The sequence below is a fragment of the Pleurodeles waltl genome, chromosome 3_1 (genome assembly GCF_031143425.1).
Source record: "Pleurodeles waltl isolate 20211129_DDA chromosome 3_1, aPleWal1.hap1.20221129, whole genome shotgun sequence".
Taxonomy (NCBI): domain Eukaryota; kingdom Metazoa; phylum Chordata; class Amphibia; order Caudata; family Salamandridae; genus Pleurodeles; species Pleurodeles waltl.
Window position 1 is genome coordinate 1,837,810,761 of NC_090440.1, and position 72,089 is coordinate 1,837,882,849.

The window sequence follows — 72,089 nt, forward strand, 5'->3', positions numbered from 1 at the left end:
CAATCGATCACCAAAGAGCAGAGTAGTGAGTATATCAAAAAAGCCTGTTGGTTTAGAGTTGGGTGCATAAATCCCCACATCTGTCAGCTGTGCCCTGCCTAGGTGGCCTTCCAGTACCACATGTCTAATCCCTACATCTGCGCTATGATGTTCCACAAAGTCTGAGACCCCAGATGCCAACTATATTCCCCCTCGATTTAGTGTGTACCTTCTGGAGTTCCCCTTCAGTAAGGTGTATTTCCTGTAGCATAGCAGTGTGAGCACATTGGCATTTAAGGTATGTGTGGATTTTGAAGCGTTTAGCTGTGGTTGCCATTCTGCACATATTCCAGGGTCCACACTATACAGGGAGTGCAGAATTATTAGGCAAATGAGTATTTTGACCACATCATCCTCTTTATGCATGTTGTCTTACTCCAAGCTGTATAGGCTCGAAAGCCTACTACCAATTAAGCATATTAGGTGATGTGCATCTCTGTAATGAGAAGGGGTGTGGTCTAATGACATCAACACCCTATATCAGGTGTGCATAATTATTAGGCAACTTCCTTTCCTTTGGCAAAATGGGTCAAAAGAAGGACTTGACAGGCTCAGAAAAGTCAAAAATAGTGAGATATCTTGCAGAGGGATGCAGCACTCTTAAAATTGCAAAGCTTCTGAAGCGTGATCATCGAACAATCAAGCGTTTCATTCAAAATAGTCAACAGGGTCGCAAGAAGCGTGTGGAAAAACCAAGGCGCAAAATAACTGCCCATGAACTGAGAAAAGTCAAGCGTGCAGCTGCCACGATGCCACTTGCCACTAGTTTGGCCATATTTCAGAGCTGCAACATCACTGGAGTGCCCAAAAGCACAAGGTGTGCAATACTCAGAGACATGGCCAAGGTAAGAAAGGCTGAAAGACGACCACCACTGAACAAGACACACAAGCTGAAACGTCAAGACTGGGCCAAGAAATATCTCAAGACTGATTTTTCTAAGGTTTTATGGACTGATGAAATGAGAGTGAGTCTTGATGGGCCAGATGGATGGGCCCGTGGCTGGATTGGTAAAGGGCAGAGAGCTCCAGTCCGACTCAGACGCCAGCAAGGTGGAGGTGGAGTACTGGTTTGGGCTGGTATCATCAAAGATGAGCTTGTGGGGCCTTTTCGGGTTGAGGATGGAGTCAAGCTCAACTCCCAGTCCTACTGCCAGTTCCTGGAAGACACCTTCTTCAAGCAGTGGTACAGGAAGAAGTCTGCATCCTTCAAGAAAAACATGATTTACATGCAGGACAATGCTCCATCACACGCGTCCAAGTACTCCACAGCGTGGCTGGCAAGAAAGGGTATAAAAGAAGGAAATCTAATGACATGGCCTCCTTGTTGACCTGATCTGAACCCCATTGAGAACCTGTGGTCCATCATCAAATGTGAGATTTACAAGGAGGGAAAACAGTACACCTCTCTGAACAGTGTCTGGGAGGCTGTGGTTGCTGCTGCACGCAATGTTGATGGTGAACAGATCAAAACACTGACAGAATCCATGGATGGCAGGCTTTTGAGTGTCCTTGCAAAGAAAGGTGGCTATATTGGTCACTGATTTGTTTTTGTTTTGTTTTTGAATGTCAGAAATGTATATTTGTGAATGTTGAGATGTTATATTGGTTTCACTGGTAATAATAAATAATTGAAATGGGTATATATTTGTTTTTTGTTAAGTTGCCTAATAATTATGCACAGTAATAGTCACCTGCACACACAGATATCCCCCTAACATAGCTAAAACTAAAAACAAACTAAAAACTACTTCCAAAAATATTCAGCTTTGATATTAATGAGTTTTTTGGGTTCATTGAGAACATGGTTGTTGTTCAATAATAAAATTAATCCTCAAAAATACAACTTGCCTAATAATTCTGCACTCCCTGTACTGTGGGGTAATATTGTCAGTGCATGTCCCATAATGTGTTACTACAATGCGTGCACCTGGTGCCAGTTCATGTGTGCAAGATAATTTGCATTAACTGTTTGCAATAGCTCCCATATAGGCATTGCATTAGACCCTCCCTCTAGCATGCACACTATTGGAGACTGTATGTGGTCAGTGGTTTCACATGAAAAGACCAAAAACAACAAACATTATATAATAATAGCATACCCCCCAGGTCAGATGACTTTTGAGTCCCGAGCCAATCCCCCCTTAACAGAAACCATAATGCAAATAAGGTAGCTGCAAAACAGGCAAACTGTGTCCACTTTGGAGTCTCTTTGTGGAGCGTGGAAGTACTGATGTCTGCCTATCCCATGTACTAGGCACAAAATGGAGGAATCAGCATCCAGCCCTGCCAGGTTGTACATCTTACCTCTGGAAGGTTCAGGCACGTCAGCAGTCAGGGTGCACAACATCGCTCATGCCAGAGCCTACGATACCTGTGCTGTAAGTCATCTGCAGACTGTGGGATGACTTTCAGCCCAACTGTTGATGAGACATAGCCACCCAAGTCCTATCCAGACTCCGACAAGCGCTCAGAGCATAGGTCCGTGAAGGAGTATGTGCTGTCTTTCGAGGCCTTCAACACCATCTGTGCTATATCCGCCACTACCTGGTCCTGGGTTGGCTTCACCCTGAAGGGTCTCTGCTTGCGTTGCTGAGGTTTAGAGACCAACTGTTCCCCAGCACCAACTTCTTGGGTGGGCCCTGTCTGAGTCCTCTAGCATGCAGCCAGGTTCACACATCCTCTGGTGAGGGAAAGATGTGGGTTGTCTCTCCATCAACCACTCCGGGTTTTTGCTGGGAAAAGAAGCGCATACCTGATGCCCAAGTCATGGAGCATTGTTTGACTTTGGAGTAGGAGCTATGGAGTCTCTGCACTTCCATCATAATGTCGGGGTACGTGTGATCACTGCATTTTCATATTGCCAGGAGCCCCTCGCATGGAACTGCTATAGTAGCAAATCATGGACCTGGTAATTAAGGAGTCGAGCAATGACAGTACACAGTGGAGCACTCAGGGGTCTAGACTTCCTAGTTGCAGCTATGCCCTTCCTATGAAAACAAATGTTGGTACTTTATCTGCATGCACCATCAATATGAACCAGTTTTCCAGGAATAGTTCTACTATGTGACCCTTGGAGCTTTCTGGGACACCCAGTTGGTGGATGTTGTTGCGCCAAGAGTGCCCCTCAGTGTCCTTTGCTCTGTGGTGCAGGCTGGCCAGTTCATCCCCCATGGTCACAGTAGGTCTGGGTGGACTCCGTTTCATCCACCCGATCAGCCAGCTTGAGGTGGTTGGCCCACAGTAATCCACATTCAATGAGAGAGTATCAATCTGGGCCTCCAGAGAGGTTTTAGTGTCTGAAATGGCCTGTAACACCTTGTCGGATTGGGTGGAGTGTATCCAAAGAGTAGCTTCAAGGTGGTTCAAAGTCTCCAGAGTGCAGTCCGTGGAAGCGGAGGATACCATCGGCTTATCGTTACAGTGAGGCAGTGGTTTGATGGCCCCAGAGGTAACGCAGAGAATGTGGTGGTGACAGTTAGCCACCAGGTGTGGCTAAGACACATTATCACAGGACCGTGTGGTGAGAGTGGGTAGTGGTGTACCCAGTTTACTTGCCAGTGCATATGTTTCAAATATCTTCAGGTGTGATTAAGGTCAATAATGACCCCCTTCATGTCAGGATTTCTGAATCCCCGGGCATGGAGTGCAGTACGCAGAATTCAGTGAACGGTACCTGGCACCCAGAACCACAATCCAGGTGCCAGTGAGCAGGTCAAGGTATCAAGGGCAAATTAGGCTCTTGGTGTGTTCTAAGTGTTGGATCCGGAGCACTATAGTTCGACAGTCACACTGTACACTCCGCATCTCTACTGTTGGGAGCAAGGAGACTGAAGGTAATTACCCTGTTTCACGTCAACATTCTGGAATCCTCTGGCAAAGAATGTGGTGAGCCAGGTTCATTGGGCTCTACTTAGCACTCCAAGCCACAATCCAGGCGCCCGTATATAGGTCAAGGCAATGACGACTTTGTGAGGCCATGCATTGTGAGCTGGTTGTACAGTCCGGGGCGCTGTACAGTGACAGTCACCACTCGCTGTTTGTCCCCACCATCAGGAGCATATATTTCACAAGTGTTAATGGCTGGTGCTGCTGCTCAAGTACGCAAGGACCAAGATGTTCATTTTAATTAATGTTTGTGATTTGTGTCTACGGCAAGGGCTATGCCCAACGCATTGCCAATCTTTGAAGAGGATACAGCTAGTAACGGCTCCTGCACTGCCCATTCCTTCAGTGACCCCCAGTGAAGTCCCTTGTGGGCCCCCAAGCATGGGTAAGCAACACCTGCTATGCCCCCATCGGTGCCCAAGTATAGGAAGGTAACCTCTTTCTAGCCTTGTTACCACCACTTTTGGCCTGTTTGTGAGTATATGTCAGGGTGGTTTTACTGTCTCACTGGGATCCTGCTAGCCAGGACCCCAGTGCTCATAGTGGAAACCCTATTTGTCAGTGTGTTGTATATGTCTCACTGGGATCCTGCTAGCCAGGACCCCAGTGCTCATAGTTTGTGGCCTGAATGTGTTCCCTGTGTGGCGCCTAACTGTGTCACTGAGGCTCTGCTAACCAGAACCTCAGTGCTTATGCTCTCTCTGTCTTTAAAAATGCCACTGCAGGCTAGTGACCATTTTTACCAATTCTGATTGGCACATTGGAACACCCTTATAATTCCCTAGTATATGGTACCTAGGTACCCAGGGTATTGGGGTTCCAGGAGACCCCTATGGGCTGCAGCATTTCCCATAGGTAGCTCAGACCATTCTTACACAGGACTGCCACTGCAGCCTGAGTGAAATAACGTCCACGTTATTTCACAGCCATTTTACATTGCACTTAAGTAACTTATAAGTCACCTATATGTCTAACCCTCACTTAGTGAAGGTTAGGTGCAAAGTTGCTAAGTGTGAGGGTACCCTGGCACTAGCCAAGGTGCCCCCGAATTGTTCAGGGCAATTTCCCCAGACTTTGTGAGTGCGGGGACACCATTACACGTGTGCACTACATATAGGTCAATAACTATATGTAGCTCCACAATGGTAACTCCAAATATGGCCATGTAACATGTCTAAGATCATGGAATTGTCCCCCCCATGCCAAATCTGGTATTGGGGTGCCAATCCCATGGATCCCCGGGGCTCCAGCATGGACCCCGGGTACTGCCAAACTAGCTCTCTGGGGTTTTCAATGCAGCTACCGCTGCTGCCAACCCACTGACAAGCTTCTGCCCTCCTGGGGTCTGGGCAGCCCAGTCATAGGAAAGCAGAACAAAGGATTTCCTCTGAGAGAGGGTGTTACACCCTCTCCCTTTGGAAATAGGTGTTAAGGGCTGGGGAGGAGTAGCTTCCCCCAGCCTCTGGAAATGCTTTGAAGGGCACAGATGGTGCCCTCCTTGCATAAGCCAGTCTGCACCGGTTCAGGGATCCCCCAGCCCCTGCTCTGGCGCAAAACTGGACAAAGGAAAGGGGAGTGACCACTCCACTGTCCATCACCACCCCAGGGGTGGTGCCCAGAGCTCCTCCAGTGTGTCCCAGACCTCTGCCATCTTGAATACACTTTACTTCTACTTTTTAGGGTCTTGGGCTGGGGTATCTTGGACACCTTTAGTGTTTTCTTTAGTGTTTTCTTACACTCCCAGCGACCCTCTCCACACTACACTAGGCCTGGGGTCCCTAAGTGGTTCGCATTCCACTTTCTTAGTATATGGTTTGTGTTGCCCCTAGGCCTATTGCATCCTATTGTATTCTACAGTGTTTGCACTACTTTTCTAACTGTTTACTTACCTGATTTTGTTTTGTGTGTATATTTTGTGTATTTTACTTACCTCCTAAGGGAGTATATCCTCTGAGATACTTTTGGCACATTGTCACTAAAATAAAGTACCTTTATTTTTAGTAACTCTGAGTATTGTGATTCTTATGATATAGTGATATATGATATAAGTGGTATAGTAGGAGCTTTGCATGTCTCCTAGTTCAGCCTAAGCTGCTCTGCTAAAGCTTCCTCTATCAGCCTAAGCTGCTAGAACACTACTAATCTATTAAAAGGGATAACTAGACCTGGCACAAGGTGTAAGTACCATCAGGTACCCACTATAAGCCAGGCCAGCCTCCTACACCAAGTGAGAAAAGGGCACCTCGGCATTGGTGTGGGATCCCTGAAGGTTCAGGCATCAACAAGCCAGGGCAGGGGGGCTGGGGATGGCAGGCACAGGAAGCAGCAACTCACCCTCAAGCCTTTAGTAGTGCATATTAATGGTACGACCAGCTTCCCTATCTTCCCGCTGGCTTCCCTGTCATTGAGGCATCAGACTTGCAGGTGATTCAGGCGCTGCAGGGCCTCCCTAGTCAGGTGGTAGCGCTCTGCATGCCCGCTGCAGTAAATGTGGTACTCAGGGCTGGCGAGATGATGTGTCAGTACCCCTACAGCCTAGTGACAGGGCCAAAGCAGAATGCAATGCTTTGTGCAGGGGGCATCCAGTGGCTGGGGTGCCTCCTGGTGCTGACTCAGACACAGGAAGTTGTGGGCAGTAAAGGAGCTCATCAGGAGGGCAACATCTCTCCAATGAGCCCCCTCGGCAGAAGCCATCAGCGCTCCACTGAGCGTGCCCTGTTTCCTCCCTGCTGGGTGTCCACTATGAGTAATGCAACAGTGCAAGGCCCCTCCGGGCCTGGGCCACAGCGAACAGCCACTCATTTGCCCATGGGGTGCAGTAAGCAGTAAATCCGTGGGGGGAACTCAAGCATCAGCGACAGAAGGGGCCTCCCCCTTATCCCTGGTGGAGGTGGTTGCCTGTCGCAGTCCTTACGAGGCTCTGGGGCTGCGTCCAGAAAGGCCTCTTTCTGGGCATCGCCACTGACTTCCTCTGAAGGCTCCTTGGTCAATCACTCAGCAATGACGCTCGTACACCAGGAGCCAATTCTGTTAGTAGGGACAAGCTCATCAGTCACAAATTAGAGAAGGTGGCTGGATGGGAGGGTAATTGGAGGATTTTATTTAGGCTAGCCATGGATCTCTCTAGGGTGCGTCTGATGTGGCCGCCATCTTGCCACGCCCCATATTAAACCCAACTTGATGCCAAGTCAAAATAAAAATTTGTTGCAGTGTACAACTTTCACAAAGTTGCCACTTTGTTTCTCTAAATCCCCAGTGCCTGTCCACCATTGCACACGGGTCTGTCCCTAAGACAGCTTTCTGCCCTTCCAGGGAGATAATGCAACTTACTCCCAGGAAAGGAGAAAATAGAAGCCTGCGTGGGAGGTAGGTGTTATCTCTTCCTGGCAGGAGGTCATATGGGTGTTAGCCCAAGAGGTGAGCTTCAAAGGAGGCACGTACTTTGAAGATTAAATGATGGACACTTGGGAGAGAGGCTGCTCATTGTTTAGGTAGACAGGCTGGCACTCAGGAAGCAGTGGGGAAACAACCATTTTTTTCAGAGGTGTGTACCACCCATTTCCCACACTAGTAGCCACACCTTTGGGTTGGGCTAGGGAGCTCTACACACCAAGAGAGAGATTCTGCCATATTGAAGGTAGGCAGAATGTGGTCATCAGGAGAGAGGGAACTTAGTAGCCCATTTGCTACTGACTGCATCCTACACTGAGGGCATTTTCTTGGTATAAAAGTGCACCTGTGCCACCTAGAACTCAGATCTCAGAGGCCTGGAGAGAAGGAATACAGAATAACTGCCCTTCTGCACCAAGTACTCGGCAAAGGGAGGCTGCACCGGCGTGAACTGTACTTGCTGAACCTGTGGCTAGCAAAAGAGAAGTGACTGCTTAAGGCAATGTCTTTTTTGTATGGTCTCCCTCTAAGGTTTTGGACTGATACTGCTGGTTATTCTATTCTGAGAGTGCACTGGGGCCTGTTAACCGGACCTCAGTGCCAGAGCCAGTGCCCTGACCCCAAAATCTGTATGTTACCCAAAATGTGCATGTTACATTGGCTATAGCCAACAGGCAAAGGCTAACTTACATGTAAGTCCTGAGTAAATGGTTCTCAGAGTACCCAGGGCATAAGTTAGAAAGTCACCCTAGGGATTGCAGCTCTAGTTGTGCCACCCTTGGTGTGACACAGGTAAAAGGAGTCTCCCAGTCCACCACTGCAGATTGGAAGAGCAATTTTAAACTGCCCAGTTTTGCCATTTAAACCAATGACAAAACCAAACCTCCATTCACAATATGTGTCAGCCACACCTATGGCAGGACTAACAAGCCCTAAAGCAGGGTTAAGCATGGTTAATGGGTGGAACATTTAGGGCCTCATTTGCAAAGTTTTGGTGCAGGGCAGCATTGCAAGCCTTTTTCCTGTGCTGCCATGCGTCAAAACAAAAGGGGCAGAAATGGGCTGTATCTACAAGCTGCGGCGCATTTCTGCCCTTGTTCCCTGCTCTGGCGCACAAGTTGCTGCCATGCACCAACGCAGGCAAGCTTGCACCTTGTTGCAAAGATGTCTGCATTGTGAGGATTATTGTTCTTGTGCAGGAAGGCACTCCTTCCTGCACAAAAACAATCATCAGAGGTGTGTTCTTCTTTGTATGTGTGCTACAGAATGCAAGAAAGAGGAAAAACAGAGAGTAATAATGTTATTTCTCCCTGTTGCGCCACCCTTACGCCCCCCCTGGAGTGGTGTAGGAAACTGACACATTCTCATGTTTACGAAACCTTATAAATCTGTGAATGTGTCAGATTCCATGGGTGTTGCGTAGTAACAAGCACAGCAACACCCATGGATTGCGTCTTTCAAGCAGAGTGATGCATGAAAGGGAGTCATATCTACAAGACCATGTAAAGCCATGCAAGGTGGCTTTGCGTGGCCTTGTAGATATGGCCCTGCAGCCTGCGCCACCGATACGCCAAAAAAACTGACGCACCAGAGGTGCAGGCTGCTTGTAAATGAGGCCCTTACTTTACATGTTCTGGGATTAAAAATGTGAAACTGTTGTTTTTACTGTTGAAAGTCTTGAGCAACTACTGCCGAGTACTGGGTTACAGGCTGACCTCTCAGCTGTGCTAACTCCTGAATGGTGCAGCCAACGTTTATACTCCAAGGCATCAACAACTTGTTACATTAAGCCCGACCTGATTCTCAAGTCAAAATTAATGTAACAAGTAACAGTGTCCAACTTTTACAAAGTTGTTACTTTGTTGTCTTCAATCTCCTGTCCCCTTAATGGTTACACAAGGAGCTTGAGCCCGAGACAGCTTTCTGCCCTCGAAAGGACACATGCTAGCGACTCTCAGGAAAGGGGACAATAGAGGACTGCACTGGAGAGAGATGTTATCTTCATCCTGTAGGAAACCACACAAGTTTTGGCCTAAAACGCAAGCTTCAAAGCTGAAGCAATCTTTGAAGAGCAAATGGAGAATACGTGGGTTAAGGGCACCCTCATTGGTTAGGCACACTAGCTGGCACCTGGCAAGGAGTGGGGAAACCTGTTATCAAACCGTTTTTTCACAGATGTGTAGCACCCTTGGTAGCCAAACTTCTGGTTTGGGCTAAGGAACTCTGGACACCGAGAAAAGGGTTCTACCATGTTGGAAGTGGGCAGAGTGCTGCATCTTGAGATGGCCAGATGCCACACTTCCCAAGAAGTGGTCCTCAGGAGGGAGGCAACCTTGTAGCCCATGGGCTACCAACCACATAGTAACTTGAGGGCATTTTCTATGCATAAATAGGGAACCCCTGGCACCCAGAACTCAGATCTCAACTGGACTAGAGGAAGGACCAAAAGACTGCCATGCTGCACCATGGAACTGGCAAAAAGAGGCAGACAATGAAAAGGGACTGTGCCTGCTGTGTCCTGTTCATGGAGAGGTTGTCTCCAGAGCCCAGTCAAAGCAAAGAGACTCCAAGTGTTAGCTGGCTGACTTCATGTCCACAAGGGCAAGTTGGTAGCCAAGACCTTGAAATCACGGCTTTTTGCAGCCATGAGGTACCAGGGACCAGGACCTGATACTTAAAGTTGCCCCCATGTCTGCTGGGCCTGGAAGAATCGTGGGAATGCAGCTTGGTCACCCACAAGGTGAGCTACAGCCCAAAGATGGATTTGACTGTGACTGCGATACCAAATAACTGATAGCCCAGTGATGTCTGGACTTCTACCAGGCTCAAGAGGACTTCGAGGGATGTCCACCCTTGTAGCCAGGACCTGCCTCACCAAATGTGGACCAAGGAGTAGCGGCAGGAAGATATCCATTGACCCAATCTCATCCACAGCATCTTTGAGCATCTTCAGCATCCTATATCCTTTGCATCAGGCCCACTTCCATAGGACTTGATTGAAACGGGGATAAAGTGCCTAAAACTGACTGAGGACTGCCTCTTTTGGGATGGTAACTGTTTCTGAGAGCCTTGCTGGTCTCACTGACTGTCTTCCTGCCAAACTGGTCACCTGAATTAACGCAAAGTAACTAAAATGATACTTACCGAAGTTTTTCTTGAAAAAGTTTCTAAGTGTCAAATTGATTGAATTTGCCAATTCCTATTTACTATACCTTATAGTTCCTATATCTCCTGGACCCTCTGATTGATCTTTTTTCATTTTGGTGTCTAGAAATATATAAAACTACACTCCATTTTTAGGTCTGGCCTTAGCCAAGACCTTTTGATTTTACTAAACTATAATGTATAACATACTTTCTTAAAGGGGCTTTAAGCCATCTCTCTTAACTCACTGGTCCATTGTTGAGATATTTTCATTTTGCTTCCGCCCACTGCAGCATATAGCATGGGGCAAAGGGTCAGTCTACTCAAACATTTGGTTATTGTCACTTTGAGTGATTGCATTTTGCTCCTTCACAAGGTCTACACCTGCACACAAGGAAATTCACTTTAGTGCCAGTGTTGTGCTAATGTGATAGTAGAATGCATCTGAAGTGAGCACAGGGCACATACCAGCTTTTTCACTTCATGTTTCCTTCTAATGTGGTTGTAAATTCCTTTTGAAGCGGACTGCTGCCATTTCACAGCATACCACATTATGTTCCAGGTCTTGGTTTCACCAATGATTCTATAAAAAACTTTGAGCAGGAAGAAAACCAAACTTCATGGTATTTCATTTGCAGGACACTTTTAACCGTTTTATTTAACCATAAGGGGGGTTTAATTTGGGATTTAATATCCAATATTTTATACTGGGAATCATCTTTCCTTCATTTTTTCTTTCTTTTCTTTCTTTTTTCTTTCCTTCTTTCCATTTTTCTTTCCCGCTTTCTTTCCTTCTTCCCTTTCTATCTTACCTTCTTTTTTCCATTTTCTTTCTTTCTCTGTCAGATTATTTTTTCTTACATTTCTTCTTTCTTTTTTGCCTTTCCTTTTTCTTTCCTTCTTTATTTCTTTTTGCCTTCCCCTTTCTCTTTCCTTCTTTCCTTCCTTTCTTCCTTTCTTTCTTTCTTTTTGCCTTCTTTCCTTCTTTCATACTTTCAATCTTTCGTTTTTCTTTCTTTTTGATTTCTTTTCTTTTTTGTTCCTTTATTTACTTTTTCTTTCTTTCATTTATTTTGTCCTTCATTCCTACCTTTTCTTTCCTTTCTTTTCTGCTTCTTTCTTTCCCTTTTGCCTTCTTGCATTCTTTCTTTCCTTCTTCTTTGTCTGCGTTCCTTTTTTCTTTCCTTCTTTTCTTTCTTTCATTATTGATTTCTTTCCTTTTTCTCTCCTTTCATCTTTTCTTTTTTGCATCTTTATTTCTTGTCTTCCTTACTTTTTCCTTTTTTGCCTTCTTTCCACCTTCCTTTCATCTTGCTTTCTTTCTTACTCTGGTTCTTACCTTCCTCCCTTCTTTCTTTATTTTTCACCCTTTTCTTTCCTTCTTTGTTTCTTTTTTGCCTCAGCTCTTTTGTTCTTACTTTTTGCCTGTTTTCCTTGTTTCTATTTTTCTTTCTTTCTGTTTTGCCTTCTTTCTTTCATTTTGTTCTTCTTTATTTTTTCCTTTGTTCTTTCTTTTTGCCTTCTTCCCTTTTTTGCTCCATCTTTTTTTTTGCCTTCTTTTCTTTTTTCTTTCTTTCCCCTTTCTATCATTTATTAAACAGCAAATTGTGTAGTGTGTGTGTGAACTGTACAGATGATATACACGCAAGATCACAAATATGGTACCATGTTAAAAGCAGTCTAAAGGCAATGTAAAATTATATGGAACTATATCATCCCTCATTAAAGATATGAGCCTGATTCAGATATAAAAAAATAAAAGTTCAGATGGAGATCTGGGTCTACATCGGAATGTACGTTTACATTTTTTGGAATACACTACATTCCCACTAGTGAGCCTGGAAATCTGCTCTGGGTGCAAGTTTCCAAGCATACTTCTAGGAATGTTATGTGGTAATCACTGCGGGCTCCTTGTCCCACTATGGAGTATGCAGCCCCCGTGCAAATGCACATTTTTCCTCTTTTTTTTATCCATGGTGATAAACTGTGGAGAAAACTCTTCCCTTATACCGCTAGCAAATGTGAGAATGATAGATTGCACATGTTTTCTGTGTCAACGGGAAACGTTCTTGTACCAGTGTCCAGCCTGGCCACCTTGTTTAATGGCGATTTAAGAGGCGCTAAGTGTACTCTAGGGATGCCTACCAGCAGTGAGCTTTTCAGAGACCATCCTCAATAAGCTGAGCATGTTAATGACATTGTTCATGCTCACATGCAATTATCTTTATTATAAGTGTGGTGATATGGTTTAAGAATCTTGACAAAATCCCTCTGCATAAATTACATTTATGAACAAACATTGATATGACATCTCAACACATATCTATAACAGGTGCCCCAGTGACGAACATGAAGCACTGAGAAAAAACTAAGAATCAGAGGACAAAGCAGCTCTTAAGCATGTCACTTGTCAAAGCAGAAACGAGTTAGTACTTCAGCAATAGAAAATGTATTTGTAGATAGACCAGTTCTACCTGCACACTTAGAAACTTCATGGCACAACCCGTTAAGAATGAAAGAGAAAAATAAACTCCCTGCCAAAGCCAAGTGAAAGCCCGGTAGGGCGCGCAGTATCTCTTACCTGTCCCCCCCACTTGTTAAAGAATGCACCTCATCTCCCCTGCTACACTGGCTGCCGGGAAAGGTTTGAATTCAAGGCAATTGTTCCTGTCAATAAGACCTGGCCAAATCACTGCCACCATATCATTAGATTAGCCACCCAAGACTGGACTCCCAGAACCTTCTTCCACTGGTCCCATAGAGGTAGACATGACTTGCAAGGAGCTACTGACACTTTTGAGTGACATATTTTTTAACAAACTGGAGGGGGCCCCCTGCACAGAACATCGAACACCCCAACCTCCCCCCCACCCACATCCTCCCACCCCCGACTCACTCGGGACAGGTGCTGTGTTGAAGGGACCCCCTTGAGCTCGGGGCTCCCCGCGCCCCGAGGGGGTTGTGGGGGCCTTTGTTACGCCACTGCCCCTAAACACCCGCAAGACTCTCTCTTCCGTCAAATATGGGGTTTGATGCAGTACCAGTATTCTGGTTGGTGTTCCTCCATTCCTTACTCAGTCGCTGTCCACAAGAACTCTGAAGCATCAATACAATTGTGCTAGAGCGATTCAAAAGCAACAAAGCAGATAAAGAAATAAGGACTTCTAAGACAGCTGTACATAAAAGTACGTGCACAGGAATGCTAAGATAAAATCTGGACCGGCTTGGCTTGTTGCACGTTAATATGGGAATCTTGAGAGCTCTGAGATCCATGAAAGCATAACATAAAAGGAAAATATAAATACTTTTGGACCTTTTCATTGTAAATGCATTTTTTCACTCTAACATCATTTTTCTTTTATCTTTGAGTTATTTTCCAGATCATGAGAACCAGGAGACATATCACTACAAGACTATTTTCACTTTACAGTTAAGGATACATATGGAAATTCCCATTAGTAACCTCTGATAACTCAAGATGGCTGTGGGGGTTCCAGACTCTCCTCTGCCCTGCTCTCTTTTGATGGATGCTTCATGCTCTCCTAGTCCATAGAAATCTCCCCAGCCCCCACAAACCGTTTTAAACCTTTGGGGGCAACCCGTACTGTTTTAATTCACTCATGCGGCGCCCACGCACCAATCCATTCCACTATGCCTTTCTTGCTTCGTTGCCATGTGAAGAAATCCCTACTTCCTAGCAAAGACTCTTTCCGCTATTATTCATAGTTTACAAAATGTAAGCTTGTTTCTATTTTGCTGTCGTTGAGAATCCCCAGGATGATAAATTAGGGTAGAGGTGGGATATCACACTGTATGATCAATCAGGGTGTTGCACTCGTACTACTGTAGTTAATTACAGCCCATACTGTGTGTAAGAAAGGGCGTCCCTCCAGTTCACACTTGAGGCAAGTGGGTGTTTGGGCCGTCACAGTTTATAAAGTCTGCTTCTTTACAATACACCCTGTGCAGGATTCTTAATTAAATCAGGTGCAACTGCGTCCCAATAACAACCTATCTTGAGTGCATCAGTGTGGATTCCCAATCTTTTTACTCCACTGCATCCAAATCGTATCCCCATCTGCACCTCATGTTCCTTAGCCACTATGGCACGTTGTTTGTGAGGGTCTTAGGGGTAAACAAAGTTGTCCATTTCTATAATTCCCCGGACAGCATTCGTCACACTTGTAGGTCGTACTGAGGGACTTCAGACCAGTCTTGCGCCCTGGCCGGTAGGGCATGTCTAAGATCTGTGTATTTGACAGACTGGGTCAGGGTCAGATTCTAGACAACTTGTAGACGTGAGAAGGATTGTATACTTTCTTCTTTCAGTAGGCTTCCTAGCTTAGATATTTCTAGGAGATCCCATCCTGAGAACCCTTGTAATGTATGTTCTTCTTTCCGCATACCCTCAAACATCAGTTTAGCTAACTCCTGTATATCTCCACCTATCATGTTCGCCCTTATCTGTGTTCTCTTGCATAGCTTTTTTCACATAGGCCTGGCTTCATCATATTGGTATTGGTAAGAACATTAAGACGCGCCGTAAAACAAACATTTATTTTTCTTATGTACAGTCGTCAGTCTTATGAGTAAATACGTGCCATTTTTCGTTAACAAAATACAGACGACGTGAAAAACAAGCCCAGTCATTATTGACAGCTGTCTGACCAACACATTGTCACGTGCGCATGCACATTATTTGCAAATGTTTCCGGACAAGCCGTTTAGTAAACAGATTAAGGGCACAAGATGCTACCTGAGTTTTAGTCGGTTAGAGTCGGATTAGCCTGCTGTTTAGCGCTATGTTTGCAGATATTCAAGATTTGAACACCAGCGTTTGAGAAGGAAGACTGTGTTTTCTTCCCGTGGGAGGAGGGGCACTACAGGAAGGGAGCAGATGTAACATGAGAGTTTTTCAGTGCTGCTTCTGTGGCAGTGACCTCCACCGTGACCTGCAGCATTCTGCCTCCAGCGGGTGAAAGAATCTCAAATTAGTGCGAGTGAGGAAACTGAGGCGGCTGGAAAGTGAGGAAGCTTGGTGCTGCGGTTTTGAGGGAGGTGTAGGTGAAAAGGCAACAGACCTCCAACACCTTTTCAGGAGTACTTCATGCTTCCTGGAAAATAAGCCTTCTATTTTTTATCATTGGTCAACACATGATTTGTGCGATCGCTTAAAGTAGCAGATTTAAGGGAAAAGCCCTTTCTCTTAAGCAGCGAAAAATAAAAATATGATTCATGCAGCTGCCATGCAACCACTTTTCTGGCTAAAAATATTTCTTTTGTGTGCTCATGTCTGCAAACAAGGCCCCAAAGCTGTAAGCTTAATGACTGAAGCTCATCTCGGTAAACAAAATGAGTGTTAAGCTTTCCCTAGTCAGCCATACAGAAAACTAAACAATACGATCCAGACCCATGTTATTTATGGATTAATTGCATTATATTCATACTTTGCACTGAGAATTCAATGTTGTAAGCATCAGTTTTATCAAGCAACTTTATTGGCATAAGTTGTAAACGTTTAGCCAAGAATTGAGCAGAGTTGGTAATATTTGTGTAAAAGAAAACTGAAAATAGTCACACAATAGTAAGGGGTAACAAGTGTGACAAACTGGTAATTTCGACAATATAGTGGGTATTGTGAAACTTGAAATATATTGATGGATTATGTTTTTAAACTATGAATAAATGCAAAATTTTAAATAAATATGTCTACACAAATTAAATTATTTTAACAGAAGTAGAGAAATATTTTTCTTTTGCATCTCAGATTTTAACAATGACACGGTATATGGTTTACAAACAAAACTTGAAAGACATTCTCAGAAAATCCAGTGTTGTGTCTCCGAATGTAACATTTTTCATCATTTCTCAAGGTTCACCTAAACCTCAGGTTACTCGAGGGAAAATTATGATTGTCCTAGTTAACCTTGAATAGGACTGTCAACTGCCAGGATTCACGTGTGAAATGTTTGCAGGTGAAGAGCTATAGATTGGAACGTCCACCCGCTTCCCCACACCCCCACCATTTTTTAACAAATGTCTACATGTAATAATCGCCTGGATGTGTTGAGAGTGTGGTAAAAGCCAATGTTTGTGACTACCTACAAAGGAACGACTTGTAGGTGTTCACTGCAATAGAGGTGCCCCCTCAAGTAACATTCATAAAGACACCCCCATTCCACCTCATTTCCATCCCTACCCTCAAGGCCGGCTTTAGCCCTGGTGTTACCCTGTGCAACAGTCTTAGTTGGCGTCACACCCCATGACCACCTCCTCGGATTCCCTCACTTCCACCTGGCAAATGTGCACCTCATCTCTCCATAGCCCCCCTTTCACATGCATTCATTTGTTTTAAAGCACTTGTAAAGGCTGGCTTTACTAATACACTCAACTATCCACATAAAAGATAATTCTGTTCTTTGCAGCAGGCACTTTAACCCTCTGTGCTACTTTATAGAGAGTCAAAGCTGCCACTAGAGAAAACTCCATCTCTCTCTCTCTAGCAGGAACATTAATCACAAGAGGTATCTTGACATTGGAATTGCTTCCTGAAGGCCGAACGCACAAGGAACTTTTCAGCAGGTGCTTTTAAATCGCAGGTTTCGTAAGTCATTGCTAAACACAGGTCAGTGCCGCCCGAATCCAGGCCAGCACCGGGTGTGACCGTACAGCTTGCACCACCCTAAAGCCGGCCCTGCCTACCCTACACTTACAGCTAAGGAAAATCCATCAAGATGGAGGCTTTTTCACAGCAGTAAGTGCCATCAACGCCCTAACGAAACACTGTTTCTAATTCTGTGAATGAACAACTATGATTTGAAGGCCTGCTGCACCATTTACATAACCTACATTTCACTTAGTTTCACTAAAAATGTTAATAATTGACACCCTTTTCTTTCTAGAATACCTTTTAGTGTAATTAAAAAAAAAACATGAATTATTTCTATCCCTAGCCAATAACTTTGTAATATAGGGGAGGGAAGGAAGTGGTGGGATGGAAATGTACATTTTTTGATGATCTCTGCAGAGCTAGGCTGTTAGGGGAGGCTAGTGAACATTTTCGTTTCCTGTCGATCTATCGTTGCAATTGTTGTAACAGTGGAAAAACAATTAACAATTGCATTAACACAAGATTCATCATTTAAACCTGAAAATTTGCCAAGACTTGATTGCAACTCTACTGTCAATCTCAGACGTTCACCCCTCCTTTCTCGCCATGCCACTCTGCTAACAAGCACACGCGACCACTACATACAAAAAGCTTACAACTTCCCTGTTCAATGCCAATCCTGGCTTTCTATCCCTACTCCAGACTCCCCTTTCAAAACCCATTACTATCATTCTGCCACTACTCTGAACTCTACTAAACCAGCATGAAATCCAAAACCTAAACCAACTAATGCACAATTAAAAAATGAAAAATTGTACTAACCCACTAACGACTAATCTTGGGTTCTGGTGTAGCGTGCTACTCCACAAAAAACTCTCAGTGCCTCGCCAGAGGTCATAAACGTTATATAAATGCATTTGCAGTAACAATCAAGCAGAGTGTCTGGGCCGACAAAAGGGGACGACAAAAACACGTGCATTATGGAAAGCAGTCTTGAAAGCAGTCGTGGCAACCCTCACGTATTGTTTATGCCCGATTATAATTTAATGGGCCCTGGCTGTTATTTCTCCTAACGTTAGAGGCTCAACTCTTCAACTTTTTCTCCACTAAGGAAGAACACCTTTTCTTGTTTTGGCATGCTCGCGCCTTGTGGCATATTAGTAGCGGGAACACTTCAGCCCCCTTTAAATATCCTTTTATTTTCTATTTTATGAACTAGCACCTAATTATTTATAAGTTCGATAGCGTGAGTTTTATGAATGGAGGAATAAGTCTTACGAGGTCTTTAGATGTTAGGCAAGCCAATGTACACTGGTGTAGCCAAACACGCCAGCGAACTAAAAGCTGTGTGCGTGCTTATTGTGCTGTAATTCATGCACCGCGGAAACGGGGTCATGGTCAGTTTAGTGAAAGAGAACTTTGGTCCTTATTTTATCGGTGTGTGAACCGGTCATTTTATTTTCCATGTTTTACATGTGGGTCTTTTGGTGAGGTGTGTTTGGTTTTCAGCTTTGCTTTATTGTACCTGGGGTAACAATTCTCTCTGCCTGACAGGTTTCGTTGACCCCATAGAAAACAAAAGACTGACAGCATATGCCACTAAGCCCGACAGTTCCTAAAACCGCAGCCGCGCGCACATGCGCAGAACCCGTGTGCAGCTGCCAGTGCAAAACAAAGCAACGCGGAGAAAGGAAATAAGGCAGGCCTATGCAAATCCCTGCTTGATTATTGGACGGTCGTGGAATCCCGGCGTTGAGCCGTGCGCAGAGGCAGCTGAGCGAAGTACCAAGGAAGGAGATATAAATGGAGGGGATGTAAGGACTAGGAGAAGAGTGCCTGGGTGAGCAGCAGGACAGAGACACCGTCTCCCCTCATAAAGACTCCCTCCGAACCGGGGAATAAGCACAAAGCTTTCCGACTTCAGCTACAGTGTTAGCTAAGTTTGGAAGGGAGGGAAAGGGGACCCGCTTTGCCTCGTTGGGTTGTCACTGTCCGCTGCAGACGACAGTACACAACTGGGCTGTTTTGCTGCTGAAATACTGCAAAGGAGAACTGCTTCTGCCTACACTCCTAAAATACTGCGAAACAAGAGGTGTCTAGAGACGGGCGACAGCTGTCACCATGAGCAGGGACGAACAGAGCTGCTGCGGTGAGTACTTGCGTTAGCAATCACCAGGGTGCTTTAATGCGCAGAGAGGTCAATTTAATTAGCATGTCATACACGTCAACGTACATATACATTAACGCGTTGTTGGTGGATATTTCCACAAGTAAAATATTTCCATTACTATGCATAAGATTCACATTATTGATATGTCATTTGTAGCTCAGTAGGCCAAGTGCACACCTGTAGGTTCTAATTCACAAGACTGGTGGTTCCCTCAAGGGAAGTAAACTGCTTTTGCTTCATAGGCTATCCTTGTGAATTATATATCTACCGGGGTTCCCAGGGATACTTAAGTGCATCATTTTTGTTTACTACTACACCCATAGATTCTAGGTTGGAAGTTTAATGCAGGACTGGCTCAGCTTTTCCACCATCTAGGATGGATACTTTGAGTATCATTTAAATGTGTAATCATAACACAAGTTATTGAACTTCTTAGTAATACCAAAAAATGATTCACTCTGTAGTCAATATTATAATCACGTATACAATCATATACATTTTCCTTTGAGAGCCATACTATATGGATGTCCATATAACACTTATCATAATATCATCATTTTATTAGTGTGTATATGAGTTAGTCACTGCAAACAGGGATTATACTGGTATTACCAGCACTCACATTTCCCTCAAATATAAGTCCTGTTAGCGAATATCTATATATGTGTTTGTGTGTGTGTATGTGCATGTGTAAATATATATATGGTGCACTATATATAGGGAGTATCCATTAGCTCTTTCAGCGAGTGTAGAGCCTCATTGGTTTATTAAATAATTTGCTGGTATGGAGACTGTTATGCTTTGCCTCCATTTAGAAGCTGCAGAAGATACAAAACTAACCATTTTGTGTCTACTTACACAATTTAGAGTCTGTCCCTCACAGCATCCTTCAGATGTTTAGGATTCTTTACCTACATAAGCAATAAGGTTCTCCCATGAGAGCTGCAGTTTTTAATTTATCTGGAAAGATACAGGTTGATGGTAAAAGCGTGAGGCAAACAATTGTGCATTCACTAAATCTATGATTCTTTTATGAGAAGAGCAATAAATCTACCATTATGTAATTTGATTTTGCGAAGGCTCATTTTATATATTGAATAAGAAGTTGATTTTGTGGGATAGCAAGACTACTCACCAGAGGGTTTTGGGCATTAATAGCAGCGTTTGGTCCGAGGAAGACCAAGCAGTGGTATAAAACTGATGAGCACTAAATTGAGAGCAGAAAAAATCTAAAGAGTCTTAAGTTCTTGCCTGAATAATAATCAGCATTTCCAAACACTAGGGAATTTCATAGGTTTTAAGTTCATAGAATTACATTTGCCATAGCTTGGGGAAATAAGTTGGTCGTCTCAGGTCTCTTACAGGAGTTTGGCTACAAATCCTTGAGTAAATACAAAATATCTGTGTCAGCTGGGCCGTTGTGAAACAGGCCTACTTTTTATTTGATTTGTATTTGCTATATTGAATCTCAAGGGAAAGTATTCTGATGTTTGTTGGTGGATGCAAGACATTTAGAGCAATCTTTATTATTTATTTTTAGAGGTGTTGCTCCAATCGAAAAATATTTTCACGTGAGTCAACTGGGCATGTCTTACTCTATTTCTTTATCTGGAGACATATTTGTAGAGGATTATATTTGTAGACCTCTCTAGAAAAATATGATTTCGTTCCAGAATTGGCACATTCCTTTAAATTGCTTCACTTTGTGTGATAATCGTTTATTGAATGAATGGTTGAGGGTAACTTCAGTAACAAATTTAGCTGAAAGTCCAAACCCCCATGACTTTCAATTATTCTCCCTATCCTGTGCCCTGGGTTTCAAGGAAATAGTGTAGTTAGTCCTCTAGAGTGGAGTTGCTTAATTGACACGATCGTCCAGAATTTTATTAATCATCTCAGATATAGAATAATGTATATAATATGTCTGTTATTGCAATGCATATCTATGTAATCACAATTTGAGTACCATAGGTGCACACAAAGGCTGAAAGTGTAGTTGAAGAATGCAAAAAATATATATAGTTGGATTTATAATTGCATTCCTCCACGTAGTATCTGTTTAGACTAAGCAATCATGAATATTTAATTTGTATTAAAATACATACATTTTATTTTCAATTGAATGGCCCGGTCGTTTTTTTAAAGGCATTTGTATACCTATCCAGCTGCAAGAATAAACATTTATACGATCATTATAATAAAATCACGGCATTGCCATTTTTATATCCGAACGAATTGCCTGTGCTCAAAGATTTTGATGGGCAAAATATGTGCCCTCTTTTAGTTTCCTTCGAGCTGCTCCTGTTTAATTACATTTCCGGGGGCTTTTTCATATATTTGTGGTGCATTCAGGTAAAGTTCATTTATAGAGTTAGCCAAGGTGGTATTTTTTAGTCAGTTAAAAAAAAAAAACACTTTTATTGTTTGATTTGTAAAATAGAGTTTCTTCCAAACCATTTTAGGGTGTGGTGTTCACTGTGTATTTATCCATTGGAAGACAGTGGATTTAACTGCATACACAACTTAGATTTTAGTATAATTTGACTTTCAGACATTATTGGTGGAATCATTTGAGAGCACCCGCTGTGGTGAGTTTGTGCTGACTGCACATTCATATTTTTGCAACATTGAAAAGTGCAGTTGATCAATAAACACTAAACATGTGCCCCTACTAAATACTGATTGTGACTTTCCATTGCAGGATCGGTTGCCAATTACCTAACTTCTGCTAAGTTTCTCCTTTACGTCGGACATGCATTATCCACATGGGTAAGTTGAAAGGACAGTTCCTTCCCTGTTTTACAGTTCATATGCCGCCGTCAGCTCTAATGGGGTCAAAGGCTTACTGGTTTTGCTTTGCTTGGTGCAGAAACAGCAGATCCAATAGGAGGCACACAAGATTACAGACTACCTGGTTGCTGGCCACTTAGAGGCACCATTCAGCATTTCACAAATTCGCCACATTACCCAATAAACCAACGTGTCTCTAAGGATAACAACATGACTTGCCCACGTTAAAGTGATTTGTAGTTGTGGTATTAGCAGAACCTCGTTAGTTTTTAAGATGCTCACTGTGTATATGGATGGGAAAAGTAACGTTATTTATTTGAAAGAAACAAGGAAATAGAGCTGGGATAACTATTAAATTGGAAAGATTGTTGTTTGTCACAATATTTTTTACCAAATACGAGACTGCAGTTTGATTGCAAAAAGCTCTGGTGGTCGTTTCCTGTGCAGACTGTGTGAGATTTGCTTTATGATAGTTCTGGAAGAGATACTGAGAAACTTGCTTCCTACAGAGAAGTCTCTGACCTAGTTTGCATTGGTACCTGTTGCTCATCAAAGTGACACCACCCACAGTACTAATTGTGTTAAAATATTTGGGACAGTGTAGAACAAAGTAATTCACGTCGAAGATTGCTTACATTGGCAAATGATCAGGTGAATAACACAATACAATAGTAAAACCTTTTCCTGTTGATGTTGGCAGTCACAACGAAGGATCACTGGACAAGTTAAAACATATGCTTCAACTTCGGGCAATGGCACTTGTCCTTTTTACATATTAGAGGTTGTGCAGGCTTCTCACTTCACTATTATTGAATTTGAGAGCTTACACAGAAAAATACCCATTACTGGATATGCCACTGCCTCTCACAGACAGACAGCAAGCCAGACACAGATCACCCGTCTCCACTTCCTGTTGATTAAACAGATCTGTCATATTTTCTGTAGCCAATCCCTCAGACAACTATACTTCTTCCATTTTACATGGATTAATTGTCATTTGCGTCAGTAATGTGTCTGGGTTCATAATAAAGCAAGACTACATTTGCAGAACTTGTAACTTGGAGGGGGGTCCTGCCACAGCCTTTACATTTGAAATAGTGGTCATCTGACACCGACATCCCTCTAAGCTGGATACTTTTATCTTCCTACTTCCTACATAGAGTTTCACATTACTTAGTGCACCTCTGTGGTGTCTCATGGCATCCACAAACATTTCCGTCCGTCACAAATGTGCAACTTTTTAGCTTCTAAACATATAACAAAGGGCTAATCTGACAACAAGATGGGTTCTTTTATCTTCCTACTTCCCACATAGAGTTTCACATAATGTAGTGCCCCTCTGTTGTGTCTCATGGCACCCACAAATGTTTCCACCCCAAATAATCACCCTTTTAGCATCTAAACCATATAATTAAGGACTAATACCTGTTGAGAAAAATGTAGCAGAAAGCAGGAACATTTATAGTGAAAATACAATGATGTGCATTCACACATATATATTGGTAAGTTCTGTTTAGAATCTGGGCCTGTGAGAACATTAGATGGGTCGATAAGAACTTCTGGTGGAAACTAATGAACGCACATTGATAATTCTGGGGGACTAACATTCACACAGGACACCAAGCTATTGGTATTTTTAGCCCATTTACATCTGTAGTATTTTCACTTAGCCAATAATGCCGGGAAATAAGATGGTCCCAGATAGAATTTTATTCATTTGGGTGCACCTTTTAGGATCCCCAGAATTTTAATTGATGATGTTTTTGCAAGGCTACAGAGTCTATATACAATTGAAAAAAAGTGAGCTGACAGAGCAGGAAAGTGGAGAAGACGCAATAACTCAGAGAAGAACGATGTAGCCTTCCCCTGAAACTTGGCATGATTCTTCATTTTTAGGAGCACATGTGAACGTGTGTTACTGGCCACCATGCACGGTGGTCACTTCATTTACTATATACAAATTAGGTAGTGTACTAAGCCACCTGTCCCGTGGACCATTGGTTGGGAGGGGATGAATAAATCTAAAAGGTGGAGGTAAGCAAAAGTGGGGTTGTCCCAAAAATACATTAATGGAGTAAGCACAGAGATTGAAAAGGAATGACAAACTACTCTGAGAGGCATCAGAGGGCTACAGTGGTTAGTGGAGATGGCATACTTGTGTTCTAAAGTTAAAATGGGTGGCAAAATTTACTTTTTGGGGAGTTGGGAAAAAGACCTGGTACAAAGCTACAGAAAGAGAAATTGTGCATCTCAACCTCAGCTTTTTAACTTTGTGTGGCCACTGTGACTAATTGTAGCATTCATTCAGTAACAGTGTAGGTGGATAAAATATAATAGGAAACAAGAGGCATCTTTCCTGGTTAAAAATGTCTTTTTGATAACAAAAATAAGAAAAGGCTGAGAGAATAGGCAGTTACCACACAGTCCAGGAAGCCTTACAGTAATTTTACTTAGACGAGTTCCACTTTATTTTTCAAAGTGCTCACGTTGATAGCATTGCCAAGTCAGAAGAGACAGACATGCCAAGTACAGTAAACTACTCTAATAAGATATCAACCTTGAATTCTTGTAAAAGGTGCATATTTGTTAAGATCTGCAGCTGCAAAGAGGTGGAAGCGAGACTGATCAACAGAGGTAGTATTGGAAGAATTCCACAGATCTGTCTGGACTGCATACATCTAACTTCACATTGCCCTGCACCATTAGGTATAAAGAAGAGGTACATCCAGGGACCTCCTGGGAGGGACCTGAGGTCCCATCTGCTTTAAAGGCAGTCTTTTAAAATGTACTAGGGTGTAGGCGACACTTTTTCAACTGGGTGAAATAACATTGTACTGTTCATCGTATTATATTCTTCTTGTTAATAGCACCCATTTTACATTAAGCAGGCCTGTTGACAAGTTTAGCATCCTGCTTGCAGCATATTCCATTTTTAAAAGCAACATCTAAACATCTGGTGGTCTGTTACATAATGTCTGCCTTCGTTTTACTAGCCAGCACACACCGGAGAATCCTTCGTGTTCATTAGTCCAGTAATTGGATGACAGCTCATGGTTATACATCCACTGGTCCAAAACACGTTTGCACGTTTCATACATTGAATGACTGATGGACAGCGGATGTGCATGTTGATGAAGTAGGCATTTACATACAATTGATACATGATATGTGTTTGTATATAGGATGCTTGTGTGGCTCAGGTGCCACAAATGTTGTTACATTAAAATAAGCAGTTTTAACAAAAGACAGACATTACCTGGATAATGAAACGGAATCAACAGCAGACATTTTCACACGAGAACTAGAAGCTATTTTTAGAAAATCAGGGTAATATACTGCTGTCCTTAGCATGTAGTTACATTTCCACTTTATCAGGAGGTTCATGAAGTAAAGGCAGAGACAGCCTCCCCATATACCGGTTGTCTGTCAGTCCTTTGATACAAGCTTTGGGCTAGAAATCTATTCATCTGTATTCAGTGTGAACACTCTTTCTTCACATCATATATTTTCTGGCGTACAACCATAATCTGCATCCCTGTGACCCATAATGCTTATCAGATGCACTGCATGGGAATAAAGTGCAAGGAGAATATAAAAATGCATGCATTCTTGTTAGTGTTGCAACTGTATATCTTGCTGGATGCTCATATTGTTTTAGGCAATTATAGCATGTAATCAACACAGGAGTAATTAAACAACAAGTGATGTTAGCCAATACCCCCTTCAGAAGAAATGGATTGAGAAGAGGTGTTAATAGTAGATGTGATCTCGGTAGCAGCAATTTGTTTGGACGTCACTGAGCTCCAGGAAGGCTTGCAACATTTTGCCAATGATATACGTTTTTTCTTTATCTTCGTAGGGAGATCGTATGTGGCATTTTGCAGTCGCTCTCTTTTTGGTTGAACTTTATGGCAACAGTCTTCTCCTAACAGCGGTCTACGGGCTAGTCGTTGCCGGGTCCGTGCTTCTTCTGGGAGCCATCATCGGAGACTGGGTGGACAAGAATGCAAGACTTAAAGGTAAAGAAACATTGATATAAATACATTACTCATCCAAACGGAAGACTAAAGCACCATTCTTTTTTGCTTCATCCCTTGAATTGTATTAATGTATTTGTTCCTTTTAGAAACGTCATCTTTTTAATCGAATGGATTTTCTTTCCTTCCTACCATGCATTACATAATAGCATGCGTTATTTTCCTAAATGGAAGCAGTCTGTTAGGGTGCGCCTTCTCCTTTACTAAGCATGCTGTTATTTTGCTAGTACGCTCGCATACGTTCGTTTTTTTAACCATGCAACAAATTCTTACCTGTGCTTCTTTTGTTCCTGAACAGTGGCACAAACTTCTCTGATTGTTCAGAATGCCTCAGTCATCATTTGCGGCATGGTGCTAATGGTCGTCTTTCTCTTCAAAACACAGATGACATCCATGTACCACGGCTGGCTTCTTGTAAGTCCTGGACTCCTCTCCGCCTAGTTTTAGTACTATAAAATTACACATGTACAGCTTTTTGTCACGTATGAAGTTTCTTTAATCAGGAAACATCTTTGTTCAAAGGCTGGATATTGCTGAACATTGCATCTGAGTACATTAGACTTGAGCCTGCCCTTCTAGTTGCACACCACGAAAAGGTGTTAATCTGCTTCTTTCTGTCCCAAGCAAAAATAGGATCTTCGAAATGTATTTAGTTGTTAAGTTCTTCATTAAAGTTGTTTGGATTTCCCATGAATTCTTGCACTGAAACTTCTCATGAGGAAGTAAGCACGGTTATAATGCTTTACTGTTTCTTGTTTATTTTCAGACAGCTTGCTATATCTTTGTCATCACTGTCGCCAACATCGCCAACCTTGCCAGCACCGCAATGTCGATCACAATTCAGAGAGACTGGATTGTGGTGGTTGCAAATGAAGATAGGGGCAGGCTCGCAGGTAAATATGGTTTTCTAATGTAAAATATTTACAGGCTTACATGGCTACATATCTTTTCTTTACAGAGGAACACTAGGGCATTTTATCAGCATTCTTTTAGTTTGGCACATTACTGGCTAAGCCAGTGGTTCCCAACCTGCGGTCCACGGACCCTAGGGGTCAGTGACACATTCCCAGGGGTCTGCAGGCCTGGGCTGGGAGGAAGGCACCTCTCCACCGGGGGGACCTGATAATCATGTGTGTGTTTTTATATTTATTACTTCCTTTGTTCAGCAGTTTTAAAAGCACTTCAAAGTTCCTTGTACATCCAGCAGCGTTCGGGCAAAAATAAAAGCATCAAGATAACTAGTGATTAATTTACCTGCTGGAGAGAGATGGGAGTTTTGTCTAGTGGCAGTTGTGACTCAACAGTAGCGCAGATGGTTAATATGCCTGCTGTAAATAATGTGTATCATGCAAATAACAGTATTTTATGTGCATAGCACAGTGGGGTACTGCTTTTGTCACAGAGATTCTTTTGTTACTGTGCAGTTCATAAGTTACAGTCATAATCTAGCACAGTGAGCTACGAACTGACATTAAAGAGCTGCATGCAAACTGCGTGGCACAAAATGGAAAGTTGTTTTTTTCCAGTCTTTCGTTTTCCTTATGCTGCTAAACAAGGTTTGCATGTGTAGAAATACATTCTTATTATTAAAGTCAATGCTAACCACTGTGTTGTTTTCTCAATCCTGAGCTTGTGCTTCTCCAAACCAAGCACTCTTAGAACTTGCCTACCAGCGTAGATGATATATGAATCCTACACCTTATAGTCCTCTGTAAAGTGCTCCAGCACCCTACACTGGTAAGAGAGGTGCTATAAAAGGCCCTTATGGTTTTACTCCCTTTCTCACCGCATGTTTTTGTAAAAAGCTTTCTCAGATCCTATGTACCTAAAAATAAAAACAGAAATCACTTGGGAAATGTTGAATCTGACCTGACAATACAGCTTCGTAAATAAAATGATATATTGAAAAGTTAGTCGGCGAGATGCAGTGCCAACTTTCCCATTAAATTTTTTCGATTTTTTTCATTATTTCTTCAATATAAAATAATTATACCTTTAGTAATTTGAGTAATTGTCTAGTGTGTAGTTGTTTGTGTATTTTTTGCGAATTACTGTTTTCATGTTTGAAATTTAAATTGCAAAAATTGTGTGGGGATCTCCGGCTTCCAGTAATGATTCAGTGGAGCTCCTCACTCATGAGTCAAAACGTTGGGAACCACTGGGCTAAGCCTAAGGGTAGGCCTTTTTTTCTCTTTGTTTACCAAGAAGATTTCTTACCCAGTTGTTCTTTTGCATTTCATTATGCGCATGCTAGCTACCAATTTTTCATTTTGCTCATTCTTAGTACAAATTATAATCCACAGATACTTTTTCCATGTTAGTAGTAATTAGATCAAATTTGAGGCGCAATGATTGGATCACATTGGCATGGTAGGGTATAGGAGTGAGAATATTGGCCTTTCTGTATTTGACAGTTTGGTGTTATGATTATGATTACCAAAATAGACTATACAAGAACAAATATTTATGTAAAGAGAACATTGCTCCCAAAGACACCAGGATGTGAAGTATATTTGCCAATTTTTGCGTACTACTGTTATTCTACATATGTAATATGAGCTATGTATCTGAAAACACCGAAGTTCAAACACTTTTCCATCTGCTGTTGAGAGCTGCCATTTCTTAGCTAACATTTTGGTAAATGAGAAAATTGACATAGATTTAGTTCGAGTTTTAACTAGAAAGAACAGAATAAATAAGTGTGGACTAGGGTAAGAATAATGTGCTGCCGTCTTTGACCTGTGTAACAATACTGTAAATAGAAATATCAGTGCCTTCTCTTACTTATGCAAGGCAGCGTTTTCAGACTATGAAAATAGGAGGTGTAAAGTCCCAGATGCAGTGCAAATCTAATCCATATCTATGTGCTGTATGCTTTTTTCGCATTGTTTATAATTAACTTATAAATTATTATCCCAGTTTAAAAAGCCTTTGCTCTTTGCTTGAGAATGTTCTTTCTGCTCATGAGTTGCAGATAGACAAACAAACTGGCTACGGTTTCTCTTAGTTGTTTTGTATGTTCACAGTCGTTTTGATTGGCTCTTGCTTTATAGGTCAAACACGAGATGCTTTTCATAAAAGCCATCTGCAATAATTGGGTGTGTAGCATGATGACGATGATGTCGTTGAAAGATTTTTTACATTCCCGGGAACAGACTATTTCCTTTCTCACATTACGAAATCTAGTGTGCTGTTCAAGTTTAAACAACAAGGCTGATATTATAAATTAGCATGTAATATTTCACTGTTAATCAAGCAGACAGATGGGACATAGTAAAAATTCAGAGATGGGAGGCAGGCCTTGATATCAGTGTAGTAAAGCATGAAACAGTATAATAATGCTCCATGGAAAAATAATGCAGTGCTATATTTTACAAGAGTGCAGAGCCCTTATCACCGTATTGATATATTTGTCAATAACAGGGCTGCATTTTGCACGTCCAAACAATCAACATATTTTGAGAAGTATTCTTATGTCTCCTGTAGTATCACATGCTTAAACATTGGGCCATGTATCCAGTTCGTCTCAATGATCAGTGTCATCCATCAAGTAACGATTCATTGATCTCCTAGGAGATACAGTGTGTTTCATGACCATCCTCTGTTCTAAAAATGAGAAAAGTAGATTTGGGTGGTTCAACGCTCCGTTAAGTAAGAGCGAAGATAAGAAAACTGTACAAGAGCACATGGAATTCTCAAAAAAGCATAGCTTCTTCAGTATTTCTGCAAACTTGTTAACTTCTGGACATTGAGACCCACTTTCTCCTGTTATATGTGATCTTGCATGTTCGCCCCCATATCTTGCAAAGTTTACAGATGCATTGGTAACCATTCCAAATAGTGCTCTTGGAACTGTTCTGCAGTGTGCCGGTTCACCTTGCTCTTTGATATTTCATAAGACAAGTGCTTCCAAAATTGGAACAGAATTCGGCAAGTTGTAAACATTTATCTTACTTAAAGATCTTATCTTAAACTCACACTTTGGAAACTCCCTTATCACCGAACGGTGAAGCGAGTAGATCTTTAGTGAGTTTAGTGTAGAAAGAGAAAAGTGAATTATTAATTCTATGTATTTGAAGTGGAATGATCTAAATCCAAGTTGCAAACATAGACCATTTAATTGAGGCAGATTGTGCGCTTGAGGAACTTAGGGCCTGATTTAGAGTTTGTCAGATGGGTTACTCCCTCACAAAAGTGACGGATATCCTGTCCGCCGCATTACGAGTTCCATAGGATAAAATGGAATCGTAACATGGCGGACAGGATATCCGTCACGTTTGTGACAGAGTTACCCCATCCGCCAAACTCTAAATCAGGCCCTTAGTCATTAGACTGCATCACCCCTCAAAATAAAGCTGCTTTCTATATTTTATTGTGATAACGGACAACACGTTTGATTTCCTAGGCAGATAGCGATCAATCTAAGTGATTTCAGTACGTTCTTTGTACTCAGCCGTTTCGATATATTTCCTTTTAGCAGCAGTAGACCAAGCTTGAAAGTTGAGTAATCTGTTTTCATTTAAAACCCTGGGACAGATGATGATTTCCAAATGAAGAATATTTGAGTGCTTGTCTAATTTCGTCACATACTAAAGTGTGAGTGAAGCTGAACATGTCCGAAGTGTGAGATCTGTTTCTGAAGTTTCTTGTTATGTCTCCTGTCCTAGACTCATTTATGAATCATCAAATGATTGGCCCGGATATTTCAGTTCCCCCTATCCTTCTCGGCACTCCCAGTGGTAGAAAGGTCTTTTAATATGAATTTTAAAGTGCATTGAATGGGCAGGTACAATATACCACTTCAGAATTGTATGGGCATGCAAGTTTGCAACCTATGTCAAAATGAAATACATTTGTCATGTGCTGCATCTCTCAACATATATTCATATTCATTCAGAAACCGATGGGCCAGGCATCTCCTGCAGAGTATTGCCAACAAAGTTGACAGCTTATCTCATATTGTGTGTCATTATGAACATTTTCAGCTAAAATGCTTGCATGCACAGAAGAAATGCTTGCTACTTGGCCAATCATTCTGTCTGTTTAGATATAGGCATAGAAAGAGATGTTTGTTGTGAATCACTGGCAAATAGTATGCCTGTTTTTAACCATGCGCAAGAATAAAGTTCTAATAAAAATAGTTAAGCATATACCTGCCCAGTAGATAATACACCAGCTTTATTTCTAGACATTCCAGTGGTAATCTAGTTGTTTTATGGTTTTGCAGATAACTGCAAAGTCAGAATAAGAAGCACCTGTGTTGTGGCTGTGTTCTACTTCAACTTGCAAACCTTCAATTTCCTTCGTTTCGAGAGCAGGCAGCCTACTTGATTGTAGACTAAGTTTGAGTAGTGTGCCTGTTCCATCCTATTTGGTAACTAACTGCACGTCCAACATGTACAGCTACTAAGAGGAACTATATTTAGCAAATACACTGAGAACTGCCAGCTGGTAATCTGCATGTTTCTATGATCTCTTGTCACTCTAAGCAGTGGGCAAGGGGTGAACAGATGGACTTTGTACAGGGAAGTCTTGTACAAACGTGTGTTCCAGTGGCTTATGTGGGCAAAGCTGAGTGTGGAAAATTGAGAACCATTCCAAAGTTCTGTTTGTATTTCAAAATGAGCTAATTTGAAAGAGGTTGTCGGAGGCAGTAGGAAGAATAATAAAAAAATGCTGAGACGGTTATAATGAAATCACTTCCAGGCGTGCACAGCTATTTTAGCAAAATAAACCAGTTTGTCTGGCTCTACTTTGTACAGGGCTAGCAGTAGAAGTCTAGTCCGACTGCCCCATGTGCACATGCTAAAACTGTTTGGCACACTACTTGTATGAAGGACCTGATTGGGTCACTAGGAAGTGCGAGGACTCGTAGTGCGTCTGTACTGCCTTACTAAATAGCACTGTCCAGGCTCTGAAATCTAGAAGTGCTAGTACCTGAGAGCTCAACAGTACCACCCGTTCAAAGCACTAGTTCTCAGAAACAACCTGATCACATTCTGCCCAGGGCAATGAGATGCACATGCGTGTTATGAACCTAGACCCCCCTCTTTCCTTAAGTCAAACTCATGTGGCATAGTGTTCAGGCTTTGTGCAAAAGGACAGCACCAACTGTGATGCATTTCTTTCACAAACAATGCGTTAAATGCCAGCAACCTGACTATCCCAAATGATCATGCAATATTACTTCATTATGAAAGAACTCTTCTTTCAATATGTATTTGCGAACTATCAATTGCCAATATTGAAATGTTAACTTTTGAATTTCCCCTCAGATATGAATGCCAACGTGCGAAGAATTGACCAGCTCACCAATATTTTGGCACCGATGGCAGTTGGACAAATCATGACCTTTGGCTCTCCAGTGATTGGCTGTGGATTTATTGCTGGTTGGAATCTGGTGTCTATGTGTGTTGAATATCTTCTGCTCTGGAAGGTTTACCAGAAGACTCCTGCCTTAGCAATAAAGGCAGGCCAGAAAGTAGAAGAGAAGGAATTAAAGCAAATCAACATTCTGAGAGGTACCCTTACACATTAAAGAAACAGCTTGGGGCTACATTCATTATTATTTACTCAATTCCGATTTGGTTTAGGTAGGATAATTCAAAGGTCCTACCAACTAGTAACATTATAGGTTTTGTATAGACATAGTTGGTATTTAATTTACAAGAATCTGCAACAGTGTGTGGTGCACCATTGTTCGCACTAAGGTGGTTGAATGTAAAGGAAGAGGTAACATGAGCCTGAGGTCCAAATCACTGTGCTTATGTTTTGAAGTCAGAATCAAAGCACGTACTGTGTTCCCTCTAAACTGTACAAATACAGTCACCGAATCACCCAAGTGCCATTGTCAAGAACATAGATCAGTATACTACTGCATGTACCACAATAGTATTTAGAAGCTAAAGGCATTCAATGCTTAGGTCATCCGAGCTGTTGCCAGCACCCAAAGGCAATTTACTTTTTAAAGTGTTTTATGTAGGATCATCTGTCATTATTCACTAGTGGAGGTGGACTCTCCTTTTCCCTCTACAGGTTTAAGCCCCTCACATTTCACTTCACTCTTTTAAATCTAACACTGTTAGTTTGGCATCAAAGGCACCCTCGTTTATACAGTTCTTTCTGCTCAATTATGTTAGTTGGAATTTAGTGTTTTGTTCTTTGCATTTTCTCAATAAGTTTAAAGTCTCACTAACGTATTTAACAAAGTAGTTTACCTTTTATGTGAAATTTGTGGTGTTCTGAATACTTTACTTTTCTGTCTTTAGATTTAGAAAACAATCCAGATAAACTCAAAGAAGACTCACAGTTGATGGGTGGGAAAACTGTAGCAGTTGCTGAGCCATCGAAGGAGCCCAGCTGTGTGGACCGGATAACAGAGCCCTTCCGCACATTTAGAGATGGATGGGTGGCCTACTACAACCAGTCTGTGTTCATGGCAGGCATGGCTCTGGCATTCCTCTACATGACCGTTCTGGGCTTCGACTGTATCACCACTGGTTACGCCTATACACAAGGTCTTAGTGGTTCTGTACTTAGCCTTCTGATGGGAGCTTCAGCCATTACTGGTATCCTGGGCACTGTGGCTTTCACTTGGCTAAGGCGCAAGTGTGGCCTCATCCGCACAGGCTTCTTCTCTGGAATTGCCCAGTTTTCTTGCCTCATCCTGTGTGTGGTCTCGGTCTTCATGCCTGGAAGCCCGCTAGATTTGGCCGTTTCCCCATTTGACGACATCAGCTCAAGATTATTTGCATCAGCGCCACTTCCTACTTTTGCCCCAGATGTGAATGAAGTTTTCCTGACAACTGGAATGCCCATCACTGTGAATGGTTCCACAATACTGAATGATGAACCAGAAAACTCTGTGCCTTTGATCTCTGTCAGTCTGCTTTTTGCAGGCGTTATTGCTGCTAGAGTCGGTAAGTAAAGTGCCTGCCGGCTAATTGTTCACATGACTTGATTTGCATTCTTTCTCATGTTGTATCACTTACTGTCTAAAGACTGACACAACGTGTAGCACGGTGAAGTGTATTGCTTTATGCAACTATATTCTTGCTACATTTGCGTGTATTTTCACATGGGATGGAGTAGAACTCTCTTGGAAGCCTCTTTGAGGGATGTCTTCCTACAGCTCTTTATTAGATTTCAAAATAATCCCATTAAACTCACATAAAAGATAGGATCCTTTACATATCGAGGGGCTGGGTGAGCACAGAGGTTATTTTGTTCTCACAAAGAACTTTGAAAACAGTAGATGCATTTGAGTTCATTAGATTGAAATGATGGGTCATACAGCCCACAAACCAGTTAGCCTACTGAATTATTTCCTGAAACCACTACGGGGTGGGTACCAATCAGCGTTGCACACTATTTAAACCCTGTACTGTAGTAGGGAGCCTATATGCTAGGTCACCCGCTGAAGTATTTCCTTGGAACCGAGTGGGTGAGTTCTGCCCTATTTGTCGCACTGTTGAAACAGCATATAACAAGTACATTGTTTTCCCCACTTGAAAGACCTATTTTGAAAAGTACTTCTGCTGTTTCAATGGTTGCCTAAACACATAATATTAAACATTATGCACGAGATCTACAGTTTTAAGCCATGTAGGCCCCTGCGCATTGCCTTCAAATACTGTTGTCTTTGGACAGCCTGATGGCCTGTTATTCTGCATTTGTGACTCATGTTAGTTCCAGAATGCTCTCTCAAGTGGTGCAAGACCGACGGCCTGTTTCTCTCCCTTCAGGAAAAAGTTGAAGAGTCTATTTGGTTAGACAGGTAAGTAAGATCAGAGGCAAAGTCAGGTAGTGTGGGCTAAACAAATATAGTTACCCAAGTCAGTCAATCATGTGTGAGGTAAAACACACAGGTGTTGTCCATTGATTTAAAGAGTTATTCTAATGTTTGGATGAGTCAGTTAAAGATTTGTGGCGACAGTATTATCAAGGTAACTTTTTGTTACAGTTTAAATATTACAGTGCCTCACGTAAGGCGACTGATCAGTTAAAGGACAGTCTCCTGTTCTTCCTAGGAAAACTAATCCTAATGTTGTAAATAGTTAATAAAAAAGAAATAGTACGGATTTACTTGTTTAAACAGCACGAAAGAGTGTGGTGTTCATTGACTACGTTAGCAACATTTAGTGTATGGCAGGGTTGCAATGTTTAACATGCAAGTGACATCAAGATCCAACCACGTATGTAGCAGACTTAAAATACTTATTTTGGCTCCTATTATTTGCTTTGGATCCATGAATATGTAGCACATCCTGTTTCTGGAAGCGCTGTCAGAAAGGCGGCCATTTACCTGTTTGCAGAGACTACTTATCTGATTGAATTTTTTGAACTTCATAATGAAATGACGTTCTCAACAAATGTGTTTGGCAGGCAGACTGTACTGGGTAGCTATTAACAGTGTTGGCGGTGGTAGGCCCATTATTGTAATTAGTTGGAGAAGTTACAAATGCGTACTGCAAATTATCTTTCGAATAGAAATATATCACTCAAAGGAGGCAGATTTATTTATACGTTCAGATTTGAGATACAGATGGCAAACACAATTACATATTTCAACAGTGTAAGTTGTGTTTAGGCAAAGTCGGTTTCAGAGTCCATTCTTGATTATTGCTGTCCTGCTGGCAAGTGTTGCACCATCACATACCATTTCCTGTTAAGTACACACAGGTGGAGTCACAGACTAGGGCCCATACTTCTTTAAGTTGCATTCTCAGAGTGGTTCGAAGAATCTCATTTATTATGATATGGAGGAGTTGAGACCAGTTTTGGACTAATGTGGAATGCAGAGCGAAACCACATCGGTTGTAATTCAGTTTAACCATTTGAGAATAATTGTGCGATTAAGGGCAAATAAATGATTCTATCATCTTGTGCCTTGTTTTCCTTATCTCTCAATCTTGGCAGGACCAAGAAATGGCCAAAAGCCGAGCTGTACGTTTCTTGAAGAAAATAAACTGACTGTTATCTGCTGCAATAAAGAGGCCGAAAGGCCTTGCCCTCTTGATCTGGGCTTTTAAAGTCATTCCTACAGCCACCTTGCTTCCCACTGGCTCGTGCCTTGCCCAGAATCAGGCGAAATCGAGAACCACTGGCAGTAGGGACAGTCTCCTACCTACTGGAAGCAGCATTGCACTTGTGGCATTATCTGCCTTGTGCGCGGCGGGCTGAACACCTTTCTCTCCATGGTGGGGAACACACTCTACATGCTGTGCTTACTGAGTCGCCAAAGGCTTGTATTTTTAGATTAACTTTGTTTGTTGGTTATAGACATAGATGCATCCGGTCGTCTAAATCCTATGGCCGGCGGGGTCGATGCCGTGCACTTAGTGCATAGATCTTAGAACTCGCCATAAATGCACATAGCTCCTGAAGGAGATAAGACAATTTAGCTCATCATCTGAAATAATTTATACAACTATCCTATAATTACAATCCTATACTCACAAACCGTGTCCATTCTCTGTAGTTAACCTTAATTGAGCTTCTGGGTACCCCCTTATAATCTCCCTTGTCTTTACTGTGTAATGAATTGAACATCCATTACAAAGCATGCTTTCTCAGCATTGGGATAAATCTCAAGGAGGTTCCTGAGACATAGTACCCTCCAGTACCTGAGGCACATAACCTTGAGCCCTGAAACCAATAGAGTGAGACACGATTTCTATATTGAAGCAAATTGTTCACTTGTGCCCCTGGTTGAAAATGTTCTCCATACCCATGAGTATGAGTGTCCCCTTTCCCCGCAAACCCAGAATCATCTATTTGCACACAAGAGTGCAGTGATCAACCTGCTCCTGGTGGATCACAAGGGGTGTAAGAGGCAGTCAGACACTCCTTAGATAGTATATGCTAGGATTCTGAGTAATTCCGGGTAAAACATCAAACCTGTGTCGCCTATGACTTCCCTCAAAACTCTTTTAAGTTTGGATAATGCCACAAGAGATTTACCAGGGACCATGTGTTTCCACATCCCCTACACCAGTCCCCCTTCACCAGAAGCTTGTAGTTTGAATCATATACGTTCTCTTTTACTTTAAATTTTGCATTATCTACCCCATATTAACGGCATGTGTCACACATTCCTGCTTTATAGAGATTACTCCTGCTGCAAGTAGGGGTCTTTACTTTATTTATAAAATGTCAGCACTTTCCCATGAATAAAATATAGTCTAGAATTACTTAAGGGCCATTATGCCTGCAGTGCCACTCTGTTGAAGCCATCTCGGCCACTAGTTCTTACCAGATCTTATGTTAATCCTCAATGTTTCCAAATAATAAAGGTGGTTGCCCCATAATGCAAAATATCACAATTTTAAGTGCAAGTAGAAAGCTAGCGTTTCCACCATCCAAAACATGGTGGATGAAGGGAGTTTCGTAAAAAATAGGCAATATTTAGTGGGACTTCTTGGATATATGTACTGTAATTTCAGTATGGCAACTGCTCTCTCCACGAGAAAATGGCACCTGTTTGGAATCTCATGAGTATTTCTAGGCATGTTTATTTTGTTTTATACTTTTATTTCAGAGTTGACTCTGAAATATCTTCAGCCTCATATTTTTGTTTACTAAATGTAGCCCAATGGGTGCAGTACGTTAACAGATTTGCATCACTCGTATACACAAACAATGTCTATTTGGGAAAAAATATAGGTGGTAAAATCATTCTTCATTTGCAGTTTGATTTTCATTGTAATACAGGATCAGGCCTGTGGTGCATTATAGCAGTACAATAAAGTATTTCACATTTTATTATTATTCAGAGTAAGCTGTATGGAAAAGTTGAACTCATGAACAACATTTATATATTCCCTACTTGCCACTTGAAAAGTATTACAACTCCACCATGAGTAGCGTACCGTAAGAAGTAATCCGAAGTTTTCCCCATCAGCTTCTTCATTCAAGTTGTTAAAATGTGCAAGAAGCTCAGGTTACCAACAGTTTTCGAATCAGTATGCAATGGCACACCGTTTCTACTGATTAATGAGATGCATTCTTATGCCTACAATAAAATAGTAGCTAATTACCCTGGTGTTCCATGAATCATGAACATTGTCAGCCTAGAGACAACACGTCTTTGAAATTCTCGAGAACCAGGGGCCTTAAAGCAGAATAGTCAACAAAAAAGAAGATCCTCACTAATCAGTTTTATAGATAGGTGACATTAATGCTATCTCTAAAAAGATGTGTATGCCCACCTAATTTGTTCACCACTCTTTCTTATTTTGAAAAATGCTACTTCTTATATCTGCCTTCACAAAGAGATTTTGAAGATTGTTATTCCTCCTGTAAGCAAGGAGTTGTCTGTCTAGACATTTTTCACCAGTTTCCAATATTATTATCTCTTCATAAGTAGCCATAAAGAAGATTATGTCAGTGAAATCCTAAAAGGTTCTCGGGCCACCTTTCTTTCAAGCTCTGCATGTGTGGGAATGTATGTGTTTATATGGTATTTCTGTAGCGACAACCTTGCCAAAAGGCAGTGGAACACTGTGCATGATAAAAGGCAAGCTAGTGAACAATAAGAGCAGGAGCTGAGTTGTGACATGGAAATGTGTGGCATGTGCACTCGCTATACATCCTTATTATCTTGGTGATGGTGTTAGTTGCCTTTTCCTTTTTGTACATTGATATACTTGAGCATTGACTTGTGAGTATGAGTCCCATGTAGTAGGCGTTCTTGCCATAAGGGTCACCTGTATTGTTTCTTCAGCTGCCATTCTTTCCACAGTGTCTGTCTCACAGGTAATTGCTGCAACAGTATTGTCATTGCTAGTGAATACATCACTGGCTAACATGATGTTTTTATTTTGCAGGTCTGTGGTCGTTTGACTTGACTGTGACACAGCTAATCCAAGAAAATGTGATTGAGTCTGAACGAGGTGTTATCAACGGCGTACAAAACTCCATGAATTACCTTCTTGATCTTATGCATTTCATCATGGTCATTTTAGCCCCTAACCCTGAAGCCTTTGGCTTACTGGTGCTCATTTCCGTTACATTTGTTGCCATGGGTCATTTAATGTACTTCCGCTATGCCCACAAAAACCTGGGCAAACAGCTTCTTGCATGCTGCTCCCCAGATCCAAAAACTATGTCAGTTGATGTACAAAAAGCTGAATCATCTAGTGTATAACAATGAGTATATATATTTGTGTTACTGGAATACAACCAGCTAGTATTGCAATGTTTGCCATGTAACCATACAAACAGAGGTGTTTCTCTTCAATTGACTTTAATTATGAGCATGTCACATCTTTAAAGTATTAATATGGAGAATACTAGGGATCCAGCATCACTGGTTGAGTCCCACTCTATACACACAAATGTCTTTAGTGCAAGATCCGGAGCTCTTAAATTTAAATTACTTTTGGGCAGCAGATCCAGAATCCAGTTGCATTCTAAATAAGAAAGAGTGTCCCTCTTACGAGTATCTGTCCAAACCCTGTTGCCATAACCATACTTTTGATGCCAGAATACATTTTCTATGCATGGTTACTTCACCGAAATAGCAAATGTTGGGTTGCTTGCATTAACCAAAGAAAGGTGTTTGGCAGCACTCAAATGATCCGAATGCAGGGGACTATCTTGCTTTAATTTCCCTCTGAAACAAAAGTGGCTTTGTGGACTAGTCTCAACCCTTCTCACAGCCGACACCTCTAAACGAACCCCCACCTGGATTCACTTTTCCACTAAACCAAAGTCTTAACTTTCCACCAAAGAGGTCATTGTTTTAAAAAATGATGTAGCTTTTGGAATTTCCAGCACACTCATCTGTCAGGAGCTTCACCTTCAGAAACAGAGAGTTGCTCTAAATGTTCATGTAGTACTTTTTCACTATCATAATTCGATGTGTACAATATACTAAAGCAAAAAAAAACACAAAATGTTCAAAACAACGAAGTACAAATTGTTGTAGAAGCTCTGAATGAATTGACGCTTACCCATCGTCGGAGAACAGGATGGATTTTCTCGTGTTACTGCTACTCTCATCAGCTCCATAATTAAAATCAAGAAACGCCTCTGTTTTGTTATTATGTCTGTGTAATGTGTTGTAGTGCAAGTATTGGATTACATGTAAGTAGCACTTCATAGTATTTTATATATGTATATATCCTTGTGCAAACGACAGGACATCAAATGTAGAATGTAGCATTGCACCAACGGCTTAATAGGCAGACCGACTGTAAAGATATCAAGATGTCCAAAGTTTTAGGTTATAGTCTTCCAATTCAGGCACAAAGAAATGTAAGCTAAAGTGAAACGCAAATGGAAAGGACTAAGGGTTTGTTATGTGGGGGAAAATGCACAAAGTATTCACATTTATTGACCAGTCAGTAACGTAAGCAGTCAACCAGTACTTATTTGGCCGGTCTGCATGCAATATAGGAGCAGACATGGATTTTTAAGCTAGCCTCGGACACATTTAATGAATAAGGGGATCAGTGAAGACACTTATAAATGTTAAGTTCAACACACTTTATTTTTTACAATGTTTATACAGAACTGAAAATTCTGAAGCTTTTTTTGTTTGAGATAGTTGTGAAGTGTGTCTTGCAAAAGCACCAGACAAAGAGTTGTGCTTTTTTTGTCTCAATTGTTATGCCTTTGCAGTACACAAGCACATAATCTACACTTTTGCAATAGATGTATATGCACTTTCAGATTATAACTGCACCAATGCTGGATGAGCACTTTTTTCAGGAATTTTGGCATAAAGTTTTAGCTGCCTGCTTTTTACTAATATTGCCAATGTTTTTGGAGTCTTTTTATGATCATTCTTCAATTTCAGTGTCCACTGTACTATTGGCATTTATATAAACAAGTGCAGGAATACCGTATGTTTGTAATGTAACTTTCAGAACCTTTAAAGCTATAGATCCTGCAAAAGTTACCGTACTTTGGTTCACAGTGTCTTTTTCCTCCTCACAATACGTATTTCTTAGGGATCGCCGCTTTGTTAAGAAACCTCCGTCAGAATTGTTTGTGAGCAAAATGTATGTGTGTATATGTATATATATGTATAAATAAATATGTGATTTCATACAATGCAGAACCTTTAATATAACTCTTAGCTACTAAGCATATTTCCTGGGGAACTGTAATCGCTTCTGCGGTGCACATTTATATTAACAGATTTTATATACTTTTTTTCCTTTTTTACAGTAGTGTTTGATACAAGGACATTGAATGGGGGAAACGTATTATAGAAAAACATAATTGTTGCAAGTGTTCAAGTAGTAAACACCCCAGTAGCACAGCATTAGCAACCAGGTGACGATCTAGTAAATCATGTGGTGTCTAGCCTGCTTTAAGTCTTAATCAGGGTTTGTGCCCTCGGGCACATTGAGGGTTTCATAACTGAACAGTGACAGTCCTGAATTGCTGCCACTGTTCCTGGTCCAAATGAAAGAATACTATTGCACTCGCAAATGACCTAGTGGTTCCTTACAGATGTCTACCTCGACTAAGGAAAACTACTATGCAGAACTTGGTGAACAACACCAGCAGAAGTTTACTCCTCGGCCAAGTGTATTAATATGTGATAACCATTGTTGCCGACAGGTTTTGTTCACACAAAGGTGACTTGTATATTCACTTAAAGCATGCCTTATCAGACGAAAGGCCACCAGAGAGCCTCAGAATGTACTGACAGCAATGGTGATCCTGAATGGACTGCTGGTACTCACTGGTTCCATGTTGTACAGAGCTCAGGGAGGCATGTTAGCTGGGATAGTTTGTTGACTTTAATGTGAGCAGCCAAGTCTTATTTGCCTTGTGAATAAAATGTTGTCAGCAATGTCAAGGGTGCTTAATGCAGCAGAAAATAATAATTTTGTGGAATACGTTCTGCCTCTAGTAGCCTATACTAACCTGTAAGAAATTCTTCCAAAATGCCAATTGTATCTCCCCAGAAATACTCTGTATCTGACTTTGATTTATATGAAATAAATTCATGGTTATATATGTCTTGTTTTGTTTCATTCCTAATGTTCTTTTTTTAGTTCATTTTTGGGGAAGGCAAGCTGGTAAAGAGGAGAAAACATGCTGCATGAGAGCCGTTATTGATGCAGTTGGTATGAGTATTGCAGTGAAAACCTGGCCCGTTAGGAAAAAATTTTTTATTAGTAAATCACAATTCAACTACAATGACATTCCATAATTACCATGGCAAAGAGAGACCTAATGCAAGTGCCACAGGAAGCATATGTTAAAGTTACTGTGAGGCATTGACTTTTAGGCCAGATGTAGAGATGGATAGTAACGGAGCATCGTCAGTATTTTGGTGGAAGTGCTGAATCCACTGATAGGCTTTTCTCTAATGTGCTGTTGCTAAGGTGAAAGAAATCTTGCGGGTCGATTCTTTAGAGTTAACACCTCCTCCAGAAATTAAGGGTTTTCCTTATTACTCAGTTCTGAAGCAGGCTCTAGATGTATGTGTCTTCTCCCGCAGGTTTGCATGAAGAGTGCACTGTGACAGATTGCCTTCAGTCTAGGTCATCAAGTAATTATTTTAAAGTGCACATTTGAATAATTCAGTAAGATGTATCACTTTTCTTCAAAATCAGTCCCATGTAACATATTCCTTGGTGACTATAGATAACATTATTTTACCCACCTCTTTTTCATCGTAGCTTTCCGTGTTTAATGCTGATAGTTCTTCAGGAACATCCTCCTATCCATTATGATCCCCATGTTGACCTTGTTAAAGAGATCATTATTTATGCTTCCTGTGGAGTCCTCCAGCTAACAATCGCAGTATATCACCAGATAGCGTGTTTGTTTTGAATTGCTTGATTTAAATTGTCTGCTTTCTAGTTAGTGTAGGTGCTGTCAAGGCTATGGCATGCAGGACAGACCATGACGCTTTTGATGAGATTTTTTATTCCTGAAGATGAATCACAGGTTCAATCCATGCTCAGGGCTTGGCTGAAAGTCATACCTACTCAGGTACTTGGTCACACACATTGTCGACAAAGAGTTAAGCATATCCTAGTTAAAAAGGAGAATATCACATTATGCAGTTAGAAAATGCAGACTTCAGCAAAGCAAAGTTTTTAATGGATTCCTTTTTTCTGAATTCATTTTCCCAGGAGAAGAACCAAGAAATTAGTGGAAGACTATGTGAAGAATACCATAGTATGCCCAATACATTCTAATGAAGTTTCTTGTCATTTTGTTGCAGAGGTTTCAGCGTGTTAGTGAATCATTAGATCATCAGTGATATAATTTATATAAAATTGTAAAAGAGGCCTTTTCATCGGGTTCCAGGACATTGAGAGATAACTTGCCAATAACTGATAGGGTGTGATGGTACCATACTGTTGCAAATAAATTACCAAGAACTCAATTTCAGCACTTGACTTTCTCAGGGTAGCAGGAGCAGTACAGGCCTACACCAGATACAGGTGTAGTAGAAGGAAAAGTAAGTAGGAATAGTCAGCGTCCACACAGAGAGCTTTCCTGTGTCATTTCATTCTGCATACTACTGTTATCTTTTCAAGTGCAGGTGACTGTCATAAACACTTTAAAAAGAACAACACATATTTTCTGTCATCGTGTTGATTGCATATGGAAGGAGGAATCCATTTGACGCTGTCAGCCCTGAAGAAGTCCTGAGAGACGAAACGCGTTGGCTATGGCATTGCTTTTATCGCTCATGGATTTTTATACAGACATTCATAAATGTACTAATAACATTTTTTTCATGACTAAAGAAGATTTGACTGATGGAATAACGTATACATACAATATTCCCCAAGTATGGACTGATACTTAAGGAGGTCTTCCTTTGCCTACATTTGGGGTTAAGTTTGTGCTGAGTCTTGGTTCATTATCGTAGCACCTTTTGGTGATTGGGGATTAGGGGGCTAATCCTCTAGACCCGTGCACGACTTACACATAGTAATAGACTCCAGTTCAATATATGACTAAAGGGAAAGGTGCGGCCATATATACCTCGGCCCCAGAATTGTTGATGTTGAATGCTGAGTGCTGAATACTGCTTTGGTGCTTCCTCCTCGGCCGGTAATCTTCCATGGCTGCTGGCTGCACACAAGTAGTGTGACATTGAGATACCGTGCCGACCTCAACCTCTTTCCTGGAATATCGTCAGGAAAGGGAAACGGACGCCTTTCCCTTTCACCTTCATGGGGCTGTTACTTGGTGGTGGACAGTCGGTTGGTCAGGGGACATTGGAGGGTGGAGAGGAGCATGCTGGGCTCTCATAGATGGGTGGAAGTCAGCACAGGGGCTGTAGGAAGCAGTATATCCTGTCTGCTCCTGCGACACTCCCACCCTGGACGGACTGCAGGAGAGGGTGGACTACAGAGTCAGGGCCAATGAGAGGAGAGAGAATGTGTGGCCACTGGGATATCTTCTGCACAGAACAATCAGAAGCCCAAAGTGCCCAAGAGCCCAATGCATAGGGCTTCGCAAGTAGAATACATCCAGCTCGTAGTGATCCCGGGCCCCAGGCAGATGGGAGCGCTACCTTGGGGTCCTCTTCGGAAGTAGAGCAAGTGGAGCTAATGGAACCAAAGCAAGAATGCCAGTGCAAGCAGGGAGCCTTGGAGAAGGATGGTGAGCTACTAGGGGGAAGGTTGAGGCCAACTCTATGGACAGAAGGGCTGCTCTGCCATCTGGTATCCAGACTGTTAAGGTATGCACATAGTTAAATGTATCAGCAGAGGGCTCAGCTGTTTCTTTGGCCAAGAGAATTTTGAGAGACTTTTGGTACTAAGGGGGCTGGTGATCCTGTGTTGACTGTAACCTCCAAACCCTCCGTGCCATCCTCCATTGTCTCTAGTTCTTTGACTCTGACGTCCATAAGCCACCGCAAATGATCAAAGGGGAGACTGTCAATAACGTGATTGATATTAATCAGATACATCCTGTCCCGCGGAGGCTTCTGTCTCCCCTCTGTGGTCATCCAACCCTGAAAGTATACCTGAAAGTACAATGGTGCTGGGAGACCTTGACTCTAATAAAGTACATGAAACCCAAGAGGCTCTAGAGGCCTTTTTTTCACTATCTGATTTTTTCGCTGCCAGGCAGTCTGACTACATCTGATCATGGTCTGAATGATGATGACGATGGTTGGGAGAAATGGGTGCCACTCTGAGACCAATCGGCTGTCATTAATGGAGGTGCAACAAAGCAAAGTGTAGCACAGCCATTTGGCTCATTAGGCACCACACTGGAGAGCACTATTGTCCCTATTTGTGGTCTTGGAGATTTCAGTGAGGGTGAGATGCACTGGGAGCTTGATGGCACAGAATTAATACCTACTAATGCTACTTTGCGAGAGGTACCCTCCCCAGCACCCTTGTGGACTTTACAGACACGCAATGTGGAAGACAAAATACCCCTTCAGGGGATCAGCCACTCAGTTCCCAGCAGGATGGGGGATCATGGCAATCTGATCAGTTGACACCAGCCAATGCAGATGATCCTTTATTTACATCTATATATAACTTACTCTTACTACACAGGGAGGGGTACAGAAAAGACTTGTCGGCCCTGAAGACCTCTCCTATGAAGACGCAGGTTGTATTAAGAAAATTATCCAAAAATATGGATATCCTCCACAGCCGTCTCAATGATATAGAGAGCCAGTCAGCAAGTCTGATGGGATCCAGGCAAGTCATCACAGAACAAGTGAAACACCAAAACTGTAAAATACAGTCTATGTCGCAGAAACTCGAGAATGTTGAAAATGGAATGAGGTATAATAATCTCTGGGTGCTGGGGATATCAGACCGTAATGAGGGACATGACCCTGGAAGATATATCATCTATCTGTTTCAACAGGCCTTTCCCCAACTCAGTAATTGGGACATAGACTGTAAAGTACAGCAGGCACACAGGTTTCCTTTCCACAAGCCTGAGCACAGTTGGGCTGCCATCTATCCCAGGGCTTTCCTACTTCATATCGGAAATGTCATGTTCCGGCAACATATCTTTCAGCTGACCTGTCCCAATAAACAGTTTGAGCTTTTGGAGTAGATTTCTTTGTACGGTCTGACTTCTGCCATGGGCCAGTGGAACGAAACATGGGTGCATGGTCTCTTTGTTGGAACCTGCGAAATTGAGGATTATTCATAGAGGTCAAACAACTTATTGTCATGACCCAGAGAATGTGCAGGATTTGTTGAAGACTTGGGGTGAATCTAAAGTCTAACAATCTCATGACATGGACTTCAACATCTGGCCTCTTGCACTTGATTAGTGAATGATTAGTGCTCCTCAAATCTCCAGATTTATGGCTGGAACCACTGTAAGTCCACATTTAAGTTTATTATTTCTTCTTGGTTTAGTCTTTTTCCCATGTATATGGTGGCCTTGCTTTTCTGCCTTTTCTGTCCTCTTTTCTATTTGGTAGCGGTGTTGATTTTTGTTCTCGTCATTATCTCATCTTCAGATTACCCTTGTGGTGGTGGTGGGGGGCTTGGTTTCAGCCGGGACACTGAATCTTCTTTCCTGGGATGTGGGTGTGTATTCACAAATTCCCACTCATTGAGTAGGACAGGCAGCATGGGTTTAGGGGGTGGTTTGTGGAGGGTAGGGCTGGAGGGTTGGGCAGTGGGAGGAGTCGGGGCAGGTTTCATGGATTGGGGTGGTTTTGGGTAAGGTTTCTAAAATCTGGGCAGTAGCATGCGTTAATTCAGTAAAAAAAGGGGGAATAACACAAACGGCACTGGATCGGAACCATTATTCCATGCATAAGTATATGTCTCAATCAGTAGATAATATTACTTGTGGTGGTAACCAAGGGCTGCACATTCTTAGCTGGAATATCAATGGCATGCGTTCATATGCTAAAGTGAGATATGTCAGGGAAGAACTTTGCACACTTAACCCCCTCCTTGTTTGTATTCAAGAGACTCATCCTACTGCTGGGGAATCTTCCCAATTTACTAGTTTAGGATACCAAACTCTTGCTGCCACTAGGGCTGAGGTCCCAACAAGGGGGTTGCTTTATTGTCAAAGGGGAAAGGATGGCTAGCTGGCTGGGTTGCAGTCATTATATGAGGGAGATCGTTAATCACATGTCCAGGTAATTGCAGCATATAATTAACAGTCTGTGTGGTTTATGCCTCAAACACAGAAGACCCTGCTTTGTTCAATCTTCTACTAGTGGAAATTTGTACATGGCCTGACCCAGTTGTTATGTGTGGGCATTTCAACATAGCTTTGGAGCAGGCAGTAGATTCCACAGCCTCTCTGCTGGCCACCTAGGAGCAGATGGCTAACTCCCAGCCACATGTTAAACAGATTATTACAACATATGCATTGTTGGATGTCTGGTGGGTCTGCTGGGGTCCTAAGCAGGGTTTTACATTTTACTCTGTTCTTCACTGCACTTCATCCCGACTGTCTATGTTTTTTGTTATTCATTGTTTGTTGTCAGCAGCAACCATAAAGTTAAATCCACAGATTCTTTCAAACTACAACCCACTGTCACTTTTTGTAAAATCTAGATATATGTCTAACCCTTCACCTTCATGAAGATGGACATTTGATCAGAAGTTGCTACTGGATTCTCAGTATAGTAACTTTATGGCTTTGGGCTTAAGATAATTTTTCTCCCAATAATAAAGGGACAGCTCGTTTAACTGTAGTTTGGGATGCCCTGAAAGCTTATGTACAGGATCAGATCACCAATTTTACCATTCATAAGGTCAAGGAGGAATGGGTCCCGGAGGCTCGCTTATGGGAAAGGCTTATTCAACTTGAGTTGGAACATTCATTCTGTCAACTGCTTCCTTATCAATTAGAGACCACTTTAAAGCTCACTCAGCAAATTACCCTTCTGCAGATGCAGCTGAAGAAGCAGATCTTGGATAGAGCCTGCGCTAAATGTCAAGGGCAATAGCTTCTGTGTTTCGAAAACTCTGAAGAGATGTAGCCAGTATTGGCTTTCCGATTGAAGGAAAAGATTACAAACAACCTGATTTGGGCTATTAGAGATGTGGGTGGTTACAAGCAGCCCTGAGATCCTAGTGGTTTTCCATCAGTTTTCCTCTGAGTTATATAAAGAAGAATTTGTTGCTACTCAGGACAGGATTGATTCGTAATTGCAGACTGCGGGGCTGAATCAGCTTGTGGAGGGGGAAAAGGCTGCATTAGATGTTATGGTATCCAGGGAAGAGATTGAAATAGCTATTATGCAACTTGCAAGTGGTAAAGCAGCAGGGCTGTACTCTATTCCGATTGATTTTTTAAAGGTTTCAAGGACACTTTGACCTCTTTGCTTACTGAGTTAGTTAAGTCAGCAGCTTTTTAAAAAGCAGTCCCACCATCATGGGGGGAGAAGTCATTTTATATAGTTGTCAAAAAAGACTAGAGACCCTTTAAATTGTGGTTCATATCACCCCATCTCTTTGATTAACTGTGATTCTAAGATTTATACTTGGGTTCTGTCAAATAGATTTGCAGCTGTGATCACTTCATTAATTTGTCCTATGCAGCATGGATTTGTCCTCTCACGGGAAACTGCATTGGATGTGGCAAGGAAACTTAAGGGTTCTGCCAGAAAGATCCTGTTGGATGCTGAAAAGGCATTCAACAGGGTCTCGTAGGGGTATCTTTGGTGGGTTATGGAAGCAATGAGATTTGGGCTGGGCTATGTGGTTAGGAGAAAGTCACTATACTCAACTCACTATACTCAACTTTGACAGAAAGGGTCTCCTGCATGGGAACACTTTCAGATATTATTCAGATTTGTCGGGGGCAGGGAGATCCTTTTTCCTCCGCTGTCATTTGCTCTATACTTGAACCCTTATTAATGTGTACTAAAGAGGACAGCCTGTGTTCTATCTTTAAGGTTGTACAATCGGGAGGCCAAGATTCTAGCCTAATAATGATGATTCTGCCTTGCTCACATCATCTTCGGCAATGGCTTTAACTGCAATAGAAGATGCAGCTAAGGCTTTTGGATATGTTACGGGGTACAAACTGAACATCTATAAAACAGAGGTTATCAATAGTAAGGAATATAAATGAGAGGACCCTCACTGTGTAAGATCGGCTACATTTTTGGGCATTCATGTATAGTTTAGTATATTCGGTGTTGTCTTTGACATATGAAGTGTTATATTGTGAATCCCTTTCTCTTTTTAGAAAATGGGATAGGTTACATCTCAGTTTGATCGGGTGATGCAATATTATTAAGATGACTAGTTTGCCACACTATTTATTTATGTTTAGAGCTATCCCTTGATACCTATACAAAAGGTTTCTTTAAAAAGTTTAGAGTAGCTGGCAAAAATGTATCTGGGCTTACAAAAAACCTTGCTCTATTATTCTTTGCCTTCAACTTGCTTGTAGGGAGGGGGATGGGGCTTGCGCTCCCGCTTTTGTGGAGCTATTAGTTAGCTGCATGCAAGTTCTGGCTGGTGGGGCAGAGATCATGGGACTTGGCTGGTGTTAACGCAAATATATTAATTAGAAATTATTAATTAATGTTTATGTATTTTGAATAATGGAAAATATAGAAAATGATTAACATAGAAAAATAATTAGCACGTTTAAAAATGTGCCCTCAAAGAGTGGCAACCAAAATTCATGAAATTGAATTAAAAAGTGACTAACACCTGTGGAACATTGAAAATGGATTAAAATAATGTAGTAGTATATCATATTGAGAGATATAACGTATGTTTTGCATTATATTGTAGAGCTTAATTTAGCCAATGTCATGGCCTAGTTTTGCCAGGCCTCGTGCAGAAGCCGAATATTAACGTTCAATGTATAAACGCTGATGTGCTGGACTGACCATGAACTGCTTGTTGTTTAAAAAAATCTGCTCAGCTAGAAAACTTTTGCATGAACCGACGGGCAGGAGATGATGGAATCAAATTTGTATCAAAGTCTGTGTAACGCCTTCAGTGTGTACTTTCACAGGACTCGAACAATAGAGACACTGACTGGAGAAGAAGATGCAACATTTTCGATACCTGAGGAACCGGACAATGAGGACATCGTACAGTGAACCAATCAACTTCATGGGAACTGTGTAATGCTAGAACTTATAGATTTGAATTATAAGGATCATTGGGTAAAGGAAAATCGTGTGATTAATTGACCAATCAGGAATTGGGGGATAGTCTGGTTGACTTTGATATAATGATGGGACAGAAGGAGAGAGTTCAGATGTTAGAGGGATATTTTAGATGCAGATGTCCGGAGGGAAACTAAGAGATTCGAAGAGATTCGAGATTTTGTCATTGGGCTCATGCTCTTGAGAGCCTGATGTGATGCTGATCGATTAATGACCTAAAAACGATGACTGACTTTGTTGCTGATCCATTCCGTGGATAGGTAGCTATGACAATGTGACTGAATTACCTTTTGTGCCTTTTCTTTCTAGGTACGAACTGCGCGGTCTAATAGTTTTCCTTTTAGCTAGATGTTTTTCCAAATTTGTGTTTAAATTGTTTTCGCATTAAGTCTCACATGCTAATGCTAATCTGGGTTAGGTGAGGTTCCTATAGTGACAAATGATTGAAGGACTGATTTGCTGAACTCTGCTACTCATGTTGACGTATTCACCTTTGGTTCACATGTTGACTTATGCAAATGATTTAGAACATATTCTGTCTCAAGTTTTGATTAGATTGTGGCATTTGGTCATTACTAATGAAGTACTCTTGATTTTGATTTGAATAAAGTTTTTAATTCATCTCATGACAGCATTGTAACTAATAGGGAATGAAAGTTACTAAACGTATATTGAGTTGTGGTTATTCATGACTGATGGGTCATGGTTTGATTTATTAACTGCTAATTAATGATTTGCTTAATGGTTATTGATTCTTGTGTATCGATTATTGAGAAATATTTGTCACATTGTAACTAGGATACTTCATGCAAATCAAAAGGTTGATCGACCTATATGCGTCCCTTTGTAAGTTTACTTATTAAGGACCGGGTGCGCTAACACTGGCCTATTTCCTCAGTACAGGACCCTCTCAACAACTGTCAGGCCAAATAGGGGGCTTATTGACAATGCCTATTTCAAACATACCTGGTTTAAGACGTTAATAGTCTATCATAAGGCCTGGTTGGCCATTTGTGACATCTGCCAAGTAGCAAGATTTCATCAATACACCCGGTTGGATAACAAACCTAATCTCCCACTTTCCTTTCAAGATAGCTTTCGTGATTGTTGGCGATCTGCAAAAGTTCACGTTCTGGGTCAATTTGTTAAAGGTGGCATCCTCTTCTCTTTTTATGATATGAATAAGCATTATAGGATCCCTAAGATGGGGGTGTTCTGTTATCTACAATGAAAAGAATGTTTGCAGCGACTTTTCAATACTGATATAGATAAGAATTATTATGAATTCCTTGAGAATTTTATTAAGATAAAGAAACATGGTTTTATACACACTTATTTATGTGATTTTGGGGCACTAGGTGAAATGGGGAATACGTTTGACAGACTTGCTGCTAAGTGGTCCCACGGTCTGCAGTGTAATGTCTCTGTTTCTGAGATACACCACACAAATAAGTTGGTGCAAGACTCTCTTAATGTCTCTTGGCTTCAAGTCCTTTCCTTTCAACTCCTGAATGACATATATTATTAGTAGTAGTGGGGCATGAGGAACTCATCAGCCTGCTTTCGGGGTGAGGGACAGGAGGCTGATACTGTACACACTTTTGCAACATGTGGGTCCATCAAACCATTTTGGCACAAAGTCTTTGTATTATTAAATCAGTTATGTAAGACTAACGTTTCCCCTAATGCCAAAAATGTCTTGTTCAGACATGCTCCTGACATTCAGGTTGAGGTTGCTGCGGCGCTCTATTTTGCAGTTATTGCTGCCAGATTAACGATTGCCCAAGCCTGGCCGCAAAAGGGGTCCCTGGACACTGTATCCTGGCAGCATGAGTTTATATTTCTTTGTGGTCTGGAGGTTGCTATAATTGTTAAAGACTTGAGTTAATATAAGCTATGGAGAATGTGGGAGCCAGTTAAGGGAGGCTTATTGGATCTCTCACCTGGTTGCGACTTGCCAACATGAAGCCATTGTATAGCCGTAAGGGCTTTAGGTTTGATTTTTCTACTTTTGTATTTATGATGGTTCTTTTACAATGTATCTTTGTTTCCTTTTTTTCATCTGATATGCTGCTGCTTAATATGTCTAATTTTGTCTTGCAATTTAATAATTATTACCTCTCAATAATTCCAACATGGCCAACATGGCACTCACTGTCCTTAATTGGGTAGGGAAAGTGGCCAGATTGGGTGGGCTTAATCAGGGATCAGAACGATGAAGACAATTGCCTGTGTCATCCTTCACCAGTTAATTTACATCAAGTGAGGCGTAGTACAGCCGTCAGCTGACAAAACACATGATTCACAATTTCAAATAGGGTACAAGGTCAACTGTCAACTCTTAACCTCTCCCAGGCCTCCTTCATCCTACAAAAATGAGGATGATGGAGAACTGGGACACCTGTTAGGCACTCTTGTACCTTGTTTGGGATAGCAAACATGCAATAGCCAAAGCTGTCAAGTACCCTGGTCCTCCCTGATCTAAACCACTTTGCAGACCAAGGAAATCTTCAACAAGTCAATGCTGTTCTGATGCCCTCATAGCATTTATAAACAGGCCACAGGACACTTCTCAGCTATCCCAGGCCTCCATCATCAAGGAGAAAGGACTCATTGTTGATGTGACATGATTTGGCAGATAGGGCAGATACCATCATGTATGATATTAATGACAGCACTGGTGACATTAGGTATGACCTTAGCATTGATATCATGAACGATATAACTATGCATGCAGTATATTTCAATGCTTGGATATGTGTTGAAATTCAAAGAGGCTATGTTGTTAAGTCCTGTTATTTATTGACATAAGTGTTATGAGACCATGAGCACTGCTTTTATAGTTATGGTTTGCATAACTCAGCTAAACTTAAGCATCAGTTTTAGAGTTTTAGAGTTTTTTGGTATTGTTTAGCAACCATATCTTCACTATAACTGTTCTGATGCAAAGGAATGTAAACATATGTTGATGTCTTGTGGGCAGAAGAAACCATGACATTAACAAAGATTTTTCAGTGTTTTTTTAATCACAAAATGTTCCTGTGCCCAACCCCACTGTACGCAGCCTTCACCTATGCACAGCAAACGTTGGCCACAGGCCAAGCCCATCACCAAACCTCTGCTGTACATGGCCTTTGACTGTGCACAGGTAGCGGTGACCGCATTGCTTGGTCTGAAGAAGGCCACATGTCCAATTTCCTGGGCGCCCAACTTCTGCTAGGCATGGCCTTTGGCCAAGTCCTACACTAAACCTCCCATTCACCAAATTCTAGCTATGGACTGCCTTTGGCCATGTGTAGAGGGTTTTGGCCACAGATCACTTGTAAAATCTCCTGCACCACCCAACTCCACTGCGTTACATAATGGATGGGCACACTGTGGGGAAATGCTTCTATTTGTGCTGTCCCCCCTACTTTTGGCTGAATTTTATTGGTGTTTTTTAGACTCTGCCACTTCACTGCCCAGTGAATGTGCTCTGACTCCTGCAACTTATAAAAATTGGCTAATACCTGACTTGTAGTATATGATGTAGAAATTATACCCATGCCATTGATTTTTTTAAAATTATTTTTATTACATTTTATCAACATAGCATTACCTTACTACAGCAGGTTAGGCTGCCACAAATCAATCTCGGATTATCACCACTGCAAGTAGACACCATCTCAATATCAGCGCTTCATGTCAGCTATTCAACACAAAAAGGCGTAATTCCATTGGGGACCCAGAACTGCTACATCCGCTTTTTCCCCTTCAAAGAACTCTGTTTGGTTGGCTTGTTGTTTTAGAGAGCTGTTCCGCCCATTAAGCAAGATCTTGTGTGATTCTATCATCTTTCAGTGTCATTTTCTTGCGTTGTTCATCTTCCAGTGCCCTTTCTATCAGGTCTTTCTTCCAGCTGGTGACCTGAGTGCATTGGGGAACACCCAGTGTATAGCAAATATCAGTTTCGCAAGCACAGTCCCCAGTGTCAGTATCCACAGTTTCATTTTTACCTCCCTTTCCTACGGGCATTATTTTGGTATTATTTTAAGGAAAAATACTTTGATTGATTTTTCCATTTCATTACCAAGTAGGTCGCCCATAATTTGCTTCATCACCACCAAAAGCCTTCTATCTTTAAGCAATCACAGGTCATATGTAAACAATCATCAATTGATCGACCACATCATCACATACAAATCCCTTACAGGAGTAAATCAATGCTAGTTTCTTCGTGTGTAAGATATGTCCTACGCAAAAAATGAAACGAATAACTTGAATCTAGCATTTGGGGATATGTTTTAAACTGTTCACATCAGTAGTAGTCACTCAGTAGTAGTCACTTCATGACGGCTGTTTGTCGCCCAACGATCTTAGCCCCATCAGTGGTACCACCTGTATCCGACAACAAAAGCAGTATGTAAATGTATTATTGATTTTCTTCACGCAGCCAAGCCAAGCAGCCGCTACACAAGTGCATGTTCCGGAGGCCCCTCACTGTGTGTGCTTTATTACCATAGTGCCACTCCACTGTTCCTGAACCAATAGAAATGATAGAAACCTATTATGTATAATTAGGTCTCCCACTGCTTCACAGCCTTGTCCCCATCTAAAAAGGACATGTCTTTCAATATATATTGAAACGGTCTCAGGGACCAAAGGTGTGTACTCAACGCAAATAGAGATCTTTTCAATATTTTAGTCACCACTCTGTGCCAGAGTTCTGACATCTGTCAAACCAAGTAAGGGAGTCACCGTCCAACCATGGACGCTTCAGTGTATTTAACGTTACACTACTGTGCTTTCCAGCCTAAACCAAGTTACACATCAGACTACCATGTCGAAGAAACATAGCTGCCCGGACAGGGCGCATAGTGTGCTGCAATACATATAGACACTGAGGCAAGAAAGGCCGTTTAGCTGAGCAAATACAGCCGATTATGGAAAGTTGCAATGACACTCAGAACACTAATAAACAGCTTTGTCCATCCAGTACCTCCGACATTGACATTAGATCTTGCTGCTGTGGAAGCATGTTACTCAGCCCGCCAAGTATCTAAACGTCCCCATTTCCCATTCCAGTTCTAGATTCAAGGGAAGATCATCAATGATACACTCCGGTCTCCAAAGGGGAATAATCCTATTTTGCTTCTATTAGTATGTAAACCAGAGACCTACCAAATTATTCCAGTTCCTTCAGCACGTGTGGCACATAACTGACAAGGTCTCTCAGATAAACTAATGCATCAGCGCAAACGGGTCACCTCCAATCTGAACCCTCCATGGACGAAGCCTAGCTCTTAGGTTGCAAGTGAGTGTCTCTGCTGCCAGCACAAATAACTTGGGGTCCACTGTACATCCCTGTCTGATTCCCCGTCCAAAGCCCAGGAGTTCAATATTATTCCTCCTAAGCTTACTCTGCCCTTGAGGTCTGTATACAACAATTTCACCAGGCTGTTTTAGTTGGGACCAAAGCCCAAATGCTGGCATACTGACCACGTAAAGTGTCAATCCACTTCGTCAAAAGCGCTTTCTAAATCTAATGACACTAGGGCATATTCGTCCTTTGAGTTTGCATATTGTGTTTTAACCTACTTATATTGAACTTGTTACTCCTGCCTGTAATAAAACCCACTCTGGGGAGTCTGTTAGCCAGTGCCTTGCTCAACCTCTTAGCATCTGTATTCAGCTTTGATGATGATCTATACGAGTATGACATGGTTTAGGAGTTAGACTAATAACAAACCCCATTACGTTGGGCAAAGTCTCTCTGCAAGTATTCTTTACAGAGTACATTGATATGATCTCTAGTCATAATGTCTGGGCCATTTCCCCCTTTGTAACTTTAAAATATGTGATTTTGGCATCTCTCTTTTTAACTGCAATGACAGCATTCTATCTGATTTGTCTCGTTCATGAAACAATTGTTGCTTGTAGAGAGTACTGAGTATGTGTATATTTTATCAAGCTTCAACAAAGTACCTTCCACCTGGCGCTTCACATCAGTAAGTCGTTGGGAGTCAGCAGGTTCTACCACTGTCATCCTGTCTATGGGTCTATTCTAAATCCAACAAAGTTTGTTCCAGTTGCATTCTTATCCCAAAGGTGAATGTTTGATTTGGCCAGCATTCGGTTCATCATCTATTCTTTTTTCTTTTATTGCACTAGTGGGCCTGTAGCACTGTTTGTGCCACCCACTTAAGTAGCCCCTTAACCATGTCTCAGGCCTGCCATTGCAGAGCCTATGTGTGCAGTTGTAAACTGCTGTGTCGACCTGGCAAGGTAAACCTCTTGCCAGCCCTATGACTTCCTTTTTATTACAATATAAGTCACCCCCAGGTTAGGCCCTGGGCTTGCCATAGCCAGGGTCAGTGTATTTAAAAAGTAGGATGTGTACTTTTAAGTTTTACATGCCCTCATAGTGCTCTTATAGTGAAAAACTCCCAAATTCGTTTTTCACTACTGCAAGGCCTATTCCTCCCATCAGAAAACATTGGATTACCTTATTACATTTTACAACTGTAATTCCCAAACTGGAAGAGATAAGTTTGTCAAATGTGGTGTCTCTACAATTTTAAATCACAACTTATGGTGAATCTGGATTTTAAATTGCATTTCTGAAAATGCCACTTTTAGAAATTTGTCAATTTGTTTCTTTAGCCATTTGGTGCCTACTGCGTGTCTCCAAAACACTTCCGAGGTGCGGTGACAGCTGGGCTTCTGCACTCCCGCTATACAACCAGACACAAAGGGACCTTAGATGTGACTGATAGACAGTAAACATCCTGATGGGCCATTCTGGGCAGGATGGGTGGAAGGGGCTGACACTTACACCTGAAAGGGCAGTTGCCTGCCACACATAAAGAGCTGCATACCCACCTGTAGTGAGTCTGGAGCTGGGGCAGGAAGGGAAGGCCTCTGTGCACTTCAAAGACCCTTCTTTGAAGTCTCCCCCACTTCAAAGGTACCACTAGGTATAAGAACTGGAATTCTGATGCCACCAACTCAGTACACTTCTGAACCTGGGGATGCTCTGCCAGGAAGAAGGGCTGCTGTGCTGCTACACGGACTGCCACTCTGCTGAGCTGCTACTCAGCTGGACTCCTGCTTTGTTGAGCTGACCTGCTGCCTACTGCCCTACTGTCTGGGAGTGAGAAGGACTAGACCTTTATCTCTCCATCCCAGAACCAAAGTGACTCTGGTGTTTTTCTGGCTTTCCTCCTGTTTCTGTAATCTCAGGGACACAAAGGACTTCCAACACTCCTGTTACTGCTCCTGGCTCATCTTTAACCAGCTCCCCCAAGAGATGCCCTTCCAGTCCTGGGCCCTTAAAATTGGTTTTGTGGCTCCTGAAATCAAGGTTTTGTGCGTTTTCAACCATGAATGGGCCCGATAGCACCAGAACTATGCTGCTCACACAAAGAATCAGCGCAAGCCAGCCCATGTTCATCTCTTTGCACAGCCGGCATCACCACTCAAGACCACAAGGCTCCAGTCTACCTGTCTGTGATGCCTATCCAACCCTCATGCCTATCCTCATGCCTGTGTGTTTTGGGTACACTAGCACATCGAAGAGCTCAATTACAGTAAGATGCTATTGCTTGCAACATTCAGACTTATTTGGGTATATTCATTACATCCTTGAATATCAAGTTTGAAATAACCAATACTTGTTAAATGTCTCATTTATTATAACCAATGCTTGTTTATTATGCATATTGTATTCCATCTGCTCCAACTGTAACTGCCAAAACACATGATCTTCACAATGTGATCTGCATTGAACATGTGCCACAATCAGTAGGATATTTGCTAATTTCCTTAACAAGTAATCAACTGCCAAAAGGCACATGTGCACATTTGATTATTTAAGGATGCTTGTGAGTCTGAGGCCTTCTTTGGCTTCGTACCTATTGCTCTGCTCACCTGTTTCCAGCCAAGTCAAGTTCCTTGTCCTCCAGCTTGTCTCTAGTCGAATTACAGTCCAAGTCAATTTCCTTGTTCTCCAGTCGAGTTCCGGCGATCCTTGCCCTCCGTCAGCTTCCTACGGAGTCCCAGCTCTCCTCTTCCGTCTTCTGCCGACGTTCCCATATTTCCTGTAAAAGAGAGAAAGTTTTGGAAATTTTCAAGCAAGTAACTTCATTTCAATGTAAAGAAAGATTAATCATGTAAATAAAACAAAACAGAGCTCTGTCTTTTAAATAATTGACGACAATAAGAACTAGTGTGTTTTATCATTTGGGTGGGAACCCAAGATACCGCTAAACAGACATTAAGGAAAGACGTATTTATTGTAACCAAGTTTGTGTGGTGCTTTCACTGTTTTACTCTTTAAACTATTGCACAAATGCTTCACACATTGCATCTTAAATTAAGCCTGACTGCTCTGAGACAAGCTACTAGAAGATGAGCACAGGTTAATTTATGGTGTGTATCTGATTTACCCTAACTAGGATTGTGGTCCCTTATTGGACAGGGTGCATACCTCTGCCAACCAGAAACCCAATTTCTAAGAGTCTCCTTTCACAATGTATCTATTTCTCCAAGAATTACTCTGTTTTCTTCTTCTGCTCGATCCAGGAATTAAAAAAATACAAAGGTTATTTTGATGTGAGCGATTTTCTGCATTTTCAACTTCCACTCCGTTTTCCAGGATTTTCGCAATGGTCGTCATTTTTGCTTTCTGTTATTTTAGCCTTGTTACCTTCACCTGAAAGTTATATACTGAACCATACACCATTTGGACTTCCCCTGCAACTTTTTCCAGATGAGTACACAGTAGGTTGACCTTCTCCAAGACAATATCTATATATTCTTCCAAGGCTGTCCACGAGACATGATTCACTTTGGATACCTTATCTTTAACCATCTTGTAGCTGGTCTTCGATCCTCCTTGCATTAGTGTTGGGCTCATTCACCAGTTTTGCTGAACTATCTGGGTCCAACCCAATAGCCACAACCACATAGCAGAGACTGGACCCACTATTCACCTATGCTTTTCTGCTCATTAACTGTGATGCTGCAGAATTAATAAGCATCTGATCTCCACCTCCAAGTCTTGTTATGAGTCAGCCTGAGGAGTCATGGCAATCATAGCTTGCAACCATCTCTCTGGATTTTAGTTCACACTAGACTGAATCTTGTTGTGTCATGTGAGCATCCATTAGGGGGGAGTCTTCCTACTTCAAGTCCACACTCTAGTTTCACATCAGTGGCAGACCTCCAGAATGTCCCAGATTCATTCCCCCATCTTCCCTCTTGCACCTTAGCTCCATGTTCCATTTTAAGCAAGAAGGGGCAATGGAAGAGCCCAGCAATCACCAAGTGCTCTCCTCATGGTCCCCAGCCACCAATCTGCTATCAACTGTTCGCCAAGATCCAGGGCTTCTCGAGGGTGATCCCGCAGCACTGGTGGGAGTAGGCCCATCAGGGTCTTTACGTTCATATTATTTCAGAACTAACCTCAAACCTGGCAGCTAGGAATCTTCTCCAACCTGGAAAACAGATTCCAAGTCTGTCTCAAGTTCAACGGGCTGTTGGCTGTACACTGCCCTAAGTTTGAGGAAGGCCAGTGTACACTCTCCGCAGGCCACTGCCTCAGCTTCCTCCAGGCCTCTATGCCTTCTCCCTCTGCTTTCCCATCTATGCAAGAGGAGGCAGGCTTTAGGTGGGATCGTTTTCGCCCCGGGGCTCACCTTGTAGTCCACAAAGTAGGGTGCACCGTATTTAACAGTGAGACTTGTAGAAATATAAGGTCAACATGTTCCTATAGTGACTAGGACCCAAAAGTTCATTTACCCCCACCCCCCATGTTTTGGCATGAGACTTTCCATGAAGAAACCAATGTGGGTGAAGTTGTTTTCAGAAACCTCTGCACATATTCCTCATACGGTGCCAATGTTATTAAAAAAAAAAAAAACTCTGACCTAACCACCTATCGAAGCCACTGTAGTGTACTGTGTATCAAGAGGCTATCGAGTCCAGGCCAGACATAAGACACATCTTTTGGAATAATCAGCTGTGTCACACACATTTTTGTACTGGTTGATAGTGTACATCCAATGTGCCTCTGGTAACACTGTGCATCAACTTCTTGATAGATGTTCTTGTTGAAAGGTTTTTATTATGGTCTGGCTTGAGAGCACAGTGGTCTAACTTTTAACTTTCAGGGGCACATACATAACATTGTAATGCTACTAAAGTGTTCTAGTTAAATGGATAGTTTATGGTGGTTTTATCTGGCAGCAGCACAGATTGAGGAGGGTAGACATCAACCTGCTGTCACTTGAACGGTTACCCTACACCAGTATTATTTCTACAGTTTTTCGCTTCCATGAAAATTTACATCCATTCCAATGCTATTTACGTGTAATGCTTCATATTACCATACAACATTAATTGTATGCCAGACCTATTGGCATTGTCAATGCTTGTTAAAACACGAATATGAGAAGGCTCATTTATCAGTTCATGACTTGGACGGCTAACGCTGTATCATCCATAGATGAACTGTTTGCTTCTCTTCACTGTTATTTCAAAACAAAGCTATTTTTATGCGAACAGATAAAAGGGAACGAGATAACGTTCCAATTTTGCCTTATGAAGTTCAAAAGCGTCAACGTTGGCAGATTGTTTAAAGTAAACGAACTGTGAATGGAGCCTGACAAAAACGGCTTGAAAATGCTGTGCAAAAACTCCTCTTACACGCCACACCTCAAGTGAAAACATGAACTAAACTGGATTTGAAAACCCATATTAAGAGGTTCTATTGTCCTGTAATGGCAACACGTTGACCTAAATATCTGACCTTCCTCCACAGGAAGTTGATCTGCAGGGGCAGCCAGCGCGGGCAGTCTCACCCTGCTGTAGAGGATACGCAATGAAACAGAAGCTGGGAAGATCTTTGGAGACAAAGAGCTGTTTGCACACCCTATTCTTGAACTTTGGACAAGAGACACACTTTGGCCATCTAATTGTGTAAGTCGTGTGTTTGTCTGCACACAAGGACACAAGAGCAATACTATCTTGGGCTAAGGGACCTACACGAGAAGATGATTTTAAACTTCCCAAACTTTTAGATCACCATTTTGTAATGCACATTTGTTCTTTTTTTCCGCACCTAAACCATTCCTGTGTATGAACTGTAAACCCTCACAAACCGTGACATTGAGACAGGCATGAGTCTAGGGGGCTACGGGAGATGCTTGTGGTACACCCTGAGAGAAAGGTACATCTGGTCAGACAGCTACACTTGTAATAGGAGGAGCTGAGAGCTGGTGGCCTTACTCGTTGTACGAAGGCCTAACCACAATGCTGCGACTCAGCTATTTACTTGGATTTACGGACGCATTATTAATCCCTTCACAAACTAAGCTGAATGTAATTAGAGGCTAAGGAAAGTGCTGGCTCAGTTCGGAGGCTTTTGCACTTTCCCCTACAACTTTAAGGCACCAGCCCCTGTCATCCTCAACAGTGAAAATGAACGGGTGCGCTAACTTTTGATTGCCCACAGTGTTAATTTTGTTTCTTCAGGATCTTGTGGTCGTTGTTTATGACTTTAAAAAGGCCACGTATAGCAACAAACTCTACAATAGGAGCTTAGCTAGGTTCAGTTTCACTAGAAGGAAGGAGGGCCAGCAACTGATTAGTACTTGAATGCAACAAAATAACGTAACTGCAATTCCAAAACTGAAAGGCTGCGAGAAAAAGGAACAGACACTAAGATACTTCCACTACTGCTACAGCCCGGACTGAAAGTCTGATTTGGCAGGAATCTCAATTTGTAGATCGTGAAGTAGGATTCATCAGCAGTGCCAACAGTTGTAGGTGGCATACAGCTGAGGATCCACATCTGAAAGGCACTTAAATGTCAGACACAGGATGTGAAACACAATTCTCACCCCAAAAATAGATAGATGCCAATTAAGGTTCCTTAAGCAAATCACTGCAAATTAATTTTATTTTATTGTTTAGACGACTAAGAAATCCTTAACTATTTTATTTAATAAATTACAAAAGTTTAGGTAGTTTTAATATACACACTTAGGGGCCTATTTACAAGCCCCTAGTGCCACTCTTGTGTCATTTTTGTGATGCAACTGTGGTGCTAAGCAGTCCTCTACAGTGTGCCACATTTACAAACGGGTGCAATGGGACCATAGCGTCAGTCTGTAAAGCCTTGCGCCACATCATACCTGCACGAAGGCAGGTGTTCCCACTTAAAAAGCTATGCAGAACTTGCGCAGTGAAATGTACAACATTTCACTGCGTCATTATGTAACTTCATTGCATCAGAATTTTAATGCCTTCTCAGAGCAAGCACTAAACTGATGCATGGCTTTTTAACATGAGAGCCTTCCTTGCATTGCTGGAGTAGTGCCATTTTTTGGATGCTAATCCAGCAATGTGTGACTTTTGCGCCACAGATGCATCAGAACTTCTAACGCAACTGTGAAAACGTGCGCCATGGAGCTCTGTATTGGAAATACAGTGCATCCATGACATTATTAGGGGAGCACTGGGCTGATGTATCGGAGCGGATGTGTCACGTTTTTGTAAATCAGGCCCTTAGGGCCTGATTTACAAAAGAAATTAAGCACCGCTGCTGCAGTGCAGTGTTGCGTCCAAATTTTTTATGCATTCTAACGACAGATCTTAACAACATGTTTGCACCATATTTACTAAATTAGGATCAGGGCAAAATTAAAAAAATGGTACTAGCCTGTGCACCGCGTCCTTAACCAAAATGAGGCTAGTGCTGCAAAAGTGACATTAGTCTGGTAAATGGCACATAATCTGAAGCTAGCCAGCCTAGCGACACTTTTTCACCTAAAAGCGTAAACAAAACAGCCTCAAAATGCCACTTTGAAAGCAAAAAACAAAGAGGAGACATTGCAGAAGCAGAAATGGAGACCCCTGGATACCAGAGACCCCGGGACAGCCCTAACAACCCCAGTACCAGCCAGGGTGTCCAGAGAGACTCCCAGAAGAAGGGGAAAGGGAAGAAGTGCAAGTTCAGTGAGGAGAACAACATCTTGATCAGTGAGGTGGCGCAGCATCAACAACAGCTCTTTGTCACCTCCAAATTGCCGGTAGGGAAGAAAGAGGCACTATGGCAGTCAGTCAGTCATTTTCCTTTATTTCGATTCATTTGAATCATAAAAAGTCCATATTGTACAAAGTCAACAGTGTGGCAGAGGTAAAGAGGACAGTCATCCACTGTAAGAAGCCCGGACACGATTACAAGTGCAGAACAAATGAGAAACTGGCCAGCAAACGAAAGGCAGCATTGCAAACTGGAGGTGGAAGTCCAGCACTCAGGAGGAGCTAGATGACTTGGAGGAGATGGTGGCAGCTGCCATCCCTGAAGAGTTGGTGACAGGAGTCCAAGGACACGACAGTACAGCATATGATGAACTACAGCAACTACAGGATAAGTCATAGTCGGGGGCAATGTGGTAACTAGGCAACATCAAAAGGGGGAGGCAGACACATCCCAGTGCCAAAATGCACTGTCTGCAGGCTATAGTGTCATGTGCTGGAACACTTCTGGTTAAACAGCAAATTGATGTAATGTGCACTGACCTGCCACAATTAGCACATCCCAGGCCAGAACTATCACCTCACTTCCTACATTGTGTGAAGTGCAGTATCAATCCACGTTTACCTCACCTTGGGCCTCATTTCCGAGGCACTGGCGCTACACTGCACCACTGGATCGTGATTTTTATTGATATTGCAGTGGCGCAGTGTGCCAATCCATATGTACAACTACACCCAAACCCACCTTGCATGGCTTTTCATGGCCTTGTAAATATGGACACCTTTCAGGCACAGCACTGCGTGAAAGGGGCATTCCATATGTGTTGCTTCGGGTGTTCCCAAGCAACACCCATGGAATCTGAAAAAAACCTGACACATTCACAGATTTACAAGGATTCCTACGGCAATACCCAGGGGTAGTATAAGACTGACACAGCGGGGAGAAATATCTTCATTCCTCCCTTTTGTTTGCTATGCAGCACATATAGAAAGACAAAAACACCTCTTGTGATTGTTTTTTTGCACAGGAAGGTTTCCCTTCCTGCACAAAAACAATCATCCACACAACGCAGGCATCCTTGCACCATGGTGCAAGTGTGCCTGCATTGGCACTAGGCAGCAATTTGTGTAGAGGGAGGCACATATCTTCATTGTGTGCCTCTCTCTACTTCAGCACCTACAACACCCCTGTCACAGGAGGCACCTGGTGCTTTCTCCTTTGCTCTGTGTTTAAGATCATGCCAAATGTCAAAACACCTGGCACCATCTTCAAATGGAATCTCCCACTGTTGACCTGTCTCATATGTGAACTGTCATTGTGGCCAATCTTCCTTAATGGTAATGTGGTCTTCCTCCTCACTAAAGCACTCCTCTCCTACACATGTCCCATGAATGTTCACCCTCATGGACCCTGTTCGGACATCCACTGGCTAAATACATCTGTTGGGGTTGTTGTGTATGAGATTACACAAACAGGAAAGGTTTTATCAAGTGAAGTCAGTTAAAGGAGTGTAGCTTAATATATTGTAATTGCTACTGTTTCTAAAATATTGGCACTTAAAAATGGATCATAGTATCACATATATTCCTTTCTAAAATACATATTCATATGGGTAAATTAAGTGAATAACAAAGTGTAGATGTTGTTGTTCAGTTGGAATGTGTAGATTCCCAATAGCATGCTATGGCATCTGTTTAAAATATGGCGTTGGTTATGATTGTAGCTATATAACTCTTCATTAATTCTGAAAAGAGGCCAACCAGCGACTGGTTAAAATGAAGTTTTCAGGCACTTTTATGCGATCACATATAGACGCTTAGTTCATTCTGTCTTGCTCAGTGGAATTCGTGTGAATTCCGTTTTTGACGTGTCTCTCGCTTCGGCTCCTGACCGGCAAGGTTTAATCTGATAACGACCTAATTAGAACTAGGATCTGTCGCTGCGCGCAAAAATCAATAGCGCAAGCGCAGGAGACTGTGAACTTATTTAAACTCCGTCTGTTGTGCCGTTCGCGGCTACAACATGGACGGCGTTTTTTCTTCGTTGTTCTTGAAGATACAAGTGTAACAAGTAAGTCCTCATTACATAACATAGATGATGGGCTGGTTCTTTTGATGTTTTTAATATGATGGGGAGGCTTCCCCGTAAAAGAAATTAAGCGTTTGAAACTCCTGGGCGCTGCCGGCTGGCATCCCAGGCAGACTAACGTGGTTTAATATGACGGTCAAGTTGAATAAATAGCATGTCTTTTATCTTTATATGCCAGAAGAACAACCACGATATGTGGTTTGTCTGCATATTCTATAAGATGAGTAAACATAAACTGATAAATTGATAATAGTTTTACAAGAAGTATAAAAATAAGTCAAAATATTTTTATTTTCTGTAGGGCAAAATAAAGAAATGCCTGCAAATTTATATTAAAATTTTGGAAGATGTTTGCCAATTGGAAGATGTTAATAAATTATTTGCACCAAGAAATATGTAAGTAAGATAAGATAATGGAGTTGTATTCTATGGATTAATGGGAATCGTTTAAATAGGATATTTGAAATATTAGGTGAGTCTGAATTTGAATTTTGGACTTTGATAATATAAGAAATAATTAATCGGAGTATTATAAAGGTTTCATTTTTTGTTTAGGTGTTCCCTATGAAAAGAGCTTTTCAGTCCTGAGGATGACTCACTAATGATTGATGTCTTGATACAGAGTCGAAACGTTGACTATATTATATGTGGATTATGTACGACTAACTTCAGGACACCTGGACTGAAGGGGTATTATTGAAGTTTGCTCTTTTCTCTATTGCTTTTTACCCACATTTGTACATATTGTACATAACACTTTTGCACGTATATCACTTTGCACTTTCACTGCGCCGCATAATGGGAGCACCTACTTTATAAAAAAGTTTTTTTATGATCAAAGGAGATATTTTTTCATTTCAGTAATCATTAAATGATGATATAAATTGTTTGAGAGTACTATCCATTTATTTGAGATTAAATTTGATTGTAAAAGTATTGTAAATGCCATGGGAGTTTAGGCATATACTTCCCCCGAATTGACCTAATTTGTTGATTTACACTTTCTATAAGTGGCATTTTCAATCTGACAATCTAAACACCAAGTTTACCAAAAGATGTATTTTTTAATTGTTAGTTCAGAGATCCCAAACTCTAAATGTCTATCTGCTCCCAGTGGAAAACTGCACTTAAAATATATTTAAAGGCACTCCCCATGTTAACCTACGGGAGAGATAGGCATTGCAATAGTGAAAACCAAATTTGGCAGTATTTCATTATCAGGACATGTAAAACACATCAGTACATGTCCTACCTTTAGAATACACTGCACCCTGCCCATGGGCCTACATTAGAGGTGCCTTACATGTACAAAAAAGGGAAGGTTTAGGCCTGGCAAGTGGGTACACTTATCAGGTTGAATTGCCAGTTTAAAACTGCAGACACAGACACTGCACTGGCAGGTCTGAGCCTTGTTTACAGGGCTACTCGTGGGTGGTACAATCAGTGCTACAGGCCCACTGGTAGTATTTGATTTACAGGCCCTGGGCACCTCCAGTGCACTTTACTAGGGGGTTACTAGTAAATCAAATATACATGCATGGAAAAGTGCATACATGGTGCGCCGTGCCATGACTCCTAGCATACTCCCTGAATAACTGGATGTGTCCCACTATGCAGCCCATTACCTGTACATACGGGTGCACAATTCATGTCACCTTGCTGCACATCAGCACACAGCACAGCCATTTAATACGTGGGTGCATGCATCACCTACATCTCAATTACCAAGGGATCTTGGACGAGCAATGTCTAATGCTGTTCATTCTATGTACCTGTTTGCATTGCATCCTGTAAACTATCAGGGCTAGTACTATCTGAAGCTTACTTTGGTATTGGCGTGGCACATGACACTGTTCTACAGACATTCCTCTAGTCTAACACATGTTTCCAGATCTTTGAAGATGACAGGATATAGCAATGTTGTCACACACAACATCAAGTATGTGGAATCACACCACACGAGTGGGCAATTCAACTGCAAATCCAAGTGTGTTATTTTGACCGCTATCCTGCTAATCTTAGGGCCCTATTCACATAGTTCTTAGTCCTGGAAGTACATGATTTACTGTGGTGTTCCTGTGGCACACACAGCAGGAGTATGTTCTGTGAACCACATACTGTCACCCTGCATAGATGTGTAGGACCCTCTAGTTCTGGCACATGTTCTTACTGTCATCACTGTGTTTTCACTCATCCACAATGTGCAGGCTAGCCAGACACATCAGACATAGATTACACAGTGAGTAGCAATAGCCTATCTGTGCAAACGAAAACCTCAGTCAGGTATACAGTGTCCTGCCATGTTCAGTTATGATGCTACACCCACATAGGTTCACAGGTCCTGGCATTGTGGCTCTTTGGTCATACCAGCATATTTGTGGGACCTTGTTTATAGCAGTTGGTACCACCTTGACATTAATTTGATGCAAAGGCACATCTTGGATTTAACCTCCACCTTACTGTTCATACACATGTATAGCCTATGGAGATTCACTTTGTATACATGCACTTTGTACATCACATTGTATACAGCATACAACATCATACAGTCCTTGCACTACCCAACACACATAAAGGATGACACTCACTAGTAGCATCGGGGTCACAGAAGCTTTCAACCTCTCCAGTCATGTATGGCTCAGGTCCACCTACAAGATATGACATGTGACATAGCACTGTGAATAGTTGGACAATGAACACTGTGGTCAAATATTGCACATTACACATGACTTGCAAATGACCATAAAAGCTTTATGGTTGGGACAACTCAAATGGACCATTGGGGACATCTCAATGTCATACATTGGTAGGCCATGCTAATATGTACACATATGTGGTGGTACCGTACATACATGTCTCAGATACATAGTGTAAGGCTTTCAAATGACTAGCTACCCCAACTTGTTTCTAGACTAGCTGAGGGTAGTGGCACTCTGCATCTACATGACTCACAGAACACACTCAGCCATGACTAGCAATTCTCCTGCCTCACTCTTGTCATTACATGTACATGACTATGCAACATACAACAGTAGTTAGATATCCTTGTCGCCTCATTTAACATACATCGTTAGATGTGATTGCTGCATGGTCAAAGACAATGAACATACATGCTTTCTACATCCCAAACCACTACATTCTCATTTCAGGCAAAAACATGTGTTTGACCTAATCAGGTGTATGACATTCAACATGTTATGACTATGTTCATACTCACATACAACATTCCTCATCTACATGAGACATGATCCACCGAAGTGTCTCAGATTTGGATCTCAAATGCTAAGGGACATCTCCCAGGGTGGCACATGTTTACATATGACCTGGCAGCAGGCCAAATAAAGGAATCGTGCACATATCCTCAGGCTGCCCACAGCACATCTGCTGACATGTGCACCCTGGTGCTAACAGGAAAGTGTCCAACAGGTATGCAAGGGGTATTGCTCAGTGTGGGGGCATGACAGCCCAGTTTTTGTAAACCGTTTTATAATGCTTTATCACTGAGATTACTTTTTGGGGATGTGATGGCATTTGAGCCCTAACATATATCAACTACTGATACAATAGGCCACAGTTACCAGCCCAAGTTTCATCCTGCACCACCAGCCAACATGTCTGGTGAGTTCATGTGGCACAGTGTGCCTGGCCAGAGGCACAAGGCTAGAAATGCATCAGAGTCATACGTCACGTTAGGGGTAGTGTCACAGTGGCCCAATAATGGTAATGGAATACCTTATATATCCTTGTTTTCCTGCTTCCTATGTGTGCTGCTGTCTATGGCACACATAGACAAAGGACATCACCGTTGATGATTGTGTATGGACAGGAAGGTGTCCTTTCATGCATATATACACTTCTCCCTGGCAACCATGTACCCATGCAACATGACAAAAGGGTGCCTGCACTGGTACTCATCATCCATTTGTGGGTTAGCACATGGGACAAGGACAGGAATGTGTCCTATGTCATATTTACACCACATTGCTGCACTTGTCAGGGATGTTTGCTTGGTACAGCAACACGACTTGCAGCCCTGCCCTCTGTCCAAACTTTGCAAAGAAGGCCCTATGGGCAGTAGAAATCTACTTGCAAATGAGATACAGGAATCACTCACAAAGACTGTGTATTTACCAACAGTTTCACCAACTTCTATCGTGAGGTAATCTAGGAGGTCACATTCACATGAGATGATGTCTGCCCATCGATGCTTGAGTTGGTGGGTTGTCCGCCCTACCCCCAAAGATCCGCTGCATGTGGAAGCGGACCTTCCCCCACCGTAGATTCTGTGCCTCCGTCCTGTAGCCCAGGATCCCTCGCCCACCCATGGCAGGTAGTGGGTGACCAGCCATATGAATCCCCCAACTCCTCTGCACTCATGCCATGGGCCCTTCCCTTCCCTGACAGGTCCCATCCCAGACGCACAATTGATTTAAAAAAAAAAACACAAAAAAACCCACCTACCCCTACAACCTAATATACTAAAAGGACAAACACCCGACAATACAGAGTAACTTACAACACAATATACAAATACAAAGGACAAAACAGACATCAGGGACACAACATGGACAGCCGACAGCACATAAGACTCAATGAGCAGCACTCCTCACACCACCAACAGCACCACACAGCCTCTCCTAAGCACAGACATAAAGACTGTGAGTGTATGAGAAAGTGAAAGTAACTTTACAGTTCCTGGTTTGCAACATGGCTGATCCATTGCATCACTTACTGTGCTGATGTGGCACATTTTGAGCCAATGCATCAGATTTTGTTGATGCTACATGCCAATGCGTGGATTTTTTTCGTATGTTTGACAAAGCATGATGGATAACTTCTGACGTGCCGAATAGGATGCGTCAATTTTTGGCATACGCTATGGCTAAAAAAAACATGCATTGGCACAAAGTATCAATTTTTTGTGCGCAATGGATGAAATATGTGTATCTGTGTATGGTGTCATGTGGGATTGCTGTGTTGCCTGTGAATAGTTGTGGTTTTTACTCTCCTCTCTTTCCATATGTCCAATGTATGCTTTGTAGGTGTACATGCGTGAAAGAACATGTGTTACAGGGATTAGACCACGCTTAGGGCACATTTCCTATGTATTTTTTTACACTACACTTATGAAGGGTTGTCCCATTGGCCAACTATTTGTTGGCACCGGAATCCATTGCTTAGTTTACCCACAGGGATTCCAGGGTAGCGCAGACATCTGCCAGTATGTGCTGTGTCCCACAGTACAGACAGCAGGCTATCAAGAAAGGTGGAGGGGTACAGTCTCCAGTGCAGGAAAGTATTATGATAGCAAGTACACATGTGAAGGGATATGTGAATGGTGCAATTTGCCCTATTATGTACTAGGGACTTATAGGTAGTTTGATTCTCCCTTGCCCTATTATCTACTAGGGATATAAAGGAGTCTGTTGTTGGCAATTCTTCTTGTACCAATTCTGCATATGCCTTTTACTCAGAGTAGTGGCTCTAGGCGGAGAAGTGTGGCTCAATGGTTAGAGCGGCAGACCCTGATGCAGAAATCTGGCCCGGGACCAGGGTTCAATTCCCGCCTCGGTGGGTCTTGGGCTCAATTTCCTCGGACCTGATAATTCTCGCATTGGTGCATAACCTAATTCATGGGTCCCACTCTGTAACTCTGGGCAATTGCTTGCTTAATCTCCACAATGGCCCCAACAGCACTGGGATGCCTGGCTTCACCTTGGAGGTTGCCCAGGAGTGGGCACCTCACAGAGAAAAGCCAGGAGGGGTTCCACAGTGGTATGCGTACAGCACCTTGAGACCCTAACGGGTGAGTAGTGTGCTATACAAGTACAAAGTTTAGGCCTGGTCAGCAGGCTACAGGAAGGGTCAGTCACCATCATTTTCAGTAAGTTAAATTTGGGTATACATGCAAACAGTATGACTTTCACACACTGTGACTGCGCAGGTAATTTGGCTACACACTAGTTTTGATGATATGTGTTATCTTACATAGTAACATTTCTTCCTGTAATCACACTCTACTGACAATGTGTAAGCCATTCACACATGTACTACACACATAACTAGTATATGGTACCTCAGCAATGTTGCTTCTATTGATGTTACATCTTGTGCTTAATCCCCATCTTCACCATACTCATCGTGCCATTCTTCAAGGTCCTCATTGCCGTTGGGCCATGGGAGATCATGCCCTCACATGTGTTCTGCAATTTGCATTACACTAGTATTGGTTTAGTTGCTCTTGGTGGCGAGTAGGGTAATTAGCCCCCACACATATCCTGACTCACAAAGTAATACTTGTGTACTCTGGAAGTCCCTTCCACAATGTAGCAAGTCTTGTTTGGGACATGAATATGAGTCTGCTGATTTTATGTATGGGTGTTTGTGAGCAGTACTCACCCACAGCTGCAGTCTGTATCCTTTGTCAGCTGCACATTGGGTAAGGGTGGATTGGGGAATTACAGCTAATGGCCCAACATACATTTGTAAGCCATTCTGTGTCCTGATGTACTCAGACATATTGGCAACAGCATGTGACATGCTATCGCATTGTTTGGCATCCATGCAAAATGTTCACAGATTTATTAGATACTGTGTTCACATACAGGTGTACTGTGATCTGTGATACACTTACTATTTGTCATGCATGTGAGTGCAAAAGATGTGGATGTTGTGAGTTCTCACCGGTGTCATGACTCTTTTACCCATTGAGTTGAAACATATCTCACACTGATCCACTGTTGCAGTTTATGTTTGCTATTTACATACCCTGGCCTACAGATTGGCTAGAATGCTTCACATGGTGATTCATAGTTATCCATATTTCTTTTGTACTG

General features: G+C 42.0%; 1 protein-coding gene across 1 annotated transcript; it reads left to right on the forward strand.

Moving 5' to 3' along the window:
• Nucleotides 1-18,850: 18,850 nt before the first annotated feature.
• LOC138285664 (ferroportin-like) lies at nucleotides 18,851-42,041 on the forward strand. The gene is made up of 8 exons (XM_069225920.1): nucleotides 18,851-19,217; nucleotides 21,940-22,007; nucleotides 25,888-26,047; nucleotides 26,364-26,479; nucleotides 26,832-26,958; nucleotides 32,341-32,586; nucleotides 33,334-33,984; nucleotides 38,893-42,041. Exons 1-8 carry the CDS (start codon nucleotides 19,190-19,192, stop codon nucleotides 39,210-39,212), a joined length of 1,716 nt encoding a protein of 571 aa, XP_069082021.1. The 5' UTR covers nucleotides 18,851-19,189; the 3' UTR covers nucleotides 39,213-42,041.
• Nucleotides 42,042-72,089: the final 30,048 nt, after the last annotated feature.

Bases quoted from the DNA above. Each gene is read 5' to 3' on its own strand.
- LOC138285664 (XM_069225920.1), top strand. From the start codon at position 19,190: ATGAGCAGGGACGAACAGAGCTGCTGCG. The intron at 19,218-21,939 runs GTGAGTACTTGC...TTTCCATTGCAG, and splicing joins GGACGAACAGAGCTGCTGCG to GATCGGTTGCCAATTACCTA. The intron at 26,048-26,363 runs GTAAAGAAACAT...GTTCCTGAACAG, and splicing joins CAAGAATGCAAGACTTAAAG to TGGCACAAACTTCTCTGATT.